We start from the raw sequence: 69736 nt of genomic DNA, 5'->3' as shown, positions 1-69736 counted from the left end.
TCTCATAAACAATGGTTAGCTTTAGAATCTCTTTGCTGATTGAGACAAGGAAGAATATTCAAACAAATGAATAACATATTCAAAGTATCGAATCTTTGCTTTTAAAGACAGAAGATCAACCTAATTCAGAAACATTTGAATAAAAAATCAGTTACCTTGCTTCTTCTTTTTCATCATTTTCCTTGCACTTGAAAGTATAAAATCTTGTTTAAAGTTCAAAACATTGAACAAAAATAGTCAAGAAAAAAACTCAATCACGTCCAGAAGATGAAGTAGCTTAGAGGAAAGATTTTGCTTAATCAAGTAAAAGGAGACTGCAGTATGGCAAGAAAACTGCAAAACCACAGGTAACCAGAAAGAACACAAAAGGCATAGGTGAACTGCATACGGAAAATATTAAGATGCTAAATTGAATCAACTAAAGAATATTTATGGCCTCCATACCTTATTTAATTCGAGAAGCTTTGAGCCATCTTCTTTATGAGCTGTCGTAACCTTGTCATCATGAACTAATGAAGACATTTTCTTCTCAAACTCAGTTCTAGGCTCAAATTCAGAAGCTATTGCCCCTACAGTTGAAAACCCCAAATCTGTGTCTTTGTCAAAAATAATGGTAGGGGTCTCCCTATTCCTCTTGACCAAGGGCTCCCATTTTGTAATATCTTTCTTCGATAGCTCATAAGCAGCTTTTCTTTCCAACCTGTCTCGATCTTCCTTGGGAAGTGGAGCTTGAAGCAGCTTTCCCTTTTTCTCCACTTGACGAGTTGTATTTAGAAGCTCTCTATATCCAGGTTTTCCTTGAATGCTTTCCATAAGGTCTTCAATAGAAATGCGGCCATCACCATCTAGAATGTCACGGGTAGGATTATATTCAGATTCTGGATATCCCTCAGATACAACAACTTTGTTCTTCTTGCGGCCTGGGAACAACATAGGATTAGGCGCCATACAAACCCCTAATTACTAAACAACAATGCAGCAGACATGCAACTTCTGGAACATGTTAGCAAATATATTTATAGCACCTAAGAAAATGTTCATGATTTCATCTCTGCAATTTCTAAACATGGTGCTAGCGCATAGCAAGACTCACAATTTTACATCAATATGTTAAGAAGGCAAGCATATGAGGTGAAAATAAGTCATGCTCTTACGTTGATTAAGTTTCTATCCGTTGCCCAATATACGAAACAATTTAACCCATAAATGGATGCAAAAACAAGGACATCTACTCATACACAACTAGAACCACGAAAAATAACTTTAGCAGCATGAAGAAGAAGAATGTTCTGCTCTCAAATATCATCCCCTAAACATAATTCATGTTTCCATCTCTGAATATACCCATAAGATGTTAGAGATATGTAAACATACTTCAGGTTCAAGTACACTAACTTCATTGGTAGATAAGTAAGCATGCATTGTAAATGAAAAGCATGTCATGCACCCAACTAATCTCGAGAAGTAGAAGTGATACCTTCAAAGGCCTGGCTTGGCATTCCAGTGATTCCTTGCAGCATCCTCAAATGTCTTTCGTCATCTTCATCTTCATCTTCAGCATCATCACCAAGTTTATCAAGATCTCCCCTTTTACTATCCCGGCCAGCTATCTTATTTTCAACACCATCGAAATCATTGTCGTCTTCATCCGAAACAACATTCTCATCCTACATTAACTGAAAAAATTAGAGACACGAACTCAAAAGACCACAATGTTGGTAAACAAAAAATCATATAAAAAAATAACAATCAGTATAGCAAATTCTGATACCGTCAAGAACTAGAACACCATCCGAAGACACTCCAGAAAAAAAAAATCACTCTTCTAAATTTTAAAATTCAGCAGTCAAACTATAATTCACTTCGATTAATTAAAATAAAATTAATTTATAAACAAGCTATGCTATAAATAGAGAGGCAGAGCTAGAAACCTCAAAATCCTCAGGTAACTGATACTCGTAATTCTCAATGGAATCAAAGCGGCGGTTCTTCTTGGATTCCTCTTCAGGAACTCCTTCTTCGTATTCATAAACGTCGTTGCTAACACCTTCATGGTCATCTTCTTCACTGCTGTACTGATCATTACGGTTAACTCGATCGAGCTCTTTCCGTAGAGATTGAGGCAAGCGAGGACCGGTCCGCCTCTTCTCGTCCGTTCTCTTACCAGATTTTTTATTGAATTTGGACGTTTTGTTAAATTTTGGTGGTCTATCATGTTTCTTACCGTCTCTCGATTTTCTCTTCTTCTCAACCATCTTCATGGCTATGAATTTCCAAATGCTAGATAGTTTGGGAAACAGCGGCGGTGCTTGAAAAATCCACACAAAAAAAAAGGTTTACACGCCTGCCTGGCTTCTGGCTTCTGGCTTCTGGCTACTGGCGCCGTTTTGTGAAGAAAGAAGATTAGGGCCCGAGGATCATGGCCTTTTGGGTCTATGTAAACTACGTCGTTTCGCTTCCGGCATAAGAAAAGGCATTGATGATGCCACTCCATCAATTTCTAATAGCACTCTCTCAAGTAAATTATTCTGTCTTTATATAATTATCAAAGTTTTCAAAATGTATTATTTTTTCATTATGTCTGTTATATTATATCATTATATTTTTCCATCCCAATAGAAAAAAAAAATCGTTTTAAAATTGGCAGTGAGATATAGAAGGATATAATAAAAATTTTCTTTATTCCGAGTATTTTAAAAGATAAAAGTTTTAAATTTCACGAACACTAAAATTTGTTTAAAAAAGATTTTGATTTTATAAAAAAACTAAATTATATTCCTTCATGTCTGAAGGGTATTTTAAAATAAAAATAAAATTATGTCATGTTAGACAATTTGGAAACATCCATTAATTCATTTTCTCTACTAGAAAAATGGAGATTTGAGTTTTTTATCTATAAATTATTTTCATCTAAAACTATCTTAAAAATATTATAAAAACTTCAATAAACTAATTTTTAGCCATAAAACATCATCTAATCATTTTAAAAAATAATCTATTGAATATGAGATATTAATAAAAGTTAAAATGTGTGGAGATTTCACTACAACTCTACACATAAATTATTGTAAATTGTCACAGTTAAATTACTCTTTTATCTTTTAGTGACTTAAATTTAAGCATTTGACCTAGGGGTTTTGGTCTCTTTTTTTTGGCTCGGTAGTTATTAAAATATTGTTTGGGGATATATGTGTCTTTTCAAAAAATTTAATCGGGTAAAAATATGCCAACAAAATTTAGAATTCTTGACTAAAGGCTTTTCATAATCTTCATAATAGTAAAAATAATTCTTTGCTCCCGAGATAAAAAAAAAACTTAGGCTACTAGACAAGGGTGTTTCAGGCTTTTTCCATTTCCATGTATAGCAAAATAATGATTTTAACATTAGATAATACAAAAAATAAGATTTTTATTGGGGGTATTTTATTATTTTTACATAGATATTTTGTGTAATTAAGATGATCATGAGAGGTGTTTTAGTATTTTCACGTTTTCTTTTTTAATTAAAAAGTCGTTGGTGTGTGTGGGCGGCATCCGTGTCATTCAAGTGATGCATGTGACACTACCTGATGATCAAATCTAGCCATCCATCATCTTCTTGTCACTAAATTTTTAAATTTGGTAACAATGAATATATGTAATATAATTTGGGATTGTATTTGTTACATAAATTTTTTTTTAAAAATGTTCGATTGTTTTAATTAGAGAAAGATCACAATAAAAGGTATATAGATCACAAAGAATTAAAGAAAAAACTTCCCTTTGTTTCTACCTTTTAACCAAATTTTTTTATCAATTTGCGTTGATACATATTATACGTACGTGCTAACATGACTGTACTTTAAAACTGGGAACCTAGCTAGCCAGCTACGACGGGGGCTTGATGGATGATGAAACTGTTGCGCTAGCTAGCTGTGAAAGACGTCCAAGGACTGCAGCACTGCACTCCCTTCGCAATGAAGTATATCTCAACACTTACAGAAACATTAAATAAATGCATGCCCGTTAATTAAGGCTCATAATTCGTTGTGTATATGCAAGGTTTCGATTACAATATCTTTAATTAGCCAGGCAAGCTTTAGTTAATAGTGACAGTACTGATCAGTCTATTAGTTGGGTTGGCCCAGAGACCAAATTAGCCAGAACAGGCTACACAAAAACTAGTGAAGTGATTTTTACCTGCAAAACAATGCTTTCAGCAATGGAGACTGAAGAGAGACAGGGGTGAGGAACTCATGTTGGAGGAGGGGAGCACGTGCAAAGAGTGCTTCATCAGCATCTGGAAGCCGAGAAGGATTTTGCACGTGCCCTGCTTCTCCAGCGTGAGCCACCCACCCATCAGAATTCCATTCCCTTGGTTGACTAGCCAGCTCGATGAATTATATAAAATGTTAAGCTAGTTTGATGTTTTGAAATGGCTGTAAGAAGCTCATGTATTTATAGGTGCGAATGTCGAGTAGAGGAGGGAGAGACAAGTACAGGAAGAGGTTGCACATTGCTTCAATTAATGCATAGAAGAGGAGCAGTACTACGTACTGGGTAAATTTCAAAGTGTTGTTGATGGTGTAAGAGAAAAAAAAAAGGAGAAAATCTTTGGCAAGCATCAAGAGCATGCCATGCAATCATGGTGGGTCGAGAAGAAATTCAAAGTAGAGTGCTGGATGAGGAGATGTCTAAGCAAAGACAAAGAAGACTAGAAGAGTCATACCATGCCTTAATTTCACAAAAGCCACCAACACCAACACTTTGTTCTTTGCACGATCCAATGCACTAGTGATTTATCTGACTAGAGCTGTAACTTTGTTTGAAAATGTGTTGGCGTGTTTTATTTTTATATATATTAATATTAAAAATAAATTTTAAACAATAAAAATATTATTTTAAAAAATATTTATTAATATTGTACATGATGAGTCCAAGCACTATATAAAACAAGAAAAATAGTGAATTAATTTTAAAAAAATAACCAACTGGTTAGATTTTAAATTTATTTTAATTACAAATCTCAGATATCACAATCATTAGAAGTTTAACTAGTTGTTAATTTTAAATTCTCAAAAAATTATTCAACAAGTAAGCTGGCTTGGAGATACAAAGTGTATATTGTTAGAGAATAATATAAATCATATCCTGGAATCTCACCTAACAGCTTAAGCTATTGGGTTGAGATGGTTCTTTGACATGGTATCAGAGCCTTGATGACCAAATGGTCGCGAGTTCGAATCTCACAATCCCCATTTATTTGATAAAAATTAAGCATAAGGTAAAATGAGATTGTGCAAGTTTCAAGCCTAAAGGGCTTTCACTTGAGGGGGTGTGTTAGAGAATAATATAAATTATATCCTGGAACCTCGCCTAACAGCTTAAGCTACTGGGTTGAGATAGTTATTTAACATATATATATATATATATATATATATATATATTGGATCAAGAATCTCGCGCGATGATTTGGGAAGCACGGTGTTTTTGGTGGGGTCAAAGTTTTAATTTCTTTTCTTTTGGGAGGGGAAGAACCTTGTTGGTGAAATGCGAGCAGTATCAGAAGAATAATGTAAGAGTGCACGTAGGGTTTGCGTGTTGGTATAAATGTCTTTGAGTACACGAGTTTTTGAGACCGAGCTGCGAGGCTCCCTAGGTAGATATGATTCCCTACAAGTAGGCACCAGCTTCCCCCCCGCAGGAATTTATGGTGGGCTTAATTTTACGGATTCAGCCTTGAAGCCGGTTTACAATATTCTTAGCCTCCGATGCTGATCTCGGTGTTAATTGAGTCGAGACAGGCAGGCAGGCAGCGCAGGGTATGGTTACAGGGCCATGCCCTTCCTTTGTAGGAACCTAGCTAATAGTAGAGGAGCATGCGTGTGTTCTTGATGATGTTGAGTTGAAATGAGAAATGAATCTTTACTGCCCATTCTCCAGCTTTGAATTTACATCATGCTGAAATTATAATGCTGCGTTGGCAGTGTTAGTTTTTATGCAAGAGAGATCAACATAGCATGTGAATTTTTCAAGACTTTCACATCACCTCCGATTTTTTATTTTTTGGCAAAACAAGACTAATGTCCTAGTATTGACTATTAAAAAAATAATTTTTGGGTTGAATATATAATTAAAATAGTATTTTATTATTATCTCGGATAAAATAGATAAAGATAATCAAGAAATAAAACACAAAATGAAGATAAAATCGGGTTTAATATTATATACGAGACATAATAAATGTCCATATATTATATTAATTCATGAGAGTTAAAACAAGATAAACAATATAAATGTCTGTGTATTTTTAATTATTATGATAATATTTCAATAATGGTATTTATTTTCTTTCATAATCTTAAAAAACTAACTCATTTTGATAAAAAAAAAAAAACTATTTCTTTCATAATCTTCTTATACTTTTTATTTAAATAAAAATCATTATTTGGTTAATTGGTTTTATTAAAGTCATGCATAATATTTACTCAAATTCATCCATTTTTTATTTTTTATAGATTATTAAATTACATAAAATAATTTATTTTTATTTTGAGCAATTTATTTTTCAATATTAACTCGATAAAATCAAAAAATCAAACTTTTAATAGAGTTATATTTTAAAAAAGTATTTTTGAAAATTAATATATGTGTGATAAAACATATTTCAAAATTAAATAAGGTTAAAAATTTAAAATCACGAAACGTTTAAAGGGGACATCTGTGAAAGAAAAAACTTAGTATTGTCTCCATCCCTATCCCATGTTTCCCTCCTGTATAGAGGGACGGGAAAATGGCTAAAAATTATCTATGAATCGGAGACAAAACTCATTTTTTTCCCATCTTCACAACCAAATACTTTTTTTTTTTAATTTTCTTTATCTTTTCTGCCTAAACACTAACTAAATATTAGCTTGAAGCTGAGCACCTAAAAATGTCCATCGGCAGGCAAATGATTTCAAATTGAAATCCAAAATTTGCTTTCCTAGTAATGATATTTAATACCCAATAAAGAGCTAATGCCAGACAAGCAGTGATGTTTAAGTAAAGTTGCCGTCCATCACATGGAACACCAGCTAGCTAGCTAGCTAGCTATGTAAGGTCCATATATACAGTGAGCGATCTGAGAAGGTTTTTTTTTTTAATTATTATTATTAACGTGGGTGATTGGGTTAGCTTGCGTGCATCTTAACTAATCTCATTGATCCTGAAATTAACAATTATATAAGCCTCTAATAACTATTATATTAGTATCCATGTAGCTCGAATTTAAAACTATAATAAAAACAAATTCTTTTATTTCCAAGCTTTTACCGCTAAAACTATAGATAAATAGAAGGTCATTTTTTAAATGGTAGGATTTGGTGTCACTCTGAAATCACCATTCCTGTCTTGTGGAGGAAGAACATAGATTCTGGCATGAGGTCATCATCAAATCTATAGACATAAATGCTAGCGTGTGGCGCCCTGCTCTTGCAGACTGCTGTGCTGTGTTGTAGTGAATGCTTTATTTGGTCATACACTCATATATCTCCAGATGCTCTTGAAACTTATCATACTCCCAACAAGCTAAATTCCACTGCACTTGATGCATCCGTCTGACTCTGCCTCGGGAAAAAGGAACACAGCCGAAGCTGGTGACGACGACCCAACGAATAGGCAATAAGAAAAAGCTTCTCCTGGGATCATCGAGGCGTGAATTAAGTCTTCGGCGTTGTGATGTTTTCCAGTGTATTTTTTAAATTATTTTTAATTTTAAGAATTATTAAATTAATTTTGTATGTATTTTTTAATAGTTTTAATGTACTAAAGTAAAAAATAAAAAACATATTTAAAAACAAAATATTATTTTAAAGTACTTTTAATTAAAAAATACTACGCATCCAACATCAAACATATAAAGTAGTTTCGTAATTAGATAGGATGCTCGAACTTCATCACAAGCCTGGTTGGAATTTTTTGTAAAGTAAAAAAACAATGTTCGACGTTGATAGCATGTTTTAACGAAAAAAAATCATGAATAGGCCATGGACTCTATTAATTTTAATAAGATGGTTTCATTTAATTATATGATAAAAAAATAATAATTTATAGATTAAATTTTTTTAAAAAAATAACAATGATGACACGTAGAAAAAAAACGTTTTTCAAAAAGAAAAAAAATGAAGGTCAATTACAAGATAGCCCGATGTTAAAGGACAAGATAAAAAATGTTATGAGTTAACCTGATTTAGCATGACAAACTCGTGACCCGAGTCGTGAAGTCAGACTAACCTTATAGAAAGTAAATAAAAAATAACTCTTAATTCCGAAAAGTCCAAATATAAAAAGGTGAAATTAAAAAAAATAACCTCAACAAAAAGAATCCCCCCAAAAATAAAACACCAACAAACCCGAATAAAGCTGTTAAACCCTGTGAGCCAGATCATGCGAATGGAATAACATGATAGAAGGTGAGAAAAAAAAACTATGAAGCCAATTCTAAAAAAAATAAAATTGAAGGGTGGAGTTGAGAAAAATTAAATGTTAAAAAAATAACTTGAAAAAAGGATCCAAACCAACTTTGGCAGATTTGCTAGACACACAACCTAATTCATGAGACCATGATAACATATAAATGAAAGCAAAAACAATCATGAAGCTCAATTTTCAACAAACTCAATATTAAATGATGAAATTAAAAAAGAAAATCGTGTAAGAAAAACAATGTTAATCAGGGTTAACATTCCCTACTTGTGGTTTAGATCATGAGACCGGGATCACCAAACTAAAAAAAAATACAAATTCAAATTCTTAACCAACCCAATATTGAAGTATGAAATTTATATAAAAAAAAATTAAAAAGGATCTAAAGAAAAAAAACATCAATTAAAGAGAACGAAGACTAAATTTGATATAAGAATAAAATGAAATAAAATGCAGAGGAATGAAATTGAGAAACAAATTCAATTGAGAAAAAGGATAACAAAAAATAAAACAAATAGCAATCAAAATAATGATTACCAAATTTAATATAAAAATCAAATGAAACTAAATCCTAAGGAACAAAATTAAAAAAAAAATCAAATTCAAAACAAAATGAAGAGTAATCAATACAACGAGGATCAAATTTGATACAATGATCAAATAACAAGACTCCTTGTAAATTTTAAAGGCCAACACGATTCCAGTGAGATGAGAGAGAAAAGACAAAAGAGAAGAAAAAAAAGCTAGCAAGAGCCCAACCATTGTGCCACCACCAACATGTGTTGCACCACCAAGAAGATTGTGGCATAATGCTTCCAACACCATCGCAGAAGCCATTATGAGATGCATCATATGTCGTCTAAAGACCACAAAATCCTCTCACTTGCAGACAAATACGTTGCACGCATAGATTATTTTCTATGCTCGTTTACCGCAGTCCCCGTACTTGTCTCAGTCCCTCAATGCTTAATTGTTTAAATTAGAGTTTTATTTTTCATCAACTAAGTACTAAGAAATTTCCTTGATACTACAAGATATCTGAATCATGGAAACCAAAACAAAATAAAAAGTCAAAGCTCAAATAAAACCAATGTAAAGGGATCGAATTGAAAGAAAAAAAAATCGAGGGACCATAATAAAAAGGATTTGAACTTCTCCACAGACTATGCAAATCAGTCCTTGATTTTGGCTGAAAAAAAAGCTGAATATATCTTTATACTTTAAATTTAATTCTGAAACTCTAATTATTTTAAATCAATTAAATTAATTTTTTTTTTGAAAAAATAAGAATAAATTGAGTAATGAAACATTTTCTCCAAACTTCAAGATCCCCATCTGCTTGTATGGAAAAAAATAAATCACGAAGAACAATTGCAAATCGAAACAATATCAAAGACAAAATAAGAAGAAAAAGATATTAAGGGAACAAAACATAAAAAGTCCTAGTGACTAAAAAAAAAGAAACCCACCATTTAATGAACAACGTATCTCCTCACACGCCATACAGATTTGCTGAGACTTTTATACATATAATTGGCAGGGCAGCAGACATGGCTACTTGACTGAAATCAGGACTAGGTGTCAAAAGCACCCTCCATACAACTTCTCTTTCATTGACCTGTATTATTTTTTTTCCTGCACCGCGCAAACACATAACTGCGTTTGAAAGCAAGTAATGAAACACTCGAAGGCATATACATCAACTAGTTAAATTTGTTTTTTTAAAAATTATCAGTTATAGAGGGTGTTTGAATGGAAGGTGGCTTGTGCTTTTTTGAGTAAAAAACATGTTTTTATAGCTTTTAGAGGTGTGGTTTGTACTTAAAAGGTATTGTACCTTTAACAAAAAGCCACTATACCTCCAAGCCAAACACACCCATAGTTTCATAAACTTCAAGGTTATTAGAGATTTATATGATCATTAACTTCAGGGCCCATAAAATTAGTTAAGATGCACGCAAGTTGACTCAAAGACTCATATTAATAATAATAATAATAAAAAAAGTAATGGAACACACTTCTCCTCTAAAATATGATAATGTAAGCTACGATTATAGCCCTGCCTTTTCTTACCTTTGCATATGCAAAACGCGTGGGAAAAAAACCATCTGAGATGAAATTTATGGTCAAAATTGCCTCCAGCATAGGCCAAGCCCCGTTTGTTTCTAGCTGATATGAGGTCAACCGTTTGGTTACAGTAACTCTTCTAAAATTAAATTGGGATAGCTTTTATGGCTGTGATATATTAAAAAAAAACTGCTTATTGGATTGAAAACATATTTAGTTAAAATTGTTATTAAAATTATTGTCAAATAAAAAAATAATTAAAAAAGTTTGGGTAAAATTATTATTGAATATATTATTAATATAAAATAACTAAAAAAAACACGGATAATTTCATAACTTAACTTATACACAGAGCTATGATTATTAATACATGCGGAATATAGCAAAACAACATTAAATTCCTAGTTTAACAAAAAAAAAAAACACTAAATTGGTTAAAACAAGAATATAAATATTATTATTATTTATACATGTGGTGAAATATTCAATCCGAAATGGATAACTTAATAAAAATTACAAATAACAAATATAACAATTGCAAAATTGATACAAGTACGAAATGCTGTTCTAGTTAGAATGTCTCATGCATTAGGCTAAGGCAACAACAATACTTAAAGATAGCTTTCCCTTGTTTTGTCTCAGTTTTATGTTTGGAAACACGAGTTAAATTATATCTTTTAAAAATTTAAAATTTTTTATTTTTTTATATGTTTTAGATCGTTTTGATATACTGATCTCAAAAATAATTTTTTAAAAATAAAAAAAATATTATTTTAATACATTTAAACAATCACTTCTAAACATACTCTATAAAAAATCTCTAACCGTTGTTGTAATAGAAATGGAGAGAGAAGACATCCGATGAATGAAAACAAACTTTTCTCACTAACCTTCTTTTCTTTTTAAGACAGGGCAATCCAAATCCAGCTAACATTTATATCCAATTTGAAACCCTTCCCCTTAAACCCATCTGTTGAGCCCTATCATTCTGTTCATTCCCACTAACCAGCTACCAGCTTCTTGACACTCGCACAGTCGCCCATACACTCGAATTTAAAGGGAGGGAGGGGGGAGAGAGAGAGTTCTTTAAGGGCATCTATTTAAAGACAATTTGCAACTAGAAGACCTGTAAAGGATGATACATAGCCGAACAAATCTGAGAACAAAAACACAAGATCAAACTGACGCTATTAATGCTTGTAATTAAAATTCACTTGAACTACATATCGCATCCTAATCTGACCCACGTTGTAGACTATGTACTCATTGTACAGCAAAGCACCCTGCAAAAAGTATTCAAATTACATATCAACAATAAATTATGAAAATTTTGCGCCGGGAAAAAACAGGAGTTACAATAATAGATGTTTAACGGTCATGTGAGTTAATATGTCTGAGTCGGCGAGTGCTTTGAATGCACACAATCATAGTTTGTACTACCTTTGAGCCTCGCTGCTCTTTGGGCTTCCCAAGGGGAACAACAACACCATCCTCCAGTGCCCTGGCATCTGAAAGATCTGGAGCAGTTCTACCAACTCCTTTCGTGCTGCAATAATTAGATTGAGACTACATTTACTTTGCATCAGGGAAGAAAAAAAAACCCTTATCAACCACGTTCTAATAGATTGCGATAGAACTCTGCTGTAAAAAGGACGAGAATGATACTGATTATAAACGGCAATGTCTCTTCACATACAACCTGCGACTTCAAATTTATGCTGGCAGAACATTTCATCTTGAAGTGTAAAAAGCATGAGCTAGTATCTGGTAGAAATTTGAATGTTTAAGGCATGTAGATTCTATGCAAGGGTCAAGATATGAGTCTCATCGATCATGCAGATGTCACAACAGATTCATCATGGGATTTCATTTCATCACTTCAATATAATTATACATACATGGCGCAACCAGATAAGCATGAAGAAAACTTTCAAATACAGCACAAAAACAAGACACACCTTAGCTTCCCCGATGGCAACTTATCAGCATCATAGTTTGCATATAATAGTTCAGCCATGTCTCCAAGAGCAACCTAAAAATACATGGTCCAACAGTTTTATGAGAGCATTCAATTATTCAAAAGAAATAATTGCAGTCGGAATAGGGATCATAGAAGTTTTCTTTAAAAATTTTACTAGCCTTGCAATTGTGCTATTGTTTTAGGTGTTAAGACCATGCTTACTATATTATTCAGAAACTCATCAAGTGCCACGTTTACAATTATTAAGAAATGGACTAATTGAGGTTTATTTCTAGTAGAGTTTATATTTCCTAGAAAGTTTTAGGATATGTTTCCTTAAATGTTCTAGGACTTTAGGGGGTTCTGATGAGTGGATATTAGCACCCGTATTCTATGTATCTGGAGGCTTTTTTAATGAATGAAAACCGTGTTGTTTCAGGTTTCTCTATGCTTTTAATTTCATGAATGCTAGTTTCTTATGGATTCAATATGCAACCTATATGGATTCAAGAAGCCTAGTGGATCCTACATTCATTATCTTTTATCCAGTTTCCTTTCCCTCTTCTTGTTCTCCATCAGAAACATATTATGCACTGACATAGTTGAAATACTTGGTCGCAATAGTCATGGAAATATGTGGAACATAATTTCGAATAATGAACCCAGTCTTCAGGTTCCAGAAAGACAACACCAATTTTTCCATGAAAACAATTGGTGAGGCGACAATTAAGGAAGCGTCTACATCTTGTTGAGCAAGAACAGTCTGTTTTGCAACATCTGTATACGTCTGATCTGATCTAGCAACATTTTTTTTTTAATATGATACTTTCTAAGGTGGTTTTCTAGAATAACCATACCTCACACAGAAGCAGCACACCAGCTGGAGCAGCATGATTTGCATAGCAATAATTTGCACTTTTGGAGAACATGTCAGCAAAGTAAACTCCCTTTCCAAACATGTAACCAGTTACTGGTGCTTCAGGGGGAGCAATACGCAAGCCTGGTGGTTTTCATGGCAGAAGTTGCACTTTGCAGTTATTGACAGGAAATTCATAAACACCCACGCATGGACACAATTACAGTAGATGCAATTGCACAGCATATACATGCAGATATTCAGAAAAACAAAAGCATGAAAGGATGACCTTGGGATAGAATGCCAGTCCAGTTTGTGAGGCGCGAGCCATGCCATAAAAGCATTCTATTTTTTGTGTTAGAGAACTGCTCACAAGAGTTTAAAGGTATTAGTTTACAACAGCTTAAAAGTTGCTTTCAGGAGTGAAAGTAACACAACTATGAGCATTTTCTAATTGTTAGATATCCAGAATGACTGCACTTCATGCACAATTGTGTCTCTTTAAAGATCATGAAATCTTAAGCTTACAACCACATCAACACAAATTCAATTTTTCAAAATAGCTATTTCAAGAAAATTGCTGAAGAGAAATGTTTGTATATTCTCCCTCCAAAGACATTACTTTCGTAACGAGTAGTTTTTCCTTGTCCAAAAAGACCAGATTATTTGATGATGATAATGACTTGTCTGGATAAAAAATGCATCATTACCTTTCTGAAGCTTTCATTTTCATCCTCTCTTGAGACCTTGAATATTTGAGCAATATCAACAGTATACTGTGAATGTGTTTTTGCATGCGTATTCTGCAAATACATGGCAATCTTGCCACAGATAGGAAGTGTCAGTTATCAAGCAAAATGTTAAGGAATTAAACAAAGAAAGCACAATTTAATACTTCTATTGCAATTTTAGGGCAGAATTTTTAGATAGAGTAATCAAAATGGGGGTTGAAAACAACTCCAAATGTCACCACTGCACCTCATTCATCTCCTCCTCCACCACCCACCATTCCCCCAAAATAAAAACTCAGTTTCCTTTAAAAAAGAGAGAGAGAGAAAAGAAGAAACAGCTAAATAAAAAAATATAAGAGCTTAAGTTGCTTAAATTCTAAAATTCTGCTAACGAGAATACCATTGCAAAGTCCTCAGAATCAACTTCAACTGGAGTCAATTCACAACGTAGCCGGTTGTAATGAGAATACAGGGGATCTTCCTACAAAAAATTGTAGAAACTTTGCATAAGAATACTTGAGAGCATGGTAGCGAATATGAAACGGAGGAGAGAAGAAGAAAGTGGGCACCTCATTAATATACCACGTGCAGCATCAGAAAGAAAACTATGACTAATTAAAATGATTTGATGCAATTCATAAATGGAGGTAGCATTTGTTTTTTTATTTTTTTTTGAAAAAAAAGTATCAGAAAAAACATGGGCACATGAACAAAATCCAGCAGCACATCAATCCTGGGAATCATAATAAACCACAGTAACTCAGTGGCTAGAACAAAGTGGGATCATTTTCTATCTGCATCTATTGACTGTTATTATAAACTGAAAAAGGGAACAAGTTTGGATCGCTTTCTATTTTCATATATAACTAAGATTATTATTACATTCAAATTGAAATTCAGAAAATTTTGCAAAACACAAAGCATTTCCAGGAACTGAGAGCATTAATGAAGAAGACCTAAGAGATACCTGCATTCCAGGTTCATCCTCCAACAACTTTGTTGCAACTTGAATCTCGCCTAGGGCTTCAACCTGCAATTATGAACAGGGAGCTGAGGAGTGCGTTTTATAATTTAAAGAAATAAAATCAATTTCCATACAGAACCTCATCGATAGGCTTTAGTCAAGATAATATATCTATTAGCGTGATAGATGGTATCAATATCACCACAAATCCTTTAGGAGTAATAACAAGGAAGACAGCAATTATAATGACTTATCAGCCGACTGCAGGCATACTAACAAACCTAACTAACCTAAAAGCAACAACGGATGCTTGAGTAAAAAATGAAAAGAAAAAAAGGAATTACCATTTCCAGCTTGCATTTTAACTTCTGAGGAGTATCAATAACAAACTCTCCTGCCATAATCAAAATATCGTACTACTTAGAGCTTTTCAGAAAAGAAGATAAAGAACACCAGTCACCACATCCATAATACTTATTAGTCTATGGTTTAATGAACATTCCAGAAAGAGAGAGACTCACGCATTTTTTTAAATCCAAAATCATGAGGAATGACAGTGTAAAATTCTCTGCAATAAATTACGTCCATCAAAGATCTAAGTTTCCCAAACTTCTTCCAAGCCAGAGTCCAGCATCTTAACGTAAAAATAAATAAATAAACACACACACACACACAGTGAATGATGCAACCCATGTGCTTGTACTTACCCGCTTAGTTGTTCAAGTTTTAACATATCTGCTGTTCCAATTACATCAGAAATCCTCTTCAAAACATCATAACCCTAAATAAATTCAAAGAAAACTAATTGGTTAGATATTCCATGGAACATTTAAAAAAACAAAACAGAGAAAAGATACCATGTTGTGCATCTTACAATTGAAAAACTAAAAAACACAGTAGCCAGTATCTGCATTGACTCCATCCTTGGTTCATCAGACAGATTCTGATATACAATAGCTAGGCAGGACCCAAAAAAAACCAAATTGAAGTCAACTAACTATGAGTTATAGTTATTCATCTTATCTAGTACTCTTGAACTCCCAAACAAGAAATGTTATTGCTGGAAACTGCATCTACATTATCTTCGATGCTCATATTAGTAGAAATAAGAGCTCTGAAAAGGGCGGAAAAAAGGCTTAACGTCATAAGAAAAATTTGCATCCCATGCTGCTCTAACATCTAAAGCAGGACAGTCTGAAATTAGTTTTATGTTGATTCATCAACAAAAAGTATTTATAGTTCTCGTGAACTGTGATATCACTCTGTGTAATAGTAACTTAAAGCATGTCTTCTACATAGTTAATCATTGCAGTCAAGGTTGTCAAAATCACGATTTTAACACGGCACGGAACATGCAAACCAAACTCGGATCGTAAAAACGGATCGTAAGGAATTTTAAAATACATTAAAAAAAATTTATGTTTCAAATAAAAATTTATGGGTGAATAATAGTTATCCTACACCTTTTAATTTTTGTTACTTTATAAAGTTTAATAGCATGGTTTTTCTGTAAAATTATTATTTTTAATTTTATAAGAAAAAATAAACTATAAAAAAAGTCAAGTTTAATTAAAAAAAAACACCCCACTAAATTTATAAACAAGAATAACCTGAGTTATTTGACAAACTAGCAAATCACGCTAGCTTAATAGAAAAAAAATTACAAATTTAACTTTCCAACCATATTAATATTAAAAAAAAACAAAAATAATTTAAAAAAAAAAAGAAGGAAAAATAACCTATTTTTCAACTAAAAACAAAAAACTCAACGTGGAAAGTAGCAATCCATGTGAGAAGAAAGAACCACCGTTACCAAGTCAAGAAGAAAGAGCGCAGAAAGTTCATTCAAGGTAAAAAGGAAACTAATACAAAGGACAACAAACCTGGCTTTTCCAGAAATTATGTACTTTTCCATTCAAAATTATCCTTTACGTGGCTTTATTCAAGCCTGCCACGCAAGGAAAGTAGGAAAGCATGAAACTTTTACCCTGGTGTGGAAAAAAGCATTTTCCGCGTAAAATCGTTAAATCATGGTGAAATCGCGATTTTATGCGATTTCACCCGATTTTACCAGATTTTACCTATTTTCGAGTTTTACAAGCAATTTAGCACGTAAAGCCTATATCAACTCGTAAAAACGTACGATTTTACGAGTTGAATCGCGATTTTGACAACCTTGATTGCAGTTGTATCTTATAATTCATGAATCACGAGCACTAACTAGCAGATTATGTTAAAATGTCATGAAATCAAGCACATAGTAAAGATTATTTCCATCCATGGATCAAACACTCACCTTTAATATAGTTGACTTGCTTAATTTACCAAGTGGCAATTTATTTGCATTGTATCCTGAAAGATAAGACAAATAACATACGATAGTGACTTTCAGGAGATGTTGTGATAAACTAAAAAGACAAAAAAGGCATATAGAACTGGAGTAAATAATTCAGAATGAAAGAACCACCAATGAAGTACTACCAATGTTTGAAAACATTTCCATCTCAAAACACGTCTAAAAATTTAAAGAAACAAATTGAGCATCTGCTTTACTTTTGGATTTTATTGAAAGATCGAATAACCAACCTATTTCCATCATTTGCTGCTTCATCATACTAACATTACATATAAGAGAGATAAATTTGGCAATACGTGACTCAAGTTGTGTCTCCCGAGGTTGAATTGCTATAGCAGAGTCAAGCTTTTCTTTAACCTGAAAACAGAACAATTGTATCTCAAGAGCAGTGGACTACATGGCATGCAAAGTTCATTATTAGGGTGAAATCTGGAGCACCCATGTCTCACCCACTTAAATTCCTCGTTAAATTTGACATCCCTCTCCATCAAAGAACTCAAGAAACCAAGATTGGTTACTATAGCAAACAAGATTCAGAATTATTGCCTTTCCGCTAACAAGGTTTGTCTTGTTTTCCTGTTTCACATTTTCTTACTCTTCTCTATTGACACCCTTCTTCCTCAAGAGAAAGATGGTTGTTTTAATGCTGTAATCACCAAAATATATTACACTTGCACTAGCTGAAAAGAGGTGGATATAGAGTATGGATGCAACTCACAACTGGCTCCTTTTCCTGCTCACTGTAGTCCATTTCCAACAAAGCATAGCACTTTGGGTAACATATGAACTCCTTTCGCTTGGACCAATCGTTCTTTGTCTTGGCGTAGAACTTCCGTTCAAACTCAGAAACAGCAGGATCTCGTGAAGTGTAGGGACCAAATAGCTTAACTTGACCATTCACCCCAACCCTACCCCATCTGTTATAGACCATATATCTACCACCACCATCAGATTCTGCAAACAGATTTTCATTTAAAAGAAAAGGGGAAAAAGGAGCAGGATATTAGCAAAACCAGCGCAAAGCATCTGAAATTAATAATGGTTATTGTCATGTATCACTTTCTGCTAGTGGAGCACTAAAGCCATGCAACTTAAGATTTAAACAAGAATTTTCCACTGCTATTTTCCATCACATATGCCGGAAAAAAAAAAAAAAACAGCGAAAAAGGAGATCCTTCGGAGTTAATTCACTTAAGTTGAACACGAGAGCTAATTTGAGAGAATTTTCAGCTATAGCAAATATAAAGTTCCTCGAAAACGAAGGTATGGCAATTTAAATAACCACATGGGCGGAAGTGAAAGCTTGCCAAGAAGTTGAATCACATAGAACTTGTTATTGTTGTCCCCAACATTTGTCTGATTCAGCATGGCATCATAGACATCATCACCCTGCATCATCGCCCAAAAAGATGGGAGAAAAAAAAAACAGAGAGAGAAGCTCAATTCGTTGCCAGCAAGACACTAAGAAAACCATTTCAACCGATGATACTAATCCTCACAATTGCTATTAAGTGATCCTAATAAAAACTGCTACAAGACTCACTATTTGCAAAACATGATACTCTGACTTTATCTGATCAGAAAGAAACTGATCTAGCACCGCCGCGCCCTTTTTCGTAGCAGTTACAATTTTATCCTTTTCCTTTTCACCCTGTTCCTGCTCTTCTTCTTTTGCTGGCACCACAATCATTTAAAAAAAAAAACAAATTCCCAATTTCAGAAACAGAAATTGATAAGAAATTTAAACCCACAAACATAAACAATGTCTAATAACTCCTAATAAAACCGAGTACAAAATAAATAAATAAAAGTGAAGTTTCGAATAGAACGTTGAAGTGAATGGTGATTGTCTGGTTCAGCGTTGCAGAGCCTGTCAATTAATTGTCTCTTGGTTCCGGCAGTGGAAACTCCAAGGAGACTGGCCTGTTCGCGTAATTGCTTAACATTCATGTCCCGAAACTTTTCAATAGCCTTGATTTTCTCTGTCCCGTTATTAGAATCTCCTCCTCCATCTTCAGACTCCCTTTCTCTTTTGTTGTTACTACTACCTCCACCATCGACCGAGTCCACTTCTGACTGCTTGTTTTCTTGCTCGAGTGCCGATTCCAGTCTCCGCACCTGCAAAAAATAAATCAAGTCTACTATTTCTTTGTGTTTGACAAAATGTATGAACTTGAGGAGAAGGGGAACGGGGTAAAACCAGGGAAGGCTTGGTTCCGGTGGTATCGAGTCCACGTTTAGCGAGTTCGGCTCGAAGCTCGTCTACTTTGAGCTTATTTGCCATTTCAAGAGGGGGGAGGAATTTCGTGTCTTTTGAACTTTAGAACAAAAGGTGAATTTAAATCGAGACGTGGAGAGCATTAGGTGACCAAATGACGTCGTCGTTTTCGAAAGAGTGGGGTTTTAAAGAGGTTTTTTTTTTTCTTATTGATTTATTTAAGAAGCTTTTCGGGCACGGTATTGGCTTTACAAATTATCTGTTTCCAACTGATGAAAGATTGAGAGGGCGGTAGTAATATTTTCAAGAGAATTATTTTGTTAGAAAATATATTAAAATATAAAAATAAAAGACTTTTATTTTGATACGTTAATGTTAAAAATATATTTTAAAAAAATAATAATAAAAACTATTTTAATTTATTTTAAAATAAAAAATATTTTAAACTGCAACGATTAAAAAACAGCACCTTTCGATTAAAAAACACTCATCCCGTGAAGTTCCATTGCTTTCCGCCAAGCTTTTCGAGCACGCCAATACGAACGGGGGAATTTAAATGAAGAGCACCAGGAGACGATATAACGTCCAAAGGTCCTCTGACTCACTACAAGGGATGCTTTATTCTAGACCAGGCTACGAATTCAGAAAGATAAATTATATCATTCACCCGTATTATGCTGCCAATAGGATAAATTTTTTTAATGTAAAAATAAATAAATTAAATGTTGCTAGCATATTTTATAGTAAAAAATTTATAAGCACGAATCAGATACGATGAATATTTCATCATATATTTTTAAAATATTGACACTGTAAAATATTGAGTGATATTTTTTAAAAATATATTAAATCAATTTGAATTAATTTATTAAATTTATAATTCGGATAATAAGACTGTATTAATCATATAAAAAAAGAATCAAAATAAATTATAAATATCGATTCATAATCGATTCTATTAAAATAATTCAATTAACAAAAAAATAAATACGAACATGAAAGAGAAGGAGGCTAGAATTCTCCTGAATTGATTTGTATTAAAATTCTTACTTTAATTTAAATACAAAAAGCTTATATATAGGTTAAATTAAAAATATTATTCTACCCTTAATAAATAAAATAAGATAAATATATTATTTAATAGACTTGAATACATATTAAATTAATAAAAAAACAAAACAACTATCCATGATAATTAAAGTTAATTTGTCAAATTTGTAATTTAAGTTAGAAGATCGAAGTAACCTAATAAAAAATAAATGATGAAATGATGAAAATCCATTTCTAGCATATTCAATGTTTAATGTTAGGAAAACAAATCCATGAAATCAGGCCATCTACATGAAAAGCAAACTGAAAAAAGTTATGAAATTCAATTTTTAAAAATCTAATATTGAAAGTGAATTTGAAAAAAAAATATTAAAAGATTAATTTATTGAAGAGTGAAATTAAAAAAAAATCAAAACAGATAAATCGAGTTAACCTGTCAAACCCACGAACCAGATCTTCATACCAAGATAAACTTATATAAAATAAATTTAAAAAATCATAAAAATCAATTCTCAAACAATCTAATATTAAAAATTAAAATAAAAAATATTATTTTAATATATTTTTTAATAAAAAAATATTTCAAAAAATATAACAGCGCAGTTTTCTTTTTTTAATTGCAGTCATTGACTTTGTTTTTGTTATTTCATAACTTATGCGGACATTATTTTATATGTTATGATTTGCCTTTCTTTGCATGCTGTTGCTTTTGGACACGGTAACACAAAGACACAAAATAATGGCGACGACACTGTTTGAGGAGTGCTGCAGTCTTCTTCTTTTTTTTCCTACTACATCATCTCAAGTTATGTTGATATTTTTTACATGCTGATGTTTATTTTTCTTTTCTTGCTCTCAAGTATGTGAAATGTCTGGAAATATTCAGATTAATATTATAAAAATAATTTTTAGGTTATAGTTAAAAAAATTAAAAAAAATAATCATAATTAATTTAAAAAAAACACTTTTTATTTTCTTTTTTTAATTAATTTTTTTATTTATCCAAACAAAATTATTAAGACGATATTTACAAAATTATCTAGGTATACCAAAACTTTCCAATAAAAATATGGTTTTTTATGGTAACTGTAGCAATTGTTTTATGAATAAATATATATATATATAAATCTACCATGCATAATGTTTTAGAAAAAAATGTTCAGTGAAAATAAAATATTTATTTTGTATTTTTTATTATTAATTTCTTATATAATTTTTAAGTCAACTGTTCTTTTATTTTTCCATACAACCATGGAAAAATACCAGGGCGTGATTTTTTTTTTTTTAAAGTAGGATAATTTTTTATTTAAAAAACCTTGCTACTAAAAAAAAAAGACATATTCAGTTAAAAAACAATACATGAATAGAAAAAAATAATTTTTGACTAGAATATAAATATTTGTTTCAATTATTACGAATTTCAATAAAATTAAGTTTCCATCACGGTGTTACAACGTCACACTGGGAAAAAACTAGTTCTCAAATTTATAAACAATCACTACATGTAAAAATAAAAATAAAAATAAAAATAATCAATAGGTGTTTTAGTGATAAAAAACTGGGATTAAGAGGTTTGTTCCCTCCATGGTCTTAAGTTCAAGCCCAATGGTTGCTAATATAATGGTCACTGGAAGCTTACATGGTCATTAACTTTAGGGCCCGTGGGATTAGTCGAGGTACGCGCAAACTAACCCAAATACCTACATTAATCAAAAATAAAATAAAAATGATCACTACTTTTATTTTATTTTTAAAAGAAAACACACACATACTGACATACATGCAATTGGAATGGATGAAATGCACTTTAATGTGTAGCTGTACCAATTTATAGGTAATTATCAACTAGAAAAATGCACATGCCATAATGCGCTGTTAGCCTGTTAGAATTGTGTTTCAAATCATATTTTATAAAAAAACTTTTTATATATTTTAATATACTAACATTAAAAATATTAATTTTAAAAAATAAAAATATTATTTTAATATATTTTTCATAAAAAAACTTTAAAAAACAATAAAAGTATATCATTTCTTTTTGGACCAAAGAAACACACATTCAGTACAGTACAGGGAATTGATGGTAATGGAGTAGTATGATTGTTAAGGAATTTTGCTTAATTTCTTAAGTTTAAATTTTAAGACTAATATGTAAAAAAACTTATTATTTTTAAATGCACGAAAGACATGCGTTTTTTTAAATTACTTGAAAAAAAACTCAATTAATATATAAATTACTTGAAAAATACCTAAGGAAAAGCAATACGGGGTCACTATAGATGTGCAAAACCAAGAGATGCTGTGACTTGTTCAAACGAAAAAAAAGAAGAAGTGATTAGGTGATTTTAAATAATAATATATTAAAAAATAAAAAAAATCAAAGAAAGACAATTTCAAACATGATACCAAACGGTGTCTTTTCGAGGAAAAAAGAACTCGTTCAAGCGACAGTCATGTTAGGCGACCTGCATTTAAATCTTGCGCGAAACTCTTCAGGACAAGAGAGATCACTGTACTAGGCCCTAGTTTTTTTTTTGAAAATTAGTTTTTTAAAAAGTAAATTTCAAGAAAATAAATTATTTTTTAATATTTAATAGTGTTATGAAAAATAAGTTGAAAAATACTTTCAGTGTTTGGTTATGTTATAGAAAATAGTTTATTAATATTTTTTTAAAATAATAAGGAACAAATCTTAGAAATTAAAAAGTTGAATGGAAATGGAATTGAAAACAATCTAATTTGATAAATTATTTTAAATAAAATAAATAATAATTAAAATAATAGAGATTAAATCTAACAGATAAAAAAATTAAAAGATGATGAAATTAAAATAATAATAATTATAATTTCATAAATTATTTTAAATAAAATAAATAACAATTAAAATAATAAGGATCAAATTTGATAAATAAAAAATTTTAATTTAAAAAATGATAAGAGAAAAGTAAATAACAATCATAAAAATAAGAACCAAAATTAATATAAAAATTAAATTATATTAAATTAAATTTTAAGGGATGAATTTGAAAAAAAAAAGATTCAAACAAAATATACAGCAATTAAAAGTTTGAGGATCAAATTTGACATAATCATCAAATAATATGATATTTTTAAATTTTTCATAACTTCTAGAAAATATTTTATGTTTAAAATAAAAGAAAAATACTTTTCTAAAAATCAAGCCAAACTTTTTTTAATAAAAAAATGTTTTCCATTAACCAAAAATTATTTTTCATTAACCAACTTTTTTTAATAACAAATAAAAATTAAATTTTTTTTTTTCAAATACTACCTTTTGTTAATCAAACGCAGCCTTAATTAATAAAATCATTCCTCGTCATTTCAACAAATTATCATTGACGTGGCAATAAATGAGTGGGTTATGTATTGGTACGTGTTATCTTCCATATTTTATTATACTACTAGCAAATGGCCGCGTCTTGCTTTTTTGAGAAGCCGTCGAAGAACTCAAAAAGTAAACAGTGCCAGTGCCTGTTTTTAACATGGCCATGCCCTCCACTTTCAATACTGCTCGGCTGCACTTCTAAAAGTCACGAAAGCTCGCTCGCTCCATCTCAAGCTTTTCTAATGGCAAACAGTCTCAAGAGGCCGTTAAAAGTCTCAACCGGTCATGATGCTTCATCACTTGGCAACAAGAGGCAAAGGGAAGCACAAGTACTTGACGGTCCTGATATCGTGTCTGAGAAAATCAAGGCCATTGAAGATCTTCACGACATGGGAACTCGCCAACTACGCGAACAAGCAATCCTCCGAGGCCTTTCTTCAAGTGGGTCAAAGAAAGAACTACTAGACAGGCTCTGTGCAGAGTCAGAGAAAGAGTCAAAGAACGGTACACCTGAAGGTTTTTGCAATTTCTGACCAATTATACTCAAGAAAATTTTATTATAAGATGTAGTGGATTAATCTGTTTGGTCTTGCTGGCACTTGGCAGGCAAAGAAGAAGACGAAGAAAAAGAAACAAGCAACAAGGACGAGAAAGTTACTGCGAGTTTCAACAAGGTCACTGCCGAGCTGGATCAGTATCTGCCTGATCATTTAAAGACACAGTACCATGTTCTAGAGCATGTAAAGAACATTCTACTTTCATATGCAACGTCTAATTAAATGTCTGAAACTTGCTGTTGATTTACAAGCATAAGCCTTTTAAAACTTCATCCTTTTCCATGCAGGGGGATAGTATCTATGATGCCACGTTGAATCAAACAAATGTTGGGAATAATAACAACAAGTTCTATCTGATTCAGGCTCTTGGTCAGTCCTTGCTCTCTTCAAGTTCAGTAGATTTTTGTAAATTATAACAGTTGCAATTATTATTCGTTAGATTTTTTTTTAATTTGATTAGTTTTTAGGTGCTTGTTTGACTGAGTTACACGAATTTAATAATGGTTCTGTTTCATTGATTTAGTCTTTTAATGGTTTAAATTGTAAAACAATTGCAGAATCTAATGACTCTAGCAAATTCATGGTATACACTAGATGGGGTAGAGTAGGAATTAAAGGTCAAGACAAGTTGCAAGGCCCTTACACATCAAGAGGCAGTGCTATTCAGGAGTTCGAAGCAAAATTTTTTGCCAAGACAAAGAACCGTTGGCCCAACCGGAAAGATTTCATATGCCACCCAAAGTGCTATACTTGGTTGGAAACAGACCATGACATGAACAAAGAGTCGTCAGAGGTGAGTTAGTCTAGAGAAATTAGAACCTTTTATTTTCTCTCATAATCAATATCGAATGAAATCTTGGCTTAGCCTTGTAAATATGTTTTACAATTCAACAGCAATGCAATTTTGTTGTATTCTGCTTCCCAATTTAATCAGCAGCGAGATTTCCTCCTAATTATGCACAGTTGTTGTGGGGTTCAGGAGAACCCTATTTTTACTGTTGAAAGGCAACTACAGGTTACAAGGCTTGATCCTCGAATTGCAAATTTTATCTCTCTTATCTGTGATGTTCGCATGATGAAGCAGCGGATGATGGAATTAGGTTAGTGGTTTTTCTGCATTCGATTTAGCAATTGGAATATTGTACAGGATTTGTTATGTGGGTGTGTTTAGCCAGTAAAGGGTCCGAAAGAAAGAAAGAAATGTTGTCATTGTGCTCAACGAGAGAAAGTGAATGTCTGATGATTTTAATTGCAATATTAAGGAAATGAGAAGTCTACCATATGGCTGTGGTTTAAGACTTTACCTCGTTGAGTTTATCTTTAGCCTGTTATCATCACTTCTATCATGTAATCTGTTGCGTTTACCTTCAGGGTACAATGCAGAAAAGTTACCCCTTGGTAAGCTGAGCAAGTCGACAATCTTAAAGGTACATGCTCCGGTTTCTCACATGCACATTTCTCAACATCAAGGAGCCATTCCTGTTATACTTCTTGCCTGCATGATAAGTTCAGTCTCTTTGTTTTGCCTATGATGCCTACTGATTCAAGGTCAACATATATAGGGCTATGATGTCTTGAGGAGAATATGTGAGAATATTGGCAAATCTGATACAGAAAAGCTTGAGGAGTTAAGTGGGTAAGGATTTGTTGGTTATCATGCAGATAACTATAAAGACTTGCTACTAATCTAATTTTAAGATTTTGTGCATGCTATTTCTATATCAACATGAAAACATTATTGTAGGACAAGAACAGACTTTTTTTCTCCTTTTTTTGTTACATATTTCTGATTTTTATTTCATCCTTCATTCCAGGGAATTCTACACAATAATACCTCATGACTTTGGTTTTAATAAGATGCGTGAGTAATCTCCCTCTCCCCCTTGGTTTTTTGAGTTGCTGTTGTGGGACTTTACAATCATAAAACGCCCCGAAACATAGAAATATTATTAAATTGGGCACGAGAAAACATTGCAATTCATTAATGTGGAGCTGTTGACTTTGTCAGGTGAATTTACCATTGACAACCATTACAAACTGAAATGCAAGCTGGAAATGGTAATTCTTATGACCATTTACTTTATACTGATGACTTTTACCCATTTGAAAATTGGATGTAATTTTCCCATTTCTTTTATTATTTCTTCATTTCATCTCAGAGAAAGGCAATATTATACTTTCATTTATTTCATCATGAGTTTCCTGATTATAAGGACAGGAAATGCCTAAGACTTGCAGAAAAATCTTACGCAGAGTTTCACGGAGACGTCGAGTTAATGTTTGCAGTTTTTGTTGTATCTGCAGGTTGAAGCTCTAGGGGAAATTGAAATAGCTACATCATTGATCAAGGATGATATCTACACCCAAGTATTGATTTCTGATTGTTTACTCACTTTCATCGTCAAATTGTGCTACTTGCTGCTTTTCAGTAGTTATCTGATTTTCTGTTCTGACTTAATTTTCAAGAAAGATCCGCTCTATTCGAAATATCACTGCCTTCGTTGTGAATTGGTACCACTTGATGTTGTTTCCAAGGAATTCTCTATGGTAATTAACTCTGTGAATATCAATTTGTAAGGATTCTTCATTTGACCTGAAAAATAAATCTTCAATGAGGACACATCATTTTAAATTGAACCAGAATGTTCCTTCCATTCCGCAGATTGAAAAATACATACGTAACACTGGTGATGAAACACATTATAGAATCGACATTGTTCAAATATTTAGAGCTTCAAGAGAAGGTGAAAATGAACGGTTCAAAAAGGTGAGAATTCAGAGCTCTGGTCATGGTTAATCTTTCAGAAACAACTCATTGTTCCATTCTTTCCTTCTCAACAATAGTTGATAAACCATTTAAGTATAATGTTGCTTCAAACTCTTTATGCAGTTCTCTCAAACAAAAAACAGAATGCTTTTGTGGCATGGTTCTCGGCTGACAAACTGGACCGGTATTTTGTCTGAAGGTCACCTTTACTTGCTCTATGTAGATATCCTCTATATTATTTTCTCTCTTTTTTTTATTGACGTCGGTGTCCGAGCGAGTTTGTGCGCCCATCGATTAATTCCATAGGCCCTGAAGTTAACGACCATGTAAGTCTTCAGTGGTCCTGAGGTTTGTGGGACTCAAACTGGTAATCTCTAGGGAGCAAATGCAGGGCCTAACCAGTTGAGCTACACCCCTCATGTTTCTCTATATTCTTTTCTTAAACGTTGGAAAGTTAGTTTCAATAATCACAAGGAAACTGTGCGGAGTATATTAGAACTGCTTGAAATAGTTTCCAGTGGCTTTGATGCCAGAATGAGGATCATTTCATTTATAGTTAGCAGTGGTGTTCCAGACGTCACAAAGTAATTTGCAGAAATTATCTGACAGCTCTTTCATAAATCCCCCAGGTTTACGTATTGCTCCTCCAGAAGCACCATCAACTCATTCTCTTGGGAACGGGCTTTATTTTGGTGATATGTTTTCCAAAAGTGCACCTTATTGCCATGCTAACTGGATAAACTCAGATGCTGTGCTAGTTTTGTGTGAGGTTTGTTTTTTATCCAGCAGAGTAAATTGTTATTAAGCAGAAGATTTTACATGTGTTGGTGCATGCAAAAGGCTTTACTCAGCTCCTTCTAAAATTTAGTGATTTGTTTTAGAAAAAAAGGTTTTAAGCAGCTTTTCATCTGTACACTTCCAGGTTGCACTGGGTGACATGCTTGATTATGGATCTTTTAACTGCCATGATAAGTTGCCAAAGGGAAAGCTAAGGTTCTTCTATATTCATCTTTCATCTCCATTTTCTCTTTGTTGATTTCTATCGGAGACCATAATCAAGTAAGGTGATCTTATAGTGGAATCTGTGGCATCCAATAGGAGACGTTAGATTTAGCACCGTGCATGTTTTCCATTAGACAATGGCAGGAAAAGGCTTTGGTTCTTCTGAAACCAATTTCCAACGCATACAAGATTGGATTTGTTAATGGAATCCCTCCATTGAATCTTCCCTTTTTAAATTGCTATATGTATCAAAACTAAGAGAATTCAGTGATTATGTGAATTTATCCTTCTTCAATAATAATAAAAAGAAATGTCAGAAATGATAGCCATTGATTCTTTTTCTGCAAGTTAAACATTACGATCGTATTATGCAGTGTAAAAGTAGCTGGAGGAACTGTCCCGGACTCTTCACAGGCTCAGGTTCTTGAAGACGGTGTTCTTGTTCCACTCGGAAAGCCAGTAGAGCTGCCTTATTCCCAGGTAGGGTGCATTAGAATCCTGTCCAATTTCCCCAAAAACTTAGTAGGTTTGTTATGTCCACATGGTCTTTTGTAACGTTCACTCACAAGAAGTTCATCAAAAGTCAATTAGAAGGGGTAGCAATGCAAGAGAATGTTTAGTTGCGTGTCATATGTTCGGAGCATTTGTTACACATCACCTTTTACCAAGTGCCCCATTCATTCTAGGACAGAAGATAGTTGGACTGAGCAGATAATATCATTTCAGGCTAAATGGGCACGAACTTGTATCTGTATGTATACACAGAACTTCTACGGCAGTTTCTTTACACAAGTTGTGACATATTAACTTGCAAAAATCAATGAAATGCTAGCCATTTTTCACTCTTGAACTAATAAAAATAATGAATGCAGGGTATGTGGCCGAGAAATGAGTACATAATTCTTGACGTGGATCAGATTCGAATACGTTATGTGGTTCATGCAAAGTTCTGCTATCAAACCTGTTGAATCTCATTGAAGATTCTCACTGGTGTAGCCTTTACTCTTTGAGAAAATATATGATGTGTACCCATTAGTTGTTGGAACGCAAGGAACCTCTGTGTGCTTGTAACACCATCTGTTTCAAACTTTCTACTATCAATGGACGTGCATATTTGGATTGCTTTTGCTTTTTGAGGGCTTATTCATATGCCAAGGAATATTGGAATGATATCTTCGCATGATGAGTATAGTGGATTCTCTAGGCGCTTTCCCTTAATTATTTATCTGAATTGTGGACGGACAGACGGCATCCAGTTTCAGGAAATCATCATGACACGATCAATTTCTACCTTATTCAGGGGCATCTTTCAAATTCAACCTGTCAGAATACAAGTCAAGGTTTATCCTCGCTTCTTCTGTTGATAGCTCTGCTGTTTCTGAGGAGCTGATATTTCTCGTACATCGCTGCCGTTGGCTCTGCTAGTGCTGGGTTTCCTGTTATCATCCGTTGACATTGCCAATTCTGCTGAGATTGCATGCCAAATGCTAGTCTACCTGTGTGTCTATACCACTCCGATCTCCTATGGAACATCCATGAACTAGTTGGTAGCAGGCTCAATATTACTACTGGTTATAAGATAACCAAATGCTTTTATTGAATGATGTGGCAATATTGATAATTCATTAGTTAATATATTAAATTAATAGATATACTTTTCAATCTAATCCTGATATTTTTCAAAATGATTATAGATACAGTGTTTTCTACTAGGATAAAATTTTAGTCATATAAGGAATATATTCTAGAAAGATTTGTTATATATATATTTTAATTAATTTAGATTTTTTTTCTATTTGATTGAGAGTTTTTATTATTTTTCTAGTTTTATTTAGTATGTATTTTTAATATATAAGTTATTTAGAGGAATTGTAATATTGGATTTTGATTAAAAAAGATATTGAATAATAAAAATTTAAATTAAGATTTGTATGTAGTGAATTTATTTGAAAAAAATCTATATTCTTGTCTTTTTAACTCTTTTTTTTTTAAATAATGAATACCACATCATTTAAATAATAAAATAAAAATAGGAGTACTAGATAGATGGTGGTCGGGTGAGGGGTTTCGTTTTCGAATTTTAAAAAAGAGCGAATTTTGAAAGGCAACTTAGACGGGAAGTCGTCTAACTAACAGAATAAAACTCGCCCAATGAGCGAAAAAACAGTATTGGAAGCAGTGAGGTAATTTCATGTTGAGTTGAGGGATTTCTTTCATGTAGGGAGGAGGGGAGTAATTGAAAATGGGTGATAGACAAGCCGTAGATCAGCAGCAGCAGCTACAATCTCCATCGCAGCTGCAGCAGCAGCAGCAACAAGGAGCAGCAAGAGAAGACATGATTGGGTGTGTGATGGCTTTAGAGGCGGCTTTGCTTCCATGCTTGCCTGCCAGAGAGCTCCAGGCCATTGACCGCTCTCCCCATCCTTCTCATCAGAGTTAGTAACAACTATCGATCTCTTTTTTAATTCCGTTGCTTATTATTATGTAATTTTTATTTTTTGTAATTTTCTGAAATACAATACAATTGGAATTGAGGCTTCGTATTTTGGAGAGCATAGATCCAAAACGAAAATAGCTGTAGAATGATAGTCCTGCCTTTCCAATTTATTATTAATGAGGCTGGTATTGCTGCTTCTCGTCATCCCACTCACGCTTGGGGTTTGGAGGGGTTAGGGAGGGAGCAACCCTTTGTATGAAGCCTGAGGTCCACCTCACCTCCCAATGAACAAAAACTAAGGGAATGTTTACCAGGAAGGAAGTGTGGATAGGAGAAAGGATCGATATTAACCTGTCTATTAAGTTTGTTTGGCTAACGAGGGAAAGGATGGAAGCCAATCTGCATCTACTCATATTGGGAGGATTGAAAATTATAAGTAGGCAAAGATAGAAGGGACCCTTCCAATCCTTTCTTTATTTAATCTCCATCCAGACCTCATCCACCCCCCTAAATCACACCCCTGTCTCCTAACTAAAAGACCCTAAAGCTCTAGGAGATAGACAAAGATCTGTAGGTGTTTGCCTGGAGATTCATCTTTTCATTGATGTCTCTTGGTTCATTACTCATCCATCACAACTAAAATTGCCAAGCATGAACGTGATGGTGGAAACTGCTAGAAAAACAAGTGGTAGAGATTTTCGGAACTAAACTTTTGATGCATGTCCTGAAACTGTAGCATGTACTTTAGGCTTTTAGGGAGCAAAATATTTTTTCTTCATTCCTCTTATAACTTGATTTTGCTTTATCCATCCCTCGCGTTTGGCTATTCATCACTCCTTCCATGACATTCTATCACCGGGTCTGCTACTGTTTCAAAAGGGAATGAATTTGAATAGCGTGGCGTGAATTTAGTGTAAACTAATTGAAGTGCTGGACGCATTCATATAGCTAGAAGCCGAGAGTACTAGATTACCAGTTTATGTTTTTAAAACAAAACTATTAAATGATACATGCTGAAAAGTGTTTTCTTTTTCAATTGTTCCAGTTGATGTGGAGAGACATGCCAGGGATTTCATGGAGGCTGCCAAAAAGCTTCAACTGTATTTTATTGGTCTGCAACGTGAAGATCAACCAACCATGTCTGAAACACTGAGGAAGGTAAATTTCCACCACTTGCTCCACTTCCCTAAAGCATCATGGGGACTCTGATGAAATGGTGTGTTGCATCTTAACAGGATATTGGTATGATGGAAGAAGAGTTGAAAGTAAAGGATGAGCTGATCAAGAGACAAGAGAGATTGATTCAAGGGTGGTGGAAGGAATTGAAAGATCAAGCGGAAAAACACAACACTGAATTAGAGAGAGTGTAACAGAGCCTGTTAGCATCAGACATTTGGGATGCCAAACCGGGATCAATAATATTTATTTTTATTCAAGTGCTTGCCCGGCATTATTTTATCTTTTTTCTTCTTCTTTTTTTGTTTAAATCGGGCTTAGAGCCCAACATTATTTTATCCTTAGCTTTCGAGTATGTGCGATTAATCAAAACACCTTCTGATAACAGCCATGCCTCGAAGATTGACTGAAAATGGCCAATGTCTTTGGGTGACCAATATGTGATTATATCTGGCAACACCGCAACAGCATTATCTAATTTAATCTGCAACATTACACTCAAGCAAAAATTACTGTTGAGTGATTCTCAGAAGCAAAGGAAAATATTTGACAGAAGTCACTCATAGCTACAATGATACACGAAAAATCTAAACCTCCTGTTCAAACAAAGAATGAAAAAGATAACAGGACACGCTTGCAAGAAGTTGAAGGTCCTAATGTCAGCCCTCCCCTAGTAGTAGCTGAAAACCCAATCATTTGTCTATTTCTTGGCGTAGGTAATTAACATTGAATTCTGCTGAAGTATCTTGAATCCCTGAAGTCCATGCATTGCGCCTGTCGATTGCATCTCATCTCCATACTCTACAAAGGCAATGCCTGGCTTTGCTTCCACCATCCTGACCTCCTTAAAACCGGGATACTGCTGGAAGAGCATTTGCAGCATCATTGGAGTAGTCTCATTGGGAAGATTTTGAATAAACAGAATGTTATTTGGTGGAGCTGGAGCCTCAGGAACCATAGATTTCACACCACCTGGATAGGGTATTTGTAATAGCTGCAACAACAATTTGAAGGTCAGGATCATAATAAGAGATATCGAACTTTCTTTTCACAACAAATTGACAGCTAAGCTTCACCAGTTTCTGAAAACAGGCTGTATCCTTTTGAATCTCAGCAACGAACTCTTTCACTAATTAATGGAAGTGAAACTAATTTCCATAAGTAGTTTATCATTAGCCAAGGTAACTAGCGATGGATTATTGTTTGATGTTTGATAAGTTGATCAACATAGGATCAGCAAATAATGGTTTTCCATCAGCAAAGAGAAGTAACACTCTAGATTAACTGACTAGAAATGCAATCCTCTTTGCCTACTTCAAATGTATATATATTATAAATGCTGGCCTGCTCTCTGTACTTTATAGCAACCAAAAGTTAGTTGGTAAAGAAGTCAATCTTAATTTTCGAATCCAAATATAAAATTAACTAGCTGAATTTCAGGTGAATAGTAATCACAAACATGCTGTCAAATCCATAATCAATTAAGATACAGAGGAAGATGAAATTAACCTAAATACCACATATTCTAAAGAACCCAGTAGGGTAATCCTAATAGAACAGAGAACATGCTTACAGAAGGTGTTGTCCCGTAGGCGCCGCCATAAGCAGGGGTCAGACCCACTCCCACTTGATTAGCATCATGTTGATCTTTCTTCTTTTTCCCTGCCATTAGAAAAATATAGATCTCAGAGGAAAATAATTCATAGAAACTGAAGAAGCATAATCTACACAATGATACATCTATCCCAAATCGGTTCCACATCTCAAAGTAATATCAAGCATATGCACACTCTACTGTTTCACAGCCATGTGTGTTTAAAAACTTTTTATATTTTTGGTTATGAAAGGGGCCAAAGGTCCAAAACAAAGAGCTAACCACTACCACAATCACGACTATTCCCTGTTGCCATTAAATCACCTTTTGACTTCTCCCATTAAAAAGCAGGAGTGGCAAAAAAATACAGTCCTGAGTTCTCAGCACAGAAGTTCACTATGCATATTGTTTACAAACACAAGTACACATTCTGTTTCATGCTATATATATATAACTTAGAATCATAGTTACACAAATCACTCTTTCTATAATCTATATGAGCAAGGCCATGACATCAAAATTGCGAATTTGCGAAGTCAGACAGTGAATACAGACAAAATTACTATTGGTCATGTTCTATCCTTGCAAGATCCAAAATAAAGGTACATAAAAAAAATAAAAAATGTGCTACTACTCCCACATGCAAAAAACAGAAACACTATAAGCAAATGCTTGGCACTTATCAGTGAGTTTCTCTCTGTCATTCACTAAATAAAGAATATAAAAAAGTGTGAGAGGGAAAGATAGAGATGCCTTACCTTTTTCCTCATGCCTCCTTCGTTTTTCCCGTGGAACAAAAGTACCATCAGCTTTTGCTATGATATCTGATTTAGTTTTTGCATATTGTATTCTCTGCATTAGAAATATTTTTCACCAACATTAATTTTTGGCAAAAGAGAGGGACCCATGCTTTACAATAGTTGAAACATGGAATATGAGCTTGGTCAATTCGAGGAAAAGAAAAGTAAAGGAAACATGTTTAAATATGGTTCTCTGCCAATAGATTAAACAGCAAAAGAAAGAAAAAGTTAGAAACGTGACAAGGTTCTTCTCTACTAGTAAATAGAAAGGAACAAATTCCACCCAGAAAATTATTGAAGAACCTTTATTTTTACTGATTGATGCTGCAGAAGTAAGAACGTGTATCTTACAAGCAAACTAGGATCTAATTGTTTCTAATTCAAGCTATGAAAACAGCAATGCACAGAATAAGATATGGGCAGATAAGCACTAGAAAGAGCAGCCACTCCTTCATCGATCTGGGGGGGGAGGGGGGGATCTAGGTCCATTTGAGCCCTCCTATCCAACCCAAGCAAGACATTTAATATCTAAGGAAAACATTAACCATTTTTTCACAAGGTTTCCTAGAGTTATTAAATCCTCTGCAATTTCAAGAACTTTCCTGTTGAAAAATGTGATGCTGACTTGGTTCATGAATGTTCATAATAATCATTTCATGTTTATCATTCCATAATTAATGTTTACTTCATGCATTGTTTAATTCACACATTGTTTGGTTCATGTATTGTCCACATTAAGTTCTTGTATTTGGTTTTTCCACAACATGAGAAACTTGTCACAACAGTTTTTTAGAGTTTTCTTTCACGAATACAGAGGTGTTCTTTTTTACTTTGTTGTAGTTAGTGGATCTAGATACAGTCGCAAGTTTTCTTGATCTTTTGTTTGTTCAACTTTTTCCATTAAAATTCTGCCTAGAAATCTTAAATAACACCCATTGTTTCACATATGAACACAAATAGGATAATTTAAAAACTTCAAACATAATATAAGAAGAAAGAAACCCTAACAATATACATACATACATACATGCATACATACCATGGGCTTATCATAAAAGGGGAAAGACTGCATTTGCCGTATAGCATTAGAGGCAGACTGAACATCCTCGAAAATAACCCAAGCTTGCCCTTTGTGTTTCAATGTCTTGAATGCCAATATCTCCAGTATCTTCCCGAATTGCGAGAACACAGCGTGCAGCGATGTCTTCAACTCTTTTTTTTTTTTTTTCCAAGTCAGACATTATCACATACAAACCATATATGTGAGAAAGAGGACGACTATTGAAAATTAAGAAGAAAAAAAAAGGAAAGAAGAGGGGAATCTGACATTACCATCGATTTTGATCTTCTCGTTGAGATTGTTGATGTAAATAGTCATGTTCTGCGAGACATCAGTGCCTGTACTATTATTGTTATCTCCCATTTCTTTTCTCTCTTGTAATGCCATGATTTCCAGCTCTAAATTTTGCTGGAAAAGAAAAAACGAAGAAGAAGAGACTGAGAGCTAGCTGTTTTTGCTGATAAATACACGAGCAAGACTGGGGGGTTTAATTTGATTTCTTTAGGGTTCTACAATCTACATTTTGCCCAAAAAATCTAACAGCCACTGAAAAAGAGGGAGAGAAGCAGATGTGCGTCAGGCCCAACTCGTCTGCCCAATCCACCTACTTGGATTATGAGTAAGTAGCTTGGCCCATTATTAGATAAGGTTAATTTTGGGTTTGGCCCATTATTAGATAAGGTCAGTTTTGGGTTTGGCCCATTATCCAAGGCTTTCAATCAAGCTGGCTTCGAGAAAAGAGAAGGGCATGCAATTTGACCTCTAAAATCTTGAAGAAGAATGACTCTGTCCGCATATATTAAGCAATACTCTGAGGCGTGGGGAAAGCACTGTAGCTTTCCCCGTACTCTTATATATTATAATTATAATTATACTTATAATAATATTAACATATACTAAAATACTCTGACTTATTTTTTTTTTTGTTTTTTTTTTGTTTTTTTGCTGTTTTTGTTTTTGTTTTTTGTTTTTTGTTTTAATAATTTTTTTAATTTAGTTTGTTAATGTTATTTTTTTATTTAGTTATCAGATTTTCATGACACAGATCCCGAGTTTGACGGGTTAACCTATATTGTTTTTTTACTTTTTTTCTTTTTAGTTAATTTTTTTTCATTTAGTTTAGTTTGTTAATGTTAAATTTCTTTCTATTTAATTATCAGACTTCCATGACACATATTCAGGGCTTGACGGGTTAACCTGGTTTGACAGTTTAACCCAGTTAACCCGTCAAATTTTTTTTCTATTTAGTTATCAAACTTTCATGACGTGAATTCCAGGTTTGACGGGTTAACCTGGGTTTAAGGGTTAACCCAGTTAATTCAGATTTTTTTTCTTTTTCTTCATTAGTTTTTTTTCTTTGTTTTTTTCTTTTTTATTAATCTATTTAATTATCATACTTTTATGACACGACCTTGCAGACAGACCCACATCCAAGGCTATATATTAGGTCTGGTGTTGCAGTCAAACTCACTTAAACTTAGGTCATGCAAGTTTAATGTTATTATTGATATTATAAATATTATTTTTGGGTCAGGCGTAGCAGTCAAACCCAAGAGTCTTGGATATAGTTTTACAGAAAAACCTAATATTTTTAAATCTTAGAATTTTTTATTTTATTTATATATAAATAAATTAATCCACAGTATCACGCGGGTATATAATCCCATCCTTTGTAACCAACACTAAAGTCACATTGCATCTTTTGGTATGCAATAATCCACGTAGCCTAGCTAGATTAGGTATTAAGTAGGGTCATTTTATCATCAATACCAAGGTAATATTCAAAAACAGTTCAACTGTGTTTTTTAAAAAATTAAATTTTTTTATTTAAAATTAATTTTTTTATATTTCTAAATTTTTTTAAAAATAAAAAATATTATTTTAATATATTTCCAAATAAAAAATATTTTAAACCGCAACCACTATAAGAAACACATACACCACCCAATTATTAGAGGATAAGGATGGAAGAACTTTGGCTCTCGTCAATTCTCAAGTGGCGTGAGGACTTTTTCTTGATGCATGCATATGAACGTTGTTTGATTCCCAGTCAACTTCATTTGGTTCTGCTCTATCTTTCTTTAGTGCTCAGCTTCCCTGAATACAAAAGGAGACAACGAGAAAACAAAGCAAGTGACCACCAATTTGAGTAATATCTTATGGCTACTTGAAATTCATGCCAGCCTTGTTTGTTGTTGCTTGTGCCTTCTGTTTTGCTAGGGTATACTAAGAATGGCTCTGTTCTTAATCATTTACATCGTTGCCTACAAGAAAATAAAAGGAAAGGAGTTGACTAAAAGTTTGAGTCATTCAGAGCCACTCAGGATCTTGACAGATGATTTTTTATATAGAAAAAAAAAGGTGCTGACAAAGAAGTTTTGAATGGGGCACGTCAAATGCCATTAATTTTACATCTATCAGAATTTGACGTGGTTACCAAATCTGTCTTCTAATCTAGGCAGTCACGGAAAACGAAGAACCTAGCTAGATTTACTGGATCAGTGACGTTACGTTCCAACTTGGAAAAGCAGACTTTATGCTAGATCATTACAGTTCACACAAGTTGCTGGAAAACCAGCTATCTAGCTCCACTGAGCAGCTGTTACTGGAGGCAATGACTGTCAGGAAACAGCTGCAGCCTCCATGCAATCGTAAGGGTAAAGAAAAGAGTGAGTGTCCCACGGACTGAACATGATTCACGACAAAGTTAGAGCGCAAGGAGTGAAAAAGAGATTTTCATGCGTATTTTAGGACCACAATAAATCTTTTTAAGAAAAGGTAAATAAATAAATGCTAGCAACATAGCTCTTGTCTTTTTATGCGCGCCCCGGTTTCAAGAAAGCTATGCTCTGTCGTGTGGTATTGCTTTGCTGTTGGCTTACCAAATGGAATTTGCCTAGTGTTTCAGAGTCTGAGGCTCTCAATTCTCAAAAGCTTCCAGCTACGCTGCCTGTGGTGGTCCGCAAAGAGATTTTTATTTTGATTAGCAATTTGTAATCGTTCTCAACGTCTAAACTAATTTCTTAATCACGGATTTTTGCTTCTCCAGTGTCATTAGCATTTGTTTAATTTAAAAAATTCCGTCCAACCATTTTTTTTATTCTTTTATGTTCTCTGGAAAAGCTTGATTTTTATGGACTCCGAACTTTCTAGGCTATAAGCGTGGAGCTAGGAAGTTGCTCTAACTCTATCATATAACGACTGTATGTAATTAAACCATTATTTGCAATTACGCCGAAAGATAACATAAAAAGAATCACCGATTCATATGCGTTTACATCATTATCACTACTAGTTAGGGATGAGCAAAAAAACCAAAAAACTGATTAAATCGAAAAAACCAGAAAAAAAATAATTGAAAAAACCGAACCGAAAAAAAAATCGATTAAAATTTTAAAAAAACCAGCCAGTTCGGTTCGGTTTCGATTTTATAAGCAAAAAACCGAAAAAACCGAACCGAAACAAAAAAACCGAGCCAAACCGGTTTGAACCGGTTTTTGTTCTAAAAAACCAAAACCGATTGGTTTGACTCGATTTCAGTTTTAAAAAATATTCAATTTCATTATTTTTTTATAAAAACCAATCCAAATAAAAAATAATCAAGAATATTGATATGCCCGATGCGAGGGCAGAGAAAACATCTACAAAAGCATATTTGGAATTCTCGCTAACATCAAAATCAGAATCCTTGCCACAACTATACATTTTACGTCAGAGGATAATTTAGTTGTATTTGAATCGGTTTGGTTATTTCAGTTTTAACTTTACACAACCAAAATTGAACCAAATGTTTTTTAAATTTATTAATTAGTTTAATCTTTTTGTTAGTTTGATTTTTTTGGTTTTTTTTTTTTAACCCTGTTAATTAATCAATATCTAGAAAGAGAGGGAGAAAAAAAGAAGAAGAAAGAGACTCAGCAAAAAGCACGAGAAGCTTGGACACTTGGGAGACGGGGTTTTAATTTCCCTGGACAGGACCTCAATGCACAAATACTCTCCTGTCGTGAAATCGAGACACGACAACATGTTCACGTGAGTTCACATGAGTTAGCGCCTTAGCAACTAGCCAGTAGCATCTATCTCAAGAATTCAATTCGAAATTGGGCACCTAAAGCTAGAGCCCATCAATTTAAAGAGCTGGAATCTGCACATACTGAAAGCCATTTTAGTTAAATTATTATTGACTCTTGACTCAGTCGGAATTCTCCTTGATCTTTCACGAGTTCATTGGGCCAGGAATATGTCTTCCAGAAAAATGAAAAAAAGAAGAAGCAAAACACACAAAATAGGGACCCTCTTGTCTAGTTCAAGTGGACTGCTTATGTCATGTTGCTCACCTAATCATCATCGGCTGTGAGTCCTTTTAACTTTTTCAAGACACCGCTCTCACGCCGCTCTTTCGGCCCGTTTGTTTTTTTACATTGAAAAGTATTTATGTAAGAACTTTTTTTTTTCTTCGAATGAATTTTTTTTTGTTTTTATAAATCATTTTACTATACTATTATTAAAAATAAATTTTTAAAAAATAAAAAATATTATTTTAATACATTATTAACCAAGAATATTTTAAAATACCAAACCAGCTCGAAGAGGTCAAAAGAGGTTCGCTTCTTCTTCACATGCTTGATTCTGGTGTGAGAAAAGTCTTCACTCCTCTGACTCTCTCAACCGTTGGATCATCGATGTTTCTCATCATTAATCTGAAGAATTTAGTAAGAGATCAAAAACCAAGTCATTAACAAGGAATTAAGGATACGCCAGGTGTTTTCTTTTTCATTTAAAAAATATGGATATTTTAAGTTAAAAAAAGGGACAGGCGAGAGCGGCAGAAAGAAGAAACAGTCATCACGTGGCAAGAACATAGAAGTTCACTGCATATTTCATAGCGTAATTTGAAAGGGTCCACCGTTTAACCGTAGTGGATGCTATTTCTTCTTCGAGCCTCACGCGTCTCAGTTTCCGTCTCTTTCTATATAAACCCCTCAAGGCTACCTTCTCTCATCACATGTTTTCGCAACCTTGAGCAGAGAGTCCAGAAAAAAGAAAGAAAGAGTGACTCTTTGTTTCTCTCAGCTGCTGCACAAGGTTTCTTTAAGAAAAAGAAGAAGGAAACAAAAATTTCTACTGCTGTTAAGTTCATTCTCTTTAGTTTCTATTACAATGGCTCGTTCTTCCTCAAACGCAAAGGTCATCTCTGGCTTGATCAGCAGGGCGATCAACGGCAGAGGATTCTCAGCTGATGCATCACAAGGAGCTGCTGTGCCCAAGGCAAGAAGCGGTGCTGATGCCATGGTGAAGAAAACAGGGGAGGAGGTTGGCAAGTCTACCGAGAAGACTTCCTGGGTTCCAGATCCTCGTACTGGATTCTACAGACCAGGGAATGTTGCTGAGGAAATCGATGAGGCTGGATTACGTGCTTCCCTCTTGAAGAAACATTGAGAGATCACTATCTAATCTTATTAATAAAATTTGATTACTATATCATGTTCTACGGTACAAAACGAAGGATCGATGGATGCATGTGTGTTGTGGGGGTGGTTCTGATGCGTTGGCCGCATTGGCTATCGGTGTGTGTGCTGTGACATGTTTAACAGATCTTGGCTCGATTCGATTACTGTTATGGCATACATCTCTGTCCTCTCTCTGTTTAAGGGACAGAATTCGCAGATATCTTACAGATGTAATATCTCTTCCTATAAATTTTTCATGCAATTACAGGTTATTTATCACACACGATCTCAAATTATTAGTTTTTGTTTCCCTTTATGCGAAAACCATTAATTTTTCATGATATTTTCGTGGCAGCACGCATAGCTTTGCCCTTTCAATTGATGACGTTCAGGTCTGAAACCTGAAAACCAGTTTTTTCAATGATTTGGAATGCCCGCTTTTGATTGGCCAGACACCAGTGACAAAAAATATTAGTCCACAAGAAATACGAGTGGCTACTTTCCTTGTTATTGCCTATTATCCTCACTATGTTTTTTAATTTTTTTTAAAAAAAATATATTAAAATAATTTATTTATTTTTTAAAATTTATTTTTTTATATTAACACATCAAAACAATAAAAAAATTAATTTCAAGCAAAAATTCTCAAAAGTTTTAGAAAACATTATTTCTACTATGAAAACAAACATACACTACAAGCAAAGCAACTAACTAATAATTATAGTTTTAGAATTATAAAAGAAATTATCCATACCAACCTAATTAATTAAAAAAAAACAATCTAAATCGAAACCTCCATTTTCATTGTATAAGGAGTGATTCATAATGTAGTGGTTGAGCTCGATTTTTAAATTGTTTTTTTGTTTGGAAAAAAAATTAAATTAATTTTTTTAAAAGCTTGTGATATACTAGTGTTAAAACTAAAAAAATATTATTTTTATATATTTTTAATAAAAAAACACTTAAAAAAAAAACAAGCCATCAAGCCCTCTAATAAGTCACGAAGTATGGTTGAAAACCCTTATCCATGTGATAAATAATATATTTGAACGAATAGGACGATCTCCTCCTAACTTGAAACAAATAAAGCTTAGCCAAAAGCAACACCTAGCTGTTTACGTGTAGTCAGTCTAATACCATATATTTTGATTATAGCGTGCAGTCTAATATTACCATTATGCTAACTTTGGTGTTTGATCAATCTAATAATGTAGGCAACACCATCAACAGCAGGTCCCTCACCAACCGAAAATTGCATAATTCACTCCTTGCTTGTCTCTGCCTTCCAAATAATTTATCAAGATTCCGCCGCTGAGGATGGCTTCCTCTATTTATTCTATGCCAATTAATGGTTTAATAATCGAACTCGTATATAGTAAGTGGCGACAGCAGAGAATTTCTTCTGTCATCCTTTACTGGGTAATTCGTTAAAGATACCTAGCTACTGTTCATCTGTGGGATTGTCATAGTTGAAATCGCATAATGATCTTCTAATATTATAATGGATGGTGAGAAGGGAAGTTAGGCAAAGTTCAGTAGCCAGTTTGTATATATATTTTATTTTATTTTATTTGTTCTCTAGCTGTATATATAAAGTTTGCGATGAATCTGATGTTGCAATGCAAACTGCAAAAAAGCCAGGACTCGCTGAATAGTCGAGTCTGGCTCGCAGAAAAATAAAAGCTGCCTGATTGTGACAGTGACGAGGGAAATGCACCGCTTTTCTGTTGATTTTGAGCAGGCAGTAATTTCAACATTAATATAATATTATTCGAATTCGAAGAACAAGATCGAAAGACATGCATAGATCTGTCACACGAGGACGATTCTCTTGTGGGTTCACCCAATATTTCAGGGTTTGCTTGCAAAAGGAAAAATCTTGAAGAATAGAAACTCAATTTCAACTAGAATTGATAAGATTCTGGAATGGATGAATGATTGGGTAACAAATTAACAATGCAATGAACCTTGGAATAAGATATTTTAGATTGCGGGTAGAATTAGTTTTTGAAAAATTCATGTTTTAATTTTAAATTAATTTTTTAAAAATCATTTTAATATATTAACATTAAAAAAAATTATTTTATTATATTTATAAATAAAAAAACACTTCAAAAACAGCATCAATCAACTTCAATGCATAAATTCCGATGGAGTTTACCCACGAATTAAATTTAGGAAATGCTTGTGATGCTAAATTTCTACGCGTCCCAAATAAGTCAATAATTTATAATGGTAGGAGCAGCGGAGACGGTATCTTTCGTGTCAGGTCATGATGGGTGTCGTGCATCAAGTTTCTTACAAGACGAGGTTTGTTTTGGTGATGATATACGGGTTAATTACACCAGGATGGGAGCCTTGTGCACAGAATCCTGTTGTAATGTTCCAGTAGCAAACATAAATCAACAAGAATTGAGGTAGGATTTAGGAACGATGTTGTTGTTTCTCCTTCTTTTGGCACATGGCAGTCTTCGTGTTACTAATATAACCGTGCTGTATCTCCCATTCGGATTTTGGATGGAGTATTTTCTCCGCATGGAGAAGAAAGACGTGGGAAACATATATTTCACGTCGCATGATCAGTTCAAGGAGAAAAAACTTCATGAGCACGTGCTCATCTTCGTTCTGTCACAGGCAAGCACAGTTAAAGAAAGTTCTCCGATCCTGCCTTTTGGATTTAGTGAAAACCACAATATACCTTTCTCCAAATCAAGCTATGGGCGGCGCTGGCAAACGAAAGGCAGCAGGACAGTCCCTTGATAAGACAGCATGAAATGATGCAGCTTCCTCAATTTCACGCTCAGTCAAATTCGTGCTTTCCATGGACCAGAGAAACTTCTAATCCGTTAATCCCCAGAGGCCCAGTTTTACTCCTCTACGTTAGCTCTCTGCAATTTAATATCGTTCTCCAAATGCAAGCCCGTGTTAGGCATCACTGCTCTAGGAGAGGCGCAATTGCAAACAATGAGGCAGAGAGCCTCTTCAACAAGAGAACCTCATCAACTCCAAACCAGTAAGACCACGAAAGATACCTACACTCAACAAATCTGACTCAACTGAAACCTCGATCCTGAGTGTATGACTATTTTAAGACCTTGAGCATTGCATGAGAAAACATAACAAGGGAGAATAATACTTTACTTACCCTGCAAGGTCCTAACAGCATACACGAATTCCAGCTACCAAAGAATTTAAAATCCCCACCAAATATATCAACATTACCTGTATAGCCTCTCAAATCTACTATCTGTGTGTGCTTGAGCTTGGTAGAATAAACTCAGAATACTGAAGCTTATCTGTGAAATTAGATTTTTCAGATAGTCATCCTTTCTTTCATGAAGTTATCATGGGTACTACAAAACGAATTGCAAATAGTGAGAATAATTTCTTGACCTTACAAACTATAGCAAGTTACAAGTACTTATCAACAAGTCCAAGGCCATAGTTTTTCTGCATCTCAAGTGACTAAAGTTGGAAATGACTCGGCCAAATGCCATTCCTACAATACAATTAGCAGCTTGTGATATTGCAGTTGTAATGGCATCAAAGGGGGTATTGTAAGTTCTTATACTCATGGGACAAATACTGGTGCCACTACTCATGTAAGAAAAGTCCAGGTTCCAAATGAGCACAGGGATTCTAAACCAAAAGAAACTCCAACGAGGATCCATAATTCCTTAAAACGAAGAGATGCACCTTTAGCTTTCCGGGCAGAACCCTTTCTGGAATATTGGTTAGACGCTGAACACATACCCTCATCCTCATATAGTAGATATATAGTTCTAAATAACTTCTTTCAAAAGTTACTTTTCCTTATTATAAAAGAAGAAACATATAGAGTTCAATGCAAACATAATTAGGAAAGCGGTGATTTGTTGCAAAATGTCCATGCAGCGATGGTTCCGCCCAGAATCAAGACTGGTTTTCCGTATCAGTTTGAAATTTGAATGATTTGATAGCTTCTACTACCAAGTTCTTGAAATAAATTTAACAATTGTGCCAGCATCTCCAATTTGTTGACAGCATGAAGAATGTAAGGAAACATCCTAAAACCCAAAGCGAGCCTACGCCGTGCTAATTGCTTTACGGACAATGTTATAAGAAAGCTGCATAAATACGGTTTACAATGTCCAATTCTTTTCCTTCAAGAAAAAAAACGATTCAATTCAATACCATGTCAAACTAAAAGAAAAGCATCCCATTATTCATCCCTTCAATATCCATTAATTAACAGGTAAATAAATCCCTAAAAAGAGGAAACAAAGGGGTTTGATCTAAGCTTGGTTGCTAACTCAACATTATTGCAATTCAACCCACACCCACACTGTGGACACTCATAGAAATTATCGATTGGAAAACTGGCGGAAGCGATTCCAACAGAAAAATCGAGCTCATCTCCATTTCTAATAACCTCCACAATATTTAACCAAAAAAACAGAACCTTCACACTTACTCCACTCAAACTCTTTAGCCTGTTGTCGCTTATGTAACCACTGATTGTGGATTTGTAGTTAAGCTGATAAGAACCTTCCACAGAGAAACTGCACGAACCGTTCAAAAAGGCGCCGAATTCGCCAGTAGTTTTGTCCAGTTTGTAGCCTGTGGCACCTTTTGGGAGAATACCGATCGGGAAGTTGTATCCAGCTATGATTTCATACACCGTTGGCAGATTGTCGGTGATGGTGAGAGATGATGAAGTGACGAGCGGTGATAGGATGAGGAAGAGGGTGAAAATGGCGGTGAAAGACATTGGGGTCGCTCTGCTTGGTGTGAAAAGGATTCGTTTTTTATTTTTGTTTACTGGATTGAGGTAAATTTTGTTGATTTCTGCTTGGGAAGTCGTTGGAACTCGGTAGGACACGTAATGACTTTTGGAAAAGTAGTTGGTGAGTGCTGATTTTGTCACCATCGGAGAACCTAGATAATGTCTCTGGTTTTCTTTTTGTTTCTTCCCCTCGATATCATCAATGTTTCATTACTGCTCTACTGATGAACTCAACCTTATCAATCTTTTACTGCAGCAAAAAAATGTCATAAAGCACTGTTCTTTAACATTCATTTACCTGACTTATAGTAAATTTTTCACTTTTCAGACCCTTAATTTTCTCTTTCATCTCGATCATTGAACTTTCTTTCTTCACAATTTCATCCTTAAAAGTTGTGTTATCATAATTTTGACACATAATTTTATGGTAATTAAAAACTTTAACTGATTTTCACATATTTTAGAAAGAGGACTAGCTATGTAATAAGAATAATAGCCGGCACCCTATAAATTTCACCTAAGATAAATTGTGTTATTGTTTATTAAAAAAGATGTATATTGTGCTTAAGATTGTTTAAACTAGCATGTTTTTGTTTTAAACTTACATTAAAATAACGGTTTTGGGCTTGGACCTTAAAATAATATGATTTCTATTTTGACAAAAGATACGCATTGGACTTGTGAGGTTGATGAGTTATTGATAGGCATAAACCCATTCCAGATTATATTAATTAAAATGAATCCAAAGGTAACTACTCGCTCTCAATTGACCTACGTGGAATCATGTCAACTTAGCCTAGACTCACTTACTACATAAAAAAAGATATCCCAAACAGAAAAACAAATAGCATGAATTAAAATGACATAAACATGTATTCACCAATTCAAATACCTTATACTCAACATCCAAAGATAGGAGCCGAGAACGAGTCATCTAATCTTAGGTAGGGATAATAATGTGTACCCGCGAGTCGGATTTCTTGATATTTATATTCTACCCATTATCTATCGAGCAAAAACTTAGATATTCATAAATTATCTTTCAGGTTTCGGGTATTCAATGGGTGTCCATTATCCACTATTATTTATTAATTAATAAAAAATAAAATAGTTAAATGTGTGTGTGTTTTATGTTAATATTAAGGTATGTATATAAATATTCTGTAATTTTGAGTATCCATCGGGTTCAAAAAATACTTATCCATTCAGGTCGGGTCGAGTCAGGTCAGTAACCATCGGTTTCAAATTAAATTGTCATCCCTAATCCTATGTTGAGTTCTCAAGATAAATAACAACAAAAACACAACAACAAACACAAATATTCGTGAAAATAACAAAATATGTATTGATTACTTCAAATATCTAATAGTCAACATCCTTGGATAAAAGTTGAGAATAAGTCATTTCATCCTTCTCAAGATATATAATAGCTTATACATGTCATCACAAGAAACATAAGCATGAATCCACTTATTATATTACCCGATAATCAACATTCATAGATAGGAGTCGATAATAGGTCCTTTAATCCCGGGTTAAGTTATCAAATAAAAAACATTTTACACACATTTATATCAAACAAAAATCATGCAATACCAACATAAATATGTATCCATTTATTCTATCACCAAATAGTCAACATCCAAGGATAAAAGCCAATAACATATCCTCTAATTCTGGGTTGAGTTTTCAAATAAAGGATATTTGATAAACATTTATATCAAACCAAAAACACATATAAAATGACAACAAGAAAGATATATACATGCATTAACTGATTCTATTACCTGATAGTCAATATCCAGTGATAAAAAACAATAACGGATCATTTAATCTTATGTTGATTCCTCATATAAAAGACAATTGATACACATTTATATCAAACAAAAAATACCACATAGAAACTCAACATATGAAATTAATTGAAAAAATCTTTATTTCACCACAAACAACACATCGAATAAACACATATTTATGTATATAATTTTCACATCAAGACCAAATCATAACATCTCAGATAAAAATGTTGCAACCTAATCCTTGCAACCAAATCACAAGGCAATGAACCTTATCATGTGCTCTTGCACTTTAAAATATATTAATATTTTTAAAAATAAAAGATCTTATCACATGAGTTTTTGGAAAATGTGTGTTCTAGCCATTTTTAACAAAAAGAAAAGCACTCGGAAGAGCAAAAATCTTTTATTCTTTTCTTGAATTTATAGTTTATGGATTTAACCATAATCTAATAATCCAAATCCTTGTTTACGCTAGTCCTCGGATTGAATATGAAAACTATGCGATGCAACATTTAATGTAAAAGGGAGGGAAATCATATTAAAGACAACGGCTTGACAATGGGACCATGCACTTCATAGCTGCATAATTCCTTCTTTTGTTTTTTTTTACACCCAAGCCATTTCACAGGAGGTAAAAATAATTGTTACCGAGTGCTTAACTACAAGTGAATGCTGACTCAGCATGCCAAATGTCATAGCATCCAAATGCCATCATATTTGCCATGATGAGTCAGCATCCAGCTAAGTCAAGGGGCCCACCACAACTTTCAACATTTCCAGAAAAGCAAAAATCAAGGACAAAATTTAATTAAAATAACAAGATTAAAAAAAAAAATGGAAGGTGAAGTGTTTTAAATTGTTTTTTTTTTTTTAGTAATTGCTAGCGGCCACAACTTCTCCAGCGCCAGAATGCAAATTTAGATTTTACGTAGGGATATTGGAAAAGTTTTTATATTTAAAAATACATTAAAATAATACATTTTTTTATTTTTTAAATTTTTTCATATTAATATAAACGATATAAAAATATATTAAAAAATTAAATTTTAAAAAAAGAATTTTAAATTTTTTTCAAAAAACCAAACCGGCTGTAGACTGATAGACGATCGATTCCCCAATTTTTTTTTAAAAAGAACATTTCCTGCTAAATAACTTTGCATACGAAAAAAATGGCAAAAAGTAAAAGGAGAATAGAAGAGACACAATCAATCGGAAGATATTCAAGAAAAAATGAAGAACGAAAAATGAAGAGAAGACAATTAAAAGACAAAAACATTAATTTATTCTGGCAAATGCTAACGAAGACAAGTCACTGGGACCTACATAAATTTCTAAGAAGAAGAGAATCGACGACTGAGCCTGCCTTTCCTCAAGTCGACATCTTTACAATCAAAGCCACATCCACAAATGGGGCACTCAACAAAATTACTCACAGGAAAATTAGCAGAAGCAATCCCCACAGAAAATTCTAGTTCATCTTCATCACGAGTCACTTCAACAATGCTAAGCCACAGGAAGAGCACCTTCACTTGAATCCCACTTAATTTTGAGAGCTTGTCTTTGGCTATCACACCCTTAACAGTGGACTTGTACTTGAGCTCATATGAATCGATTTTGAATGAGCAAGTGCCATTAAGATGGACTGTGAACTTACCTGTTGAGTTGTCAAATTCGTAGCTCGTTACTCCTGCGGGAAGGAGACCGATAGGAAAGTCGTATTCCTGGAGAACTTCGTATACTGTTGATGTGTCGTCTGCATTGACGAGTGAAGATGCTGAGAGAGCTAGAACCAAGAAAGTTGGCCAGAGGGAAGCCATGGGAGAGATGGATCTTGAGCGGAAAGGCGAACCCATTTCATCTGTACTCCCATGTGGACCTGCAAGTCTCTTTATCAATCTTGTGTAGTTGGTTTATTGACTCGTCGTTGGGACTTGGGAAACGGGAAACGCGGGGTAGATATATGTTGACGAAGCCTGAAAATGGCCTACTGTTCTACAAAGAGTTAGGTAGGCTAGTCCCTTGTGGCAGTTAAAAGTGGCGGGGGACACCCGTCTCTCGCAGATATTGCCGCTTTGACTTGCACGAGGTTAATATACTCTTTTTAAAATTAAAAAAAAACTAAACGACATTATAGTTATATTATTAAAAAAAAAATGATACGGAGAAAATATTGTTCATATATACATAATTTATTTTGGACGAAAACAATGTTTTTTTCTTTCTTGGCCTTAAAAAAAATAAAATTATTTGCCATGTGTTTAAGAGTAAAATAATCTGACTTTGGATGATTTTGGAATTCTAAAATTGATTGGGGAGCACAAGTATTTTATGTTTGGACTGTGTAGTGGATTTGCAACACTATTTTAAAAGAAATTAATTTTTAAACTTGAACTCTGTTAATTTTGTATTTTTAATTAAAAATACATAATAAAATAATATTTTTATCCTTAGAATAATAAAAAAAAACTAATGGATATACAATAAAAAGACTTTTGCACTCTAATATAGAATAATTTAACTCTTATATTAAAGGGTTTTTGTGTTATTTTATTACTAGTTTTTTTGTAATTAATTGTTTGGAGGTGCATCATTTAAATATTTTAATAATTAAAAAAAAATGACTTAGTAGCCATATTTGGACATGCAATTGATTCCAACGACCAAAAAAGTCATTTCAGGGTGGTTTCAGCTTCGTATCAGCGTCTTCTCTCTAGATATTTGGTGTGAACTAATTTTTCAAGTCAACCCCTAAACTAATATTTCGGAGTGGCTTCAGCTTCGTCTCAGTTTGTTATTGACGATCATTTTTTCTTTTTTTCTTTCATCTCTTTTCCTCGATGTTTGCGCCCTGCCACCTGATTTTTCAAGTCAACCCCTACACTTCTTTTTTTTTTTTTATCCAATCCCTGTTTTTTTTTTTTGCTATAATTTTTTAAAATAATTTATGGAATTAGATTTTTCTTTCGATTTCATCCTTATTCAAATTTTTGTTCTGTCAAATCTGATGATATTTTCTTATTACTATTTCTTGTAGTCTAAGATAAATTTTAGAGTTGTATTTATTTTAATTCCACTCACCATAATTTTTTTCCCTTATATATTTCATTCACATTCTTTTCTTTTTTTTTTTCTTTGCAAAATTTTCAAGAGCGGTATTTCTCACCCAATTTAATTTTTCAACATTTAATTGGTTTGAACTTGAGCTTGATTAAGCTCGTGTCTAGGATTTCACGGGTTGCAAATTTTGAAAATTAACCTAGCTTTATAAGGTTTGTCTAAGATTGCTTTATTTTTTTAAATCATTTTTTAAAGCTATTTTTTTATTTCATCATTTAATATTTATTTAACTAAAGATTGAGCTCTATTTTGTTTTTCATGCTTTCCATGACCTTGATTTTATCTTTTTTCTTTTTATTTAATTGCGTTACCTCTGGTCTTTTTATTAATTATTCTTTACTAAGTTTATTTTTTAAAATAAATTTTATTATTGAATTAAATAGAATTGATTTATTAAACATAGACGGATGGTCACTTCATTTTATTTTGTTCGATTTACTTTTCCAGGTAGTTGTTCTAGCGACCCGTGTAACTTCTCATATCGTTGTTTGGAATTTTACGATTGGGTTTAAACTGTCTTAACAAGTTTTTTTTGTGATGAGTGATGTCCACAATGGAGTGATAGTGGGTTGCCAACGATCTTTTTTTTTTCCTTTTCCTTCTGAGTATAATATTGACGACTCATTTGTTTTGGTTGATTGTTACCAATTGTTTTTTTATGATTCATCTGCTATCGTTGCTTGTAGTTTAAATCATATTAATAGACTACTTCTTTATAAATATTGTTGTCGTCTAAATATCTCTTTTGTGTGCTAAGAATTTTTTGATTGGTCCACATTGGAGCACATGTTACCAATCTAGTAAAACACTAAAATATATAGGTTTTTTAATATACACAAACATTGTTTACTATCTTACATTTTACCGAGGACTCATTGTTTAAAGTTTTTTATTTTTATCCTCAAACTTTTTGTTTTACGTGATTGAATCATTTGTTACCCAAATTAAAAGATAATTGAATCAAATTTGTTAAATAAGGACAAAATTAAAAGACGGTAGACCAAGGTGTAAAAGGCACCACAAATGAATGATGGTTTCATAGTTCTCACAAAAAGTTCACTTTTGTTCTCAAAATTCACAAAATATACCTATTTGACCCCTCCGTATTTTTTCAACTCAATTTTGGTATAATTTTTTTTTAATCTCTAATTTGAGAGAGGACACAAATGGATATGTGGATTCTGATGGTAGAGAAAGAAAAATGTTGTTAACATCGATTTTGGCTACCAAAACGATCAATCTTTGTATCAAGTGATTTCATTTGACGAGAGTTCAATTTAAGCGTTATTTTTTTACCTTGAAAGTGCTTATAAAAACATATATGAGCTCAGAAAGATATTTGATTTCGGGTTAATTTTGAGTTTTGTGGTGGTTTTTGAGTTTTTTGAAGTCATGAATGTATTTATAAAGGTGTTTGGGGTGTTTTCGATAAAAAAATATGTTAGAAAATGGATTTTTAAGTAAAACAATCTTCAGCCCCGATCTTTCGGCAACCAGTGGTCGAAATCTAGGTAAAAATCACACGATGAATCGTTTGTCTCAACAAATGACGCGTGGTCTAACTCATTTTTAAAAACAGTTTTTATAAAAATATTTTTAATTAAAAATATATTAAAATAATTTTTTTAATTTTTGACATCAATACTTAAAAATAAAAATAAAAATAAAAAACAACAACTAGAGAATATTAATTTAATACAATTTCAAACAAAAAAATCATTTAAAAATAAATTTTATTAATTTGATTTCTAATAAAAAAAGAAATATTAATTTATCTAAATTTGATTTCATAATGCTTACCCTGGGTAGTGTAATTGAAAGTTGTAAGAGAAATGGAAAAGGTAGGGTCACCTCCACTTGCTCTTGATGACAGTAAAGGCGCGCTCCTCTTCTTGTATATGTATTTTAGGCTTGTACTAGTTTCTTCATCCACGCTATTCATCAACGCAGTCCGCTAAAAGAAGACAATGTCTTCAACCAAAGCATGCCATGTGAAAATCTTATTGGGTGTGTTTGAGAACGTGAATGGTGGTAGTTTAAAATATTTTTTATATTTAGAAATATATTAAAATAATTTTTTATATTTTTAAAAAATTATTTTTTAAATCAGCATATCAAAATGATCTGAAAAAATAAAAAAATAAAAAATTCAAAATTTGAATACAATTTACACCACGTTTTTTTTCAAATACACCTGAATGAAGTCCTCCAATCCTCCTTTTACCACCACCCAAGAGGTCGCCCGGACAAAACTCCACTGTAAAGCATAGACGCCATTTTAGCGGGGCCCTTTCCCCTCTTCCAATTGTAAGATGGATAGCTTTCGGCTATTCTAAAATGTGATGAACTCTATCATTGCCTTCCACATTCTCTCCAATTCTCTTAGTTACAACCCATAAGGTTGTCCTGACAGGAGATGGGCAATCGAGCTTCCCCGTCTCATATGACACAACCCAAAAAATACTCCCTAGAGGTAGTGCTTCGGGTTCCAATAAAGAACACCTTTGCCCTAGAAAAGATCTATTGTCAATTATTAAACCACCCTGCGTTGGAGTCTGAAAAGTTCATTTCAATAGCTAAGCTTCAAGATATCAGTGGCTATAGACAGCTACAGTCAGCTCACCATGAATCTAGTCCAATCCTGGCTCAGTCTGAGAGCAGATAGAAGTTAAAGTCTAGTGGAGAAGGGTCAGCTAGATAATGCAGAAACTCGCGAGCTAGATTAGATTATGAATGGTATATATTAAGCCAGCCAAAATCATGGTTATCTAGAACAGTCTTCCTGGCCAACGTAAAGTTACTGTTAAGAGGCATCAGCACTGTAAGCAGTGGCTCGAGCTCCTGTAAGATGCCATCTTGATGGAAGATTGATTTCTTCGCCTTTACTTATTTTTTTGTTTTTGTTTGTTCCCCCTTTCTTTCCCTGCTACTAGTGGGGCAGGCGGTGGATTTTATCCCCACCTCGTCCACAGCAAGGACGTCTGGGGGGAAGGGCTACGGGTACAGGTCTGACCTTAGATCTATCACAATGAGCAACAGCCCTCATTTACACAACTCAACTCAAAAGAATTCAATCAAACAATCTGATGCATATCTAAGAGAACTATAAGCACATAATATAATTTTCACAACTACTAAAACAATGAGAAGAAAAACATTGGAAGCAAATAAATGTAGCAATGATCAAAAGACAGTAAAAAGAAAGAAGGACCATACATGCAACAACGTGTGAAATCAACTAACGTCCCTGAGTTTTTTTATCAAAGCATCCAGAGACTTCTTTTTTGGATTCTGCCTGGCTCCCCTGCTCCCAAATGTTCCAAATAGCCGATCTGAAGGATCCCTCAACTTCTCTGATATTGTCATTACTTTCCTATGGTCCAACATATTATAACTCCTCTCCCTGATCACAGGATTCAGAAAATTCTCAGGATGATTGCTCAAAAGCAAATTAACCAGTTGCCTTGCCTCAGCAAGTGCTGTTTTCAACTGATTTGCATCCCCTTCAGAGAACAATGAAGCTTGGTTATCAGCAAAAGACTCCAACAATCGAATATCCACGTCAATCCCCATGATAGCATTAACATTAAACCTCTTAACTGAGTCCCCAAGTAAAGCCCCAACAACCATCTCTGAAATGTGAGAAAGAACCTCTTGCAAAACCCTTTTCAGAACAGGAGTTGGCAATATCTGTTGAGCAGTAGAAACCAAAGTTTCCAAATATATCATGACTTCATTCACGTATTCATTGCCGCCCTGCGTGGGCTCATCAGCCATCCAGTTCACATTCTCTATCAACATCATAAAACCATCAACCTTCTGTTTCAGCAGCCCGGATAGCATCTCTTCAGCTGCATCACGAGCATTGTTGAGAGGAAACCGTCGCCTACCCCTCTCTGCCATTCTCAAGGGAATGCCTGAAAGCTGCGCAGAATGACGGAAGAAGAAATCACAAGCACGTTCTAACACGGCCATGTTTGCTGCAACCTGCATAGCCTGGGATACCCCGTGAACTGATGTGTTAATAAGCTTCAATAAAGCTTCATCCAAAACCTCGCTCAAAAGCCGGTCCAAATATTTCTTTATAACATCAAAGAATTCAAGCTGCCCACCATACGACATAAAACTCACAGAATCTTCAATAAAGGACCGCACAATTCGGCAACAATCAGGCACGGTGGATGAAAAAGGTGCAACGTAAGGAAACGCCGGTACAATGTCTGATGTCTGTAATTGAAATGAAAGCACATTCATAGAATATTCATACTCTTTCTTCATCAACATCTGCTCAAACTTATCTGCAGAAAGCGCTTCAGCAATCTGCCTACGACAATCAGACAACAATAGCTCATGGTATTTATCCCTGTGCTTGCTCAAAACATCTAACAAAGAATCAACAGGGTACCCATATCTACGCAAAGTTACTCCAAGCAAACTCACATAATCCTTAATCAATAAAAGATGATTCGCAGTTTGCATTCTAGAAAACTGATCCTCTAATACTGAACACATCTTACTAACAGCGGTTTCCCACAAATTCTCAACTTCCATTCTCGAAATCAAACGCCCTCCAGTCCTCAAAATCTGATCTTCCACAATAAAAAACCCGGCAATTTGTGCGAAAAAAGTCTGATGTGATTCAAGAAATGGAGTCATCGAAGATACCTGAAAATCCGAAGTCAATTGAAGCTTCCTATTCTCAAAATAATACTGCTTAAACCGATCTTCAAGTCCTAACGTCTGATGTATATGATAAGCCCTATAAAGTGGAGTCAAATCGAACCCCAACAACCCATTACCGCCACCATTACTATTACCATCATCACCGATCACACCACTAAGCCCATCGTCCTCCTCCTCCTCTTGCAAAGCATAAACACAATCTCTCAAACTAAGTCTACTCTGTTCTTCAGCTTGCCTCTGCTTAATCCTCAAATCCTCTTCTCTCTGCCTCGCCGCCGAGGCTTGACCAATAGCCAATTGCCCCAAATTCCGACAGGCGACACGAATATCCACTAACCAATCACCAAACTCTTTACTAACCTTCCTCTCTATATGCGATCTAATCTCCGGGATCTTCTTCTCTAGCATTCTCTTCAAAGTAGACGACGGCGTTTTATCTAAGAAATCAGTCTCAATCGAATCCACACACTTCAACGCCATGTAAAAATTACCGCCAGATAAATGGAAATTACATCTAGAACAAAGCTCTAGTAGCTTGATACAAGAGAAAATCAAACTGAGAGCTAAGTTCACATTATTCGATCCAGTTTGAGCTTCGAGGTAGGAATCAAGGGAGGTTAAGAGGGGCCTAGCGACGGACTGGAGCTTGGAGTTGGAATCGGAGAGTGCAGATTTGAGTGAATCGACGTCGGAGAGGAGAGATCGGAGGTCATCAACGGCCAAGATGAAGTCTTGATAGTGAGCTTTGCAGACTTCTTCGATTTCAGATTCTTTGGAGCGAGCGAAGTGGCGGAGATTGTGAAGGAGTGTCTCCGGCTTGCCAGATGCGAAGGCTTTGCGGACGAAAGGTCCGAGGTCCTCGCCATTGCATACGGCGGAGGATAGGAGGAGCTGGTCTTGTTTGTCGGCGGAGTTGTCAGCGTCTCCGTTCGCCGGAGCTACTTTACGGCGAGCCTTTGAGGGGAGCATAGTAACTGATAATCGGGGAAGGGAGGGGGTTTGATTAGAGTTTAGAAACGGTTATCTGGACGGTGGGGGTAATCTGGTTATTTCAAGGGCTGGAGGACACGTTTTTTGTTTGACTCTTTTCGTGATTCTGATTTAGGAAATTCGATAGCGGCGGTCCGGTTAAGGCGGTGTCTGAAATACGAGCACTATCTTTCCTCGTAAAATCTCCTTAACCGGAAAATGCCGGCGTTAACAAAATGTTCGATGTTTGTTAACCAACTAGATTTAAATAAAAAGAATTATCAAATTTAAATCCAATAGCATAATAGGCATTTACAGCGACCTTCAAACTTTCGTGCTCCATGTGTTTACACATGCCCCCACGCTCTCTCTTTCTTTCTCCCTTCGGTGCAAGAGACTACAGCACAATCAGCATTGAGATGATTCTCCCATGCCATGTACAATTTCCCGCTAGCAGCACCCGACTTTGCCTGGAAATCCAAAAATAAAATAAAAATTGTCGTTCATGCAAATAAATCACCATAAAACTATATTCCAAAGGATGCCGCGGACTATAAGTAATGAAATATGGATCTCCCGATTACTAATTAAATGATCGATCGAGGATAAAATTAACAATTGCCACGTAATTTGTATGAAAATAAAATTATAATATGATTTATTTGTATTTATAGCACTGTTCACATGTAAAAGTTCCCCTCAAATCGTCTTATGATCAAGTCTTGTCTTATTTTCCGAATTGAAGCATGATGGGAATGCGGATCAATGGAACACTGCCTTTTGTTTTTTAAAATTATGTCCCGTGCTTATGCTATTGCTAGCTATTTTCGTTTAGCCGGGATAGTAATTTTTTTTTTTAAAAAAAATTGAATATACAAATAAACCTTTGTTGATGAAAATAAAATTATACTATCATATATATTATATATTTACGTATCAATATCAAGCAATAGCATAAGCACTTCTCATTTATATTATTTATTTGTATAGTATGAATATACAAATAAAATTATAATATCAAGCATGTGCTATCAACTTCTCAAAATAAATAATTAAAAATTAAATATCAAAATACCATAATGACTTTTAAAGTTATAAATAAACTCGTGTTAAAGGATAAAAACACCTTTAAATACATGTCTTATTTAAATTATAGCCTAGGAAAAGAAAAAACAAAAAAATCCTTAGTCAACAACTCTAGTTTTTTTTTTCTTTTTATATTAAGGGCAAAAAAATATTTTTAGTATTTTAAAGTTTGTGAAAAAATAAAAATAATATTGGTCAACAACTCTAAATTTTATTGATTTTAGGGGTAAAAACATAATTTTACACTGTAAAACATTTTAAAAAAACTCAGATACCCTCGGATAATCTTTTAATAATCAATGAGCCACTAGAAAAGACTAATGAGATAGAACCAAGTTCAAGAGGAAGTATGATCAAACCAAACTAGTATAGCAGATAAAAAAATCAAAACTTTAAATTCGACTATTAAATCAAATTTTTATAAAAGATTCCTGAAACCCATTTTTAAAAAGGAACTACTTCACCAATCCAACCATCATGTGGAATTCCTTGAATTAAGTTATGAATATTCTGTTTCGTTGTTTTTTATTGATTATTCTAGATTTTATGATTTTTTACTATTTTTTTTTATTATGATTTTTCATAAAAGATTTTTAAAGAGATAGACTTAATCGAATTAATATTTTAGAAATAAAAATAAGATTTTAGAGTTTTTTTTTTTTTTTATGGTTTGACCTTATTTCAGCATATCTTCCCTCTTTCTATCATTATTGTTGTCCTTCTTGCCCTTTGAGCTGCATAAAAAACTTTAGCATAGTTATATGGAGAAATATAAACATCTATATTTGATAATGATCTACACGTACATAAACATGGCTGCCTCTAAATCCAGGAAGAATTCTATATTGAAGTTTAGGCATGCCTAATCGAGCAGAAGAAGTTGATACACGTGTCTCGCATAAGTTTTAGAAAGCAGCAACCTATCGTTTAACAGTGAAAACAACAGATTGGACAATTCCATCGGCAATAGGCATCCGATGTTCCTTTCTCGCCAAATGAAGCGAAGACAAGCACACTATGAAAGTCTCGAAGCACAGAAACAAAGGAAATGATCAGTAATCTGCATGAGAAACCTGCTATTTCTTTTTCAAACATTCTTTTCACTTTTTCGTAAAGAACTGTTCTTACATCTTGATAACTGTCCCTGAAACTATAGTTTAGGTTTAAATGAATTGAAGAACAGATTGGATGATACTCTCAGCAAGGGTTATAGAATAATATTTGTGATCATAGGTTCAATTTGGTTGGCCTAGAATTGGCTAATTATTATTTTAACATAAAGTGTGCGTGCGTGTGTGTGTGTGTGTGTGTGTGTGTGTGTGTGTGTGTGTATAAATCAGCTAGCTGAGATGAGACGAGGGCAAGTTGTTGAGTAAGTGCGCCAGCAGCAGAGAGAAATGCATTGACAGACAGGCAGTGAGGAGTGGATGGAGATACACCTAAATTCAGAAGATTTTTTGTCGTTTAATTTGCCACACGTTAAGCGACATTTTTGTCATGTGTTTGTCAAACGAAAGTCTTCTGGAAACGACGTCGTTGAGCCAAGTGTAATGGACTTCATAAACAAACCAGCCCGGCCTAAAACAGGCCCAGTCCGAACTTGTCTGTTCTTACAGTACGTACAGAGGGGTCCTAAAACCCTAGCCTCCGTCTCGTTGCTTCTGTTTAAGGACATTTGATTTGCCTCTCTCAGCAGCAGCAGCAGCAGCAGCGAAGCACCCCACAACAGCAATGGTATCCATCTTTCTTCGCCACCATCTACAAATAATAGTAGTAAAAGAAAATAGAAGCCGTAACACTGTAATTATCTCTTACGCACTGTTGCATGTATGTGTAATTGCAGGGTATCGATTTGAAGGCCGGCGGCAAGAGTAAGAAGACCAAGAGGACAGCTCCAAAGTCTGATGATATCTACCTCAAGCTCCTCGTCAAGGTAGGCTGCTAATACATGTCTCTCTCTTTTTTTCTTTTTTCCCTATCTATCTCTATCTTTCTGTTATATATATATTGTTAAATAAATGGGTGGATCTGTGAACAGCTGTACCGGTTTTTGGTGAGGAGGACAGGCAGCAAGTTCAATGCGGTGATACTGAAGAGACTCTTCATGAGCAAGACCAACAAGCCTCCTCTTGCTCTCTCTCGTTTGATCACTTACATGAAGGGCAAGGTTCATCTCTCTCTCTCTCTCCTTATATCACTCTGTTTTTTTCATTTATATTACTTTTGTTTTGATTAGTGATATTATCTGTGTTTGTTAATCAGGAGGGTAAGATTGCAGTGGTTGTTGGGACAATAACTGATGATATTAGGGTTTATGAGGTTCCTGCACTCAAGGTTACTGCCTTGAGGTTCACCGAAACTGCCAGGGCTAGGATTGAGAAGGCAGGTGGTGAATGCTTGACTTTTGACCAGCTTGCTCTTCGTGCTCCTCTTGGTCAGAACACGGTATGCCAAACCTAACCAACCTCTTGGATGATATTTTTGTCAACTGTTGATTATTGCGCCTTAATCAAATAATGTGGCGCATTCAAAATTGGAATTATCCAAATTTGGAACTCTGATGCTCAATAATTAAGCTTGAGGGACTCCAGTGTTATTTTATTAACTGTCTTCATTGACTTAATTATGATTGTGATTCTAGTTGAAACTTGTTTTGTGGTTGAAGATTACAGGCTTATCTAAGATGCTTCTTATACTGGTTATTGTATTTTGGCAAGGGGTGATAAAGTAGCCTAATAGTGTTAGATGTAAAGCCAGGGAATGGGATGTGTGGGAGGTTTATATAATTCACTTTTCCTTAGCATGAACTGTGATTTACTTGATAAATTACATATTAGCATGATGTTGTACTTGCAAAGAAGCATTTGGAGTATTCAATATTCTTTAAGTATGAAATATGGCTCTCTTGCAGTGTATTACCTTTATAGAAGTAAATGTCTTCAATTCCCTGTAAAGCTAAGCACCATATCAATCCTTTTAAATTTTGGGGATGTACTTGGGTTCTCTCGTGATGGGATTATGAGCCTGCCATTGGTGGCGTGTTTTGAACTAGTTTGTTAGCAGGTTGTGTGAGTACTTTAAAAGTGCTTTCAAGTAGATTCAAAGGTTGTCAGCAGTTTGTGTGAGTACTTTAGTTTGTTAGCAAGTTTGCCTTCCATCTCATTTACCAGGCATATGATTGTGGACCAATCTTGGAACCTTCAAAAGTTAAATTCCTAGAGTCAGGCACTTCATCTCACTGTGTTCACAGCGCTAGATTGTTCTCATTATTCATGTATAAAGCTCTGGTTGCACTTTTGTTCCTCTTGCCTCTATGTTTCCCTATAATGATATAAGATGAAGCAAGAACAGTGGAAGGAACACATGAGGATATGCTCATTAATCTCGAGCTTTCTTTGTAACCATTATTCTATTACCAGTTTCCTAGTTTTCCATGTCCTTTATGGCATGCATCATGCAAGTAAAATTACAGTTATCAACTTATACTTGATGGTTCTATTCACATGTGCAAATGGTTTCTTCTGCTCCTTTTTGGTGTGATTAAAGAATTTGTTTTGCTTGGAGCCTTGTCACATTGAGGATATTAAGTAATCATGGGCCAATGTTACAGGTTCTTCTCAGAGGTCCCAAGAATGCTCGTGAGGCTGTGAAGCACTTTGGACCAGCTCCTGGTGTGCCACACAGCCACACCAAACCCTATATACGATCAAAAGGAAGGAAATTTGAGAAGGCTAGAGGTAAAAGGAACAGCAAGGGATTTAGGGTTTGAGTGTGGTATCTCACGCAGAAAATACAGCCAAATCCAAGCAGATGCATCTATAATCCAATATGCAACTTGTTTGTTTTATCTTTTCTTTTCTTATCCTCACGTCTTGAACAATTATTTTGTCTTAGAAGTTAAAAGTTTCGGTTTTTCAATATTTTGATCCGAGCAACGATTTTGTTTGTTAACTGGGTGATTAATGGTTTACTTCTGAATTTCAGCAATGTTACCGTTACTGATATCTGAGGTGGTTCGTGTCATTGAGATGATTCGTTTTCATTTGAGATGGCTTATTCGTACACAGAAATACAGTTTGTTCTTCTTAAGAAATAAGGCCTTACAGGGTATAGTGATTTTAATGTTCTTATCAAAAGTTAGGTTTAATGTCGGATCTGTTTATCGACACAAAAATAAAGTCATCGATCCACCCACGTGAAAATGCAAGATTTAGTTGAGATTGGCTGGTGCTTGGTAGTTGGGCCCGCTGAGCCTGGGAAGGGACTCCATGATCGTGTGCATTCTTTTCATCTGGTTTACGAACATCCTCTTAGCAGCAGCAACTGACTTCACATGATTGATATTCCATTGGTTCATCAAGGCCAATCTCACATGCTTTGTGCATCTGTTCCCTTCCTCTTTAGTCACAAAATTGTTTTCCATTGGCTATAGGGCACTTGGAGATGGTGGAGCTGATGTCAACGATTAGAGAAAGCTAAAACTGGATGGACATTTAATTTGAAGATATTCTTCCATGCACATCATCGAAAAACCAAGAAGAAGACATGCATCCTATCAAGCTCCGATTATCATGGCGCTCTGATAATCAGATTTCCCTTCATGCATATCAATTGGCAATCACAGAAAACAAATCTTGTGTATAACAATTTGGGTTTGCTGGTTGGGATTTGTAAAGTGATCAGCGTGAATTGAAGACTTACTCATTATCAAAAAAAGAATAAAAAAAAGAACCGGACAAGTGAAATCATTTAGACGAGAACAAAACAATAACAGAGAGATTCTGTATCTGTTGACATGAAGGGCGAAAACTGGAAGACACCCAACATGGAGAAAATCTCTCTCCAGCACAATACTTCTGTCCATAGAAATCCTTGTTCAGGTTATGACGTCCCACAATTACCAGATGACCTAGTACCTGTTGGGGATCTTACCTTTGGGTAATAAAACTGTAGTTGACTGGTTCTAATTTTGAAGATTTTGGGTCCCGAATATGTGAAGTATTTTCTAGGTAAGATGAAAAGGACACAGAACAGTCTAGGGTACGATAAATCCTTTTATAAGATACAGTAGCGTCAGCACTCAGGAGCAGACAACGCCCAACTCCAACCTTGGGCTCAAAGACCTGTATTTATTATTTGTTGCAACCTATTCACACACTTTTAAGGCCATCCCGTGGAATGGAGCATTGCCGTACAGGAAAAGCAGACAATTGAGTTCTGCAGATATATATATATATATAAAACCTTGAAAGGAACATGTATGAGATGTCTAATGCTAATTAAACTTCTTGATGAAATCGTAGATATGTGAGCTAACTTCCTCTGGCTTTTCTTGGTTGAGAAAGTGAGCTACACCTTCCATTATAGCTACTTCTTGCAAGAAGGGGACATATTTTTTTAACCCACCTTTGCTGATATAATCTTGAGCTCCAGGCATATTATAGGTAATGTCCAGGTCACCGACAATAAACTTCACTGGTACCTTAATTTGTAACCCAGTCCATGCTGCCATCAGCTCCCAGTTTCTGCAACAAGGAACAAAACTGAGTCGAGAAAATCAATTCCTTTCAGAAATGAAGCGGCATCTTTCAATGCCTTCAGCAATCTAATCCGCATCTGCTAATCGAGAATGCAAAAGTTTATGCCTTGACAAATATCTGCCCAATAAATGTTACGACAAAACAATGGAAGAGATCCATTGCTCTGCTGAAACTAATATTGTATGAGAATTGGAGGTGAAATGGACTTGTGCACCAAATAAAGACATGGAAAATGAATCCTCTACCGAACAAAGTGTCTAGTTACTATGATGATAAACAAGAAGATTAATGTCCTAGACATATTTTGACATATATTTGTATTAAAGTCAATAAGAAGAGATTGAGTACACATACAGGTCCAAGCATCGATAGTAGTTCAATCCTCCAGTGAAGCCTGTCTGGTTGAATTTGCCAGCATAATAGTTTATGTCTTTTTCTGACAACCAAGAAGGTAAATTTGGATTGTCAGGTAAACCTCTGAACCCTACCTCTTTCGGTATACAAGGTGGCTTTGGATTACGAGAGGTCAGAAACTTTCTGATTATTCTTGCAGTATCCATTTGAGCAAAGTCTTCTTCAACCTCTCCAGGTTCCTGCCTCACAAGTTTTGAAACTTTTTATGATGGTTAAATCAACCCTGAACAGCATTTACAGCAACTAGAAAAGGACGGCTGAATACCAGGTTCTGCATGATTAGAAGAGTACAATTCCAGAAGGCTATATATCCAAGATAATTCCCAATAAATTCTAAATAAAATCCATAGCACTTCAAAGAGTAAGATATCGGGTAAGAGAAATCCTTATTCTAGACAACTCGGAAGTAAATGTGCAACGCCTTTGAAGCTGTTAATGCAATTCCAGCAAAGTTTTCACAGACATTAATAGCATTAAGGGTTTGTTTACTAACAGAAAATTATTTTTCTTTTCTATTTTCAGTTTCCTTTTTCTTTTCTGGTTTTTGTCTTTCAATGAAAAATTAGAAAATGTGTTCATTTGTAGAGAATGAGGACTAATTTTTTCATCCGAAAATATAAGAAATATACCAAGATTACAGCTATTTTTTATAAAAAAAAATCAAAACTATAATTTATAATAGCCATCTTAATATTTTGCATTCGTGATAATAATCTAATGGTAGAAAATTAATTTTATTTCATGAAAAAGTTATGTTGTTAATTTAAAAAAAAAAAAAGAAAATACTTATATTAGACTTATAATAAAAATTAAATTCATGACACTAACTAAATATGAAAATCTAAAAAATAAATAATTTTAATCTTTTATATTGCTTAAAAATGTTTGCATATAAAAGAAAAAAAAATTGCACAGTTCATGTCTTTTCTTCGTTTGAAAAACAGTGGAAAACTTGTGAATGAAAACCGTGAAAAACCTCTAATTTTCTGGATAGAAAAGGTATTACTTTATTTTGAAATAGCGCTTAGCTTTGCACTTCCTTTTCACTCTGTGTTGGGTCACTGAGTTGCTCCACTGGTTAAAGCTAAATGTTAAAGAGGACAATCCAAGGAAAAAAATAACACTAAGGACATGATAAAGAATCTAATAATTGTTAAAGTTAATATTCCAAATCTGAACCCAAACATCTAATCTAATAATAACTCCAGCTTTAGGAACATGCGAAAAGTATCAAATCAATAAAGCGATTCTATTCTACCCCCACTGGAAATCAAATGAAAGAATTTGCAACATTTATTACTAACGAACCACCAAACAGGAGCAAACATTCAAACCAGATTTGCCTTTCAGCACTAAAACCACTGCTAAAACAGCAAAAATGAACACCACCCACAATACAAAATTAAAAAAATAAAACCCAATTAGTAGCGTATAATATACAAGATAACTGAGGTAGAGAACAAGCTCTGAAACTGGAAACAGATATGCTGATAAATTCGGAAGTATTTTTCACAAACCTGAAACCTGCAGATATAATAATCATCACCGAATAAATCTCTACTAATCTGGACGAAACTCTTGTGTGGATTCCTGGGTTGGAACACAACACTCATGTTAACCAAGGCCTTAACTCTGTCAGGCCTCAACAAGCAAAAGTACCAAGCCACCATTGCTCCCCAATCATGACCCACCAAAAACACCTTATCGATTCCCAGCGAGTCAATCAACCCCACAAGGTCGCCCAGGATGTGGAATACTGTGTACTCTCTATAATTCTTTGGCGCGTCAGTGTCACCGTAGCCACGAAGGTCAGGGGCTATACAGCGGTAGCCCAGGGAGGAGAGAGATAGTAGCTGGTGTCTCCATGAGTACCAGAGCTCAGGGAAGCCATGGAGGAATAGGATCTCTGGGCCTGTACCAATTGATGCTATGTGCATGTTTATGCCATTTGTGGCTACAGTTGTGTGCTCTATCTTCTCCATCTCTCTCTCTCTCTTTTCTTTTTGGGTTTGTGCTGTGTTGGTGACGGTGATAACCAGTGATGGATGGTGCTGGTGTTAGCTTTCGTTTGGAAGCCGGCTTTTTTTGGAAATGTAGACAGCGGGGGAGAGAGACGACAAAACGATGCTATATTTAAGAAAATAATAATAATATTTAAAGTGGTGTTTGGTACGAGTTTAAAAAAACAGAGGTGAACTAGCTATTGTTTGCCCTCGTGTGTTTGGTATTAGGATTATTGTTATAATTGTTGTTTTAAAAAAGTTATTTTATAAAAGATATTTTTAGTTGAGATTGATTTGGAAAATATACGTATAGTTAAAACTGTGGTTGAAATTAAGGTTAAATAAAAAGTAATTTAATGTGTTTGGTTAAAAAAATACTTTTTAAATTGAGGTTATAAAATAATTAAAAAATATATATATTAATATTAATGATTTTTAATTTAAATATTGTAGATTTAACTACTGTTATTACATCATGAAATAAATAATATTGATATCAAATATTTTTTATATTCCATTAAACTATATATAATGTCATCACATACGAAATCTATCTAATAAGAACTATATTTTCCATAGTTTTTTAAGCGCGCAACAACAAAAACTAATTTTTTTTTAACTGGGTTGGACCCGACAAGAACATAATTGGAATTGCGATCAAATTCCACAAATGCTACGTCATTATGCGATATCTTTCTAATTTATGTAGTGTTATTAAATAATATTAAATACTAGTTTTTCGAGTAAAACACAATTTTTTAAAAAAAATTTACAATTTCATTATGTACAAAAGTCATTCGACAAGAACTACAGTTTCCATGATTTTTTGAGCGTGCAATAAAATTAGGTAAAATATCACCAGGAATAAAATTGAGATTACAGTACGAGTAAATTTAATTCACCTTAAACTAATTTAAAAAAAAACAAAAAAATATTGTTCACGTTTACGTGAACAATACGAGTGAAATCAATTAACTGCACTGGTTTTTCAGGGGGGAAAAAACTAAATTTTTCACACTGGTTTTTCAACAAAAAAAAAATTGTTCACGTGAACAGTACGACAGTGGAGCATGGCTCCACTGTTCATTAAAAATACCCACGAAAATGCTGCTTCTCCAAATCTTGCGGCAGGGCAGCGAAAGTTGGTGGGTCCTAACAAGCAAAATCACTTTTTTTTGCTTTACCAAACACTGATATGTGTGGCTGCGGGTGAACCTCACCCGCGGCCACATTACCAAACAGCCTAAATTTTTTTTCTTATATAAAAGAAAATTATACATTTAAGTTTTAAATGTAAATTAAAAATTTTATGTGTTTGTGTAATAAAATAAATAGAAAATTATGTATATTAATAAACAAGAAAAAAAATATTATTTACTATAACCAAATATAAAACTTTAAAAATCAAAAGATAGATATAGATAAAGATATTTAATTCTACAAGAAATGACATTTAACTAGTTATATTTACTGAATTTGTTTATTAAAATTAATTTTTTATTCAATCAAATGATATTAAAAAAACACATTAAATTAATTAAATAAAGTAAAAATAAAAAAAATATTATACTAAGCTGCACATATTAAAAATATTTTTATTTTGAAATATAAAGTTCTTGTATATAAAATATAAATAAATCATAATAATATTTTTAAATATTAAATATGCATAACACCATCACAAAACAATGTCTATTCAAAAAATTTAAATAAACAAAAAAAATCACAAAGGAAAGATTTTAATTGAAACAATTTAAAATTTATTTAAAAAACATGTTAAAAAAGATATTAGTTAAAAAAAAGTAATATCAGGAAAAAAAAATAGTCTGGATGTTGTGGCTTAACTCTTCAAACCCATGACCCAGATCATAAATTCAACCGAGTTCTTTCCCTTTAAATTTATTTCAAATCTAAAAAAATTAAATAACCAACTTTTGTTTTACATTAACCACTTTTTTTAACCCACTTTTGTTTTGTTTTGCTTTTTTTTTTAATCTAAAAAGCAAAAACCACACTTATAAGCCTATGGCACAGCACGTAGGGCCACAACAATGAAGAGCTCAAGGGATAAAAAAGATTAAAATATAAAATAAAAATTGCTTGAGGTAATATTTTCCCTCCAAATTAACCAAGTTTTTTTTTTTTTTTTACCTCTTTCACCCAATCAGATTGCTCAAATGTCCCTCTGATAATTATAAGTTTGTTATGATATATAAATTATATGTTTATAATTTTAAACATGTTTAAACACTAATCTTTTTTTTAATAATATTTTATTTTGTATGTTTGTAATGATAAACTTAAACAATTTATGCTTATTAGTCTAATTAATATATATTTAGTATTGTAGTAGTTTTATAGTTGCGATTTAAAAAAACTATAAATTATAATTTTATCTTAATCAATATTTCAAGAATTTTTTTTAGTAAAATTCATGTAAAACTATAATATATATTAATTAACCAAATAATTTTAATATATAGGTAGTGCAAGAGATAAACTGCACCATGAAACAAACAAGACAACAGTCTTTATATCCCATTACCTCCTATCTATCAAATTGATGATGTCACGGCAACTTCAAATATTTGAAACGTGATTGATTTAATTGATGGAAGATAACAAGAATTACTAGCTTTTTAACCCATTCTTCACTGTAAATCAAATAAATTTTATTTTTAACACAAAAAATAAATATATAGACTTTTCTAAAATGTTTTCTTACATAAAAAATCCTAATTGTAAATTAAAAAAATTAATGTATATATTTATTTAAATAAATAAAAAATAACTTGTTCTAATAAATAAAAAAAATCATTTACGATAACTAAAAATTAAACTAGAAAAATCAAGAGGTAGACGTAAATCAAGAAATTTGATATCGCAACATATATCATATGTCCATAGTGTTCAATAACATTTTTTATTGGAACTAATATTTTATTTAATAAAACGATAATAAAATAAGATATATTTAAGAAAGTGATTAGATAAAATTAAAGAAAACAATTTAAGTTAAGCTACACAAAAAGAATGTTTCTTGATATTATAAAAAAAAACATTGAAATCTTGTTTGTAAACTAAGTAAAAAATCAATTATATTACATTGAAAAACATCATGAAATTTTGTTTAAAATGTGTTAAAAAATAAAGAAAAATAAAAATTTAGTATTGAATGATGAAATGAATAAAAAAATAAAAGAAAAAACAAAACCAATTGACCAAAAAAAAAGGACTAGCAACACGTGCATGGACTTTAAAAAGCCCAGGGGAGCAGACTTTTTAGCCTAGGCCTGTTCGCCTGGGTTGTCTATTTTCTTTTTAAAGTTAAGAATTTTTTGAAAACAAAATAAGTAGAAAATGTGTTGTTTGTTGTCAAACGACAAGTTGCTTACCTCTCCCCAGATTCTGACCACTGCGGTGGATAGAAAATCAAGGGAAATATTTTTTTTACCTAAACACTCATTTCAACCCATTTTTTTTTACCCAAAAATGTACTCAAACAATTCATATACCTTAATAAACACGCATGTAACCTAAAATAACTCAAAAACTTATTCAAAAACCCTAAATCAAACCGAAACTAAAAATCTTGCTCATTTGCTTGAATCTAACATCTCAGGCGATAGGAGGGCTAAAAAACTCTTAGGCTAAAAAACTCTTAGGTGAGACTTCTATCATTAAATAGAACTCATTAATACTAAAATTAATATTTTTCATAGCTAAAATTAGTGTTAAACGATACTTTATCTTTCTACCACAAGAATTCAGCCATTTTCTATCTCATTTCTCAAATCATAAACTAAAAATATATAGAAAATAAACTTTATGACCAAACTGAATTAGTGAGAGATAAAGGGACCAAAAGTATATAATTTAAAAAGTAGACTACAATACAAAAATTAAAAATAGCTACAAAATTGTCATTTATATAATGAAACACAATTTTCTTTTAGTATATTGTATAATAACAAACTTGAACTTTTTAAGCATGGTTCCAAATTTTTTTTGGAAAACTAATGCCGATTGATTTTTTTAAAAACAAATAACACAATTCAGTAAAAATTACAATTCTTAAGTATTTTAAACACATTTGGAAAGTGTAATATGTTAATTTCATTAGAGAAGAGATAGGGAAATAAAAAGAAATAATGAGATCCCAAATGCATATTAAAGCTCCAATAATAACACTTTCAATATAATAAAAAAGATATCGATAAGATAAATCTAACAATACCAAAATAAAATCATTAACAGTAACTAGAATGAACCACAAGCACCGCCCAAAATAACAGGTGGGTCATATGGCTTTAAGCAACGCATGTGGCCATACTAGTTATTTTGGTGAACTTTTATAATATTATTGAATTAATCTAATAGATATCTTTTCAATAATATAATCAGGATTGTTATTGAAACTTGGTTATGCATTCATAATCTTATTTTTCTTTCTTTTCTTTTCTTTTCTTTTCTTTTTGTCTATCCTCTCATGAAATTAACATTTAAAAAACTGCACTTGTAAAC

At 33.6% G+C, this 69736-nt stretch overlaps 11 protein-coding genes across 14 annotated transcripts in view; 4 read left to right on the top strand and 7 right to left on the bottom strand.

The window, feature by feature from the left end:
• Positions 1-2397, bottom strand: part of LOC7491296 (uncharacterized protein C57A7.06) — a 6194-nt gene extending 3797 nt beyond the window's left edge. The window contains exons 1-3 of the mRNA XM_002320302.4: positions 1932-2397; positions 1478-1667; positions 445-920 (exon numbers count right to left, since the gene is read on the bottom strand). Of these exons, the coding sequence (XP_002320338.3) occupies positions 445-920; positions 1478-1667; positions 1932-2261 (996 nt within the window). The 5' untranslated portion in view covers positions 2262-2397. The remainder of the gene's footprint in view (positions 1-444; positions 921-1477; positions 1668-1931) is intronic.
• Positions 2398-11374: 8977 nt separating this feature from the next.
• On the bottom strand, positions 11375-19738 carry LOC18105286 (poly [ADP-ribose] polymerase 2). Its single transcript, XM_006375391.3, has 18 exons — positions 19580-19738; positions 19209-19497; positions 18923-19053; positions 18687-18768; positions 18098-18333; positions 17610-17736; positions 17320-17375; positions 15731-15804; positions 15545-15591; positions 15368-15417; positions 15027-15089; positions 14460-14540; positions 14039-14149; positions 13618-13693; positions 13330-13472; positions 12471-12544; positions 11953-12058; positions 11375-11795 (listed from the first exon to the last, which is right to left on the bottom strand). Exons 1-18 carry the CDS (start codon positions 19661-19663, stop codon positions 11703-11705), a joined length of 1923 nt encoding a protein of 640 aa, XP_006375453.3. The 5' UTR covers positions 19664-19738; the 3' UTR covers positions 11375-11702.
• A 4343-nt stretch (positions 19739-24081) lies between these two features.
• LOC7455989 (poly [ADP-ribose] polymerase 2) lies at positions 24082-29440 on the top strand. Of its 4 annotated transcripts, none has more exons than XM_052446776.1 (17): positions 24082-24509; positions 24600-24733; positions 24838-24919; positions 25108-25343; positions 25530-25650; positions 25922-25977; positions 26113-26186; positions 26365-26411; positions 26559-26608; positions 26855-26917; positions 27017-27097; positions 27213-27317; positions 27441-27501; positions 27947-28086; positions 28240-28310; positions 28694-28799; positions 29192-29440. In XM_052446776.1, exons 1-17 carry the CDS (start codon positions 24236-24238, stop codon positions 29285-29287), a joined length of 1797 nt encoding a protein of 598 aa, XP_052302736.1. In that variant the 5' UTR covers positions 24082-24235; the 3' UTR covers positions 29288-29440. The 4 variants fall into 4 exon arrangements, with proteins under 4 accessions (XP_052302736.1, XP_052302735.1, XP_052302734.1 ...); XM_052446775.1 differs by having other exon boundaries at positions 27441-27516; XM_052446774.1 differs by having other exon boundaries at positions 24082-24497; positions 26855-27097; positions 27441-27516.
• Positions 29441-30459: 1019 nt separating this feature from the next.
• LOC7491295 (mediator of RNA polymerase II transcription subunit 28) lies at positions 30460-32214 on the top strand. The gene is made up of 3 exons (XM_002320965.4): positions 30460-30754; positions 31802-31914; positions 31992-32214. The coding sequence occupies exons 1-3, from the start codon at positions 30562-30564 to the stop codon at positions 32124-32126; spliced, it is 441 nt and encodes a 146-aa protein (XP_002321001.3). The 5' UTR covers positions 30460-30561; the 3' UTR covers positions 32127-32214.
• Positions 32215-32376: 162 nt separating this feature from the next.
• On the bottom strand, positions 32377-35936 carry LOC7495243 (U1 small nuclear ribonucleoprotein A). The gene is made up of 5 exons (XM_002320301.4): positions 35659-35936; positions 35366-35538; positions 34285-34378; positions 33506-33594; positions 32377-32926 (listed from the first exon to the last, which is right to left on the bottom strand). The coding sequence occupies exons 1-5, from the start codon at positions 35771-35773 to the stop codon at positions 32633-32635; spliced, it is 765 nt and encodes a 254-aa protein (XP_002320337.2). The 5' UTR covers positions 35774-35936; the 3' UTR covers positions 32377-32632.
• A 4425-nt stretch (positions 35937-40361) lies between these two features.
• LOC7491294 (protein SENESCENCE-ASSOCIATED GENE 21, mitochondrial) lies at positions 40362-41115 on the top strand. Its single transcript, XM_002320964.4, has one exon. The coding sequence runs from the start codon at positions 40547-40549 to the stop codon at positions 40823-40825; it is 279 nt and encodes a 92-aa protein (XP_002321000.3). The 5' UTR covers positions 40362-40546; the 3' UTR covers positions 40826-41115.
• A 3898-nt stretch (positions 41116-45013) lies between these two features.
• Positions 45014-45825, bottom strand: LOC7491293 (uncharacterized). Its single transcript, XM_002320300.4, has one exon. The coding sequence runs from the start codon at positions 45743-45745 to the stop codon at positions 45083-45085; it is 663 nt and encodes a 220-aa protein (XP_002320336.2). The 5' UTR covers positions 45746-45825; the 3' UTR covers positions 45014-45082.
• A 2834-nt stretch (positions 45826-48659) lies between these two features.
• LOC7491292 (uncharacterized protein At5g01610) lies at positions 48660-49333 on the bottom strand. The gene has a single exon (XM_002320299.4). The coding sequence runs from the start codon at positions 49251-49253 to the stop codon at positions 48732-48734; it is 522 nt and encodes a 173-aa protein (XP_002320335.2). The 5' UTR covers positions 49254-49333; the 3' UTR covers positions 48660-48731.
• Positions 49334-53586: 4253 nt separating this feature from the next.
• Positions 53587-56643, bottom strand: LOC7495242 (exocyst complex component SEC15B). The gene has a single exon (XM_002320298.4). It carries the CDS (start codon positions 56167-56169, stop codon positions 53752-53754), a length of 2418 nt encoding a protein of 805 aa, XP_002320334.2. The 5' UTR covers positions 56170-56643; the 3' UTR covers positions 53587-53751.
• Positions 56644-58839: 2196 nt separating this feature from the next.
• On the top strand, positions 58840-61259 carry LOC7491291 (60S ribosomal protein L18-2). Its single transcript, XM_002320963.4, has 5 exons — positions 58840-58989; positions 59099-59188; positions 59294-59422; positions 59518-59700; positions 60866-61259. Exons 1-5 carry the CDS (start codon positions 58987-58989, stop codon positions 61022-61024), a joined length of 564 nt encoding a protein of 187 aa, XP_002320999.1. The 5' UTR covers positions 58840-58986; the 3' UTR covers positions 61025-61259.
• A 1037-nt stretch (positions 61260-62296) lies between these two features.
• On the bottom strand, positions 62297-65339 carry LOC7491290 (uncharacterized). The gene is made up of 3 exons (XM_002320297.4): positions 64727-65339; positions 63150-63388; positions 62297-62780 (listed from the first exon to the last, which is right to left on the bottom strand). The coding sequence occupies exons 1-3, from the start codon at positions 65189-65191 to the stop codon at positions 62531-62533; spliced, it is 954 nt and encodes a 317-aa protein (XP_002320333.3). The 5' UTR covers positions 65192-65339; the 3' UTR covers positions 62297-62530.
• Positions 65340-69736: the final 4397 nt, after the last annotated feature.

This window comes from Populus trichocarpa, chromosome 14 (assembly GCF_000002775.5).
Source record: "Populus trichocarpa isolate Nisqually-1 chromosome 14, P.trichocarpa_v4.1, whole genome shotgun sequence".
NCBI lineage: Eukaryota > Viridiplantae > Streptophyta > Magnoliopsida > Malpighiales > Salicaceae > Populus > Populus trichocarpa.
The sequence above is the reverse complement of the archived record's forward strand: the minus strand, read 5'-3'. Positions and strand labels throughout refer to the sequence as shown.

Bases quoted from the DNA above. Each gene is read 5' to 3' on its own strand.
- LOC18105286 (XM_006375391.3), bottom strand. From the start codon at position 19,663: ATGGCAAATAAGCTCAAAGTAGACGAGCTTCGAGCCGAACTCGCTAAA. The intron at 14,541-15,026 runs GTATCTCTTAGG...AATTTTTTGTAG, and splicing joins AGGATGAACCTGGAATGCAG to GAAGATCCCCTGTATTCTCA. The intron at 14,150-14,459 runs GTATTCTCGTTA...ATCTGTGGCAAG, and splicing joins ATTCTGAGGACTTTGCAATG to ATTGCCATGTATTTGCAGAA.
- LOC7455989 (XM_052446773.1), top strand. From the start codon at position 24,236: ATGGCAAACAGTCTCAAGAGGCCGTTAAAAGTCTCAACCGGTCATGAT. The intron at 26,609-26,854 runs GTAATTCTTATG...TTGTATCTGCAG, and splicing joins TGAAATGCAAGCTGGAAATG to GTTGAAGCTCTAGGGGAAAT. The intron at 28,087-28,239 runs GTTTGTTTTTTA...GTACACTTCCAG, and splicing joins CTGTGCTAGTTTTGTGTGAG to GTTGCACTGGGTGACATGCT.
- LOC7491295 (XM_002320965.4), top strand. From the start codon at position 30,562: ATGGGTGATAGACAAGCCGTAGATCAGCAGCAGCAGCTACAATCTCCA. The intron at 30,755-31,801 runs GTTAGTAACAAC...CAATTGTTCCAG, and splicing joins TCCCCATCCTTCTCATCAGA to TTGATGTGGAGAGACATGCC. The intron at 31,915-31,991 runs GTAAATTTCCAC...GCATCTTAACAG, and splicing joins TGTCTGAAACACTGAGGAAG to GATATTGGTATGATGGAAGA.
- LOC7495243 (XM_002320301.4), bottom strand. From the start codon at position 35,773: ATGGCATTACAAGAGAGAAAAGAAATGGGAGATAACAATAATAGTACA. The intron at 35,539-35,658 runs GTAATGTCAGAT...AAAAAAAAAAAG, and splicing joins CGAGAAGATCAAAATCGATG to AGTTGAAGACATCGCTGCAC. The intron at 34,379-35,365 runs GTATGTATGCAT...TTTCTAATGCAG, and splicing joins CCTTTTATGATAAGCCCATG to AGAATACAATATGCAAAAAC.
- LOC7491294 (XM_002320964.4), top strand. From the start codon at position 40,547: ATGGCTCGTTCTTCCTCAAACGCAAAGGTCATCTCTGGCTTGATCAGC.
- LOC7491293 (XM_002320300.4), bottom strand. From the start codon at position 45,745: ATGGTGACAAAATCAGCACTCACCAACTACTTTTCCAAAAGTCATTAC.
- LOC7491292 (XM_002320299.4), bottom strand. From the start codon at position 49,253: ATGGGTTCGCCTTTCCGCTCAAGATCCATCTCTCCCATGGCTTCCCTC.
- LOC7495242 (XM_002320298.4), bottom strand. From the start codon at position 56,169: ATGCTCCCCTCAAAGGCTCGCCGTAAAGTAGCTCCGGCGAACGGAGAC.
- LOC7491291 (XM_002320963.4), top strand. The intron at 59,423-59,517 runs GTTCATCTCTCT...TTTGTTAATCAG, and splicing joins TCACTTACATGAAGGGCAAG to GAGGGTAAGATTGCAGTGGT. The intron at 59,701-60,865 runs GTATGCCAAACC...CCAATGTTACAG, and splicing joins CTCCTCTTGGTCAGAACACG to GTTCTTCTCAGAGGTCCCAA.
- LOC7491290 (XM_002320297.4), bottom strand. From the start codon at position 65,191: ATGGAGAAGATAGAGCACACAACTGTAGCCACAAATGGCATAAACATG. The intron at 63,389-64,726 runs GTTTGTGAAAAA...CTTGTGAGGCAG, and splicing joins ATTATATCTGCAGGTTTCAG to GAACCTGGAGAGGTTGAAGA. The intron at 62,781-63,149 runs GTATGTGTACTC...TCCTTGTTGCAG, and splicing joins TACTATCGATGCTTGGACCT to AAACTGGGAGCTGATGGCAG.